Genomic DNA, 72089 nt, shown 5'->3' with positions numbered 1-72089 from the left:
AAGCCCGTTTTGACTATCTATTACCTGGTAGTCTTGATAATCGGAATCTTTTCTTGATCATCGTAGTTCTTGTTTATTCTAAGATTCGTCCCTTTTTCTATGCGACCATTGAAGAACTTATTGTTTAGGGAATAATATTGATACAAATTACAAAGTTCATTTCATCTCAGACTTTGTAATTCCAAAAAAATTATATATTTTTTTAAATTGATTTTGTGAGGTAAAATCGATTAGGAATCTCTATAAGTTTTTCAAAAGAGTATGATATCCTAATTATTGAGGTTTGCGTGATATCTTCTTTACTCTTGAAGATTTCTCATAAGCAAACAAATTTCCATTACCTTAATTGAATATCTTTATGATCGAATTCAATATGTTATCTGTTAGGGGCAGATTTGTCAAAGTCTTCACTTAGGCTGAAGCAACTCATAGGTCTGTAAAGTACGTTAACTATGGGAATCAGTTTCTTAGGGTCTTGTGAAACCAAGAGACATAAGGAGCACGACTGAAGCTGAATTGCTCGGAGGGTCGATACAATCTTAACAACATTCCAGTTTGAGATCTGATAATAGTAGGCTATTTTTGTAGTGGTTTAATACAATGTGGTGTCAAGATGGACTAGATTTCGGGGCTTTTCTGCTACATTGTAGTTATCCTCATTAACAAAATTCTTCTGTGTGTGAGATTTTTACTTTTTCGTATTGAAAGTTTTCTTTTAATTACTTAAAGTACTTGTTAGAGCGTTTATCGGTTGAACCCACCAAGCATTGGTGTATCATGTTTGGTTGTCACATTTTAGTTATAAAACTTGAAGTTGCTTGATTTGATTACTAGAGTCAGATTCGTTAGGTTAGGCTAGGAACATAGAGAAGTTGAGACTCGCTTTTTTTTACTCATGTATAACCTGAAGATGTATTGGCATCAAAAAATACACCATCTTTCAACTCGAGGTTCGTAACAATAGACCTGACTTGTTCTAGTGTTATCTTTGTTCTTTCAAGTAAGTATTTATTCAAAACATAACATACGAAGTAAAGTTTGTTTACTTGTCTTTAGGAACTGCACATTGTATATTTTGTTTTCAATGGAAACTGACTTGAAATAACAAAGATAGAAACAAAATAAGTCAAGTTTGTTGCTAGTAATCTTAAAGCCAAAGATGTTGTGTTCATTGATGCCGATACGTCTTCAACTTCTTCATGGGTAACAAGAACGAGTTTCAAAATTTCCAGGTTCCTAGTCTAACCTAATGAAGTTGATTTTAGTAATTAAATCAAGCGGCTTCGTTTTTTGGAACTAAAATATGACAACCAAATTTGGCATACCAACGCTTGGTGAGTTCAACCGAGCAATGCTCTAACAATTAATAAGTCTTTTAAAATTTCTTATTTCTTATATGTGATTCATGAGGTGTTTTTTTTATATTTGTAAGTATATAAAATCTATGATTTATGTAATACTTTTTCATTTGAAAGTGTAAAATACTACACATATCTTGTAATTGTATTTAAATAATGTTTTGATTCTTTTAGGTTTTCTTTTGTTGTTGTCTTTTTTGTTGGAATCACGATTTATTTTTTATTTTTTACGGGAGTGCTAGTCTGCGCCCGGGCGCTACCGCCCACGCTCAGGTGGTAAGCCGATTAGGATAAAAATCCAACCAATTGTAAGTTCACGTGATTTATTCTCTCTCTTCTTTTATTTTTCTCAAATCTTAATTTCTTTTATTCAACTTTTCCAGATTGTATTCTCCATCTTCCTATATGATTATCATCCTTATTCTATCCATATGATACCAAAAAAATAGTATGTGAAGTTTAGTACGAAAGGATAATGTTAAGATTTCAGTCCAAAGTTTAATAACTTAAACATTTTTTCTCTAATACTTGAAGTGAAAATTTTCAACCAGGATCATAGTTAATCACGATTATCAACAACAAGTTTCTCTTTCATCTCTCTATTCTTTCCGATTATTCCCAGAAATCAAAAACTTCCTAATTAAAATTAAAAAGAATACCTAATTGAAAAACCCCAAGGGAAGCTCGTTAATCCAAGACTCAAGGACACCTTAGTTCATTTTCTCTGATTTCAGAATTTTTTTGTATGTATATTTTTTTTTTTCGGAACACAATATATTGAATCAAGGAAAAAAAACATAGTTGTAGCAGATTTTGGCATGATAAGAGTCAAACTAAAAGGATCCCCTCTAATTCAAGTTGAAGAATTTTTTAGTTAAATATAAGGTTGATTGGGTTAGGATTTACTGATTTAAGGATTTAAATAGAGATTGAAACATGGGTTTGTTGTGATGGATGAAATAAAAGGTAGGTTTTTGAAATACTATGTAAAACCAGTTGAATCCATGAGATTTTTAATAACTTATTTCTAAATGGGGGCTTTTGATGATTTTCATGGAACTTTCACTATAATCATCTACTGGTTTGCACTTAGTAATCTTGAGAGGTTGATTTTATAAACTTAAGGTTCATTTTAAAGCTGAAGAAGAAGAAAGACAGAAAAACCGAAATCATGAGACATATGAAAACTTAGATAAGTAATTACGTGTTTTTGTATAGCTAAGAGAGCCACGTATGAAACACGTAGGTATGGGCGCATAGTAGGGCTAAGAAAATCATTTTCGTATTTTTTATGCATAAATTGGAAGTTCTGAGTTTTTTTTAATGAGCGTTCAATTTTCCATCATTATCCGATTTATATGCGCATACATAAAAAAAAATACATAATAAAACAGTCCCTAATTTATTTTCTCCCTAGGTCTCTTATACGTTAAGGACGATTTTAACTATGCATCTCATATCTATCGGTTTCACGAAGAATGGGATGAAAAAGTCAGACGGACAGAGAAGAGAGTCCAAGAAGAATGGCTGACGCTCCAAAAAAAGTAAAAAATAAAACCAAAGATAATGACTCTCATGACAACTTTGGATCTAGTATCACATTCCAGTCGACCTCATAATGATTCAGCGGTTGGGGAGGCAAGATGAATGCTAACAATTGGCCCAAATATAAGCAAAGCCACAAATTTAAAAATGAATTCTTAACTCTCTTTAACATCCGTCTCAGTTTTCTCATCCTATTCTTCGTGAAAATTAAACATTATAAGTCGGTTAATTTTTGAGAATTTGAATGATAGAATAGACCAGTATATACAAGATACATAATCAAAACCATCCTTAACATATATGGGACCTTGGGAGAAAAGATATTAGTTTTGTTTTTGTTTTTTTTATCTATGAGTAACTCGGACAATGACTGAAGATTGACATCTCATAAAAAACTCAAAAATTCCAATATATTTATAACAATAAAAACTAAATCGTGATTCCAATTAAAAATTTTAACAAACGAAAGCCTAGAAAATCAAAGCATTATTTAAATACAATTACATGATATGTGTAGTAATTTACACTTTGAAATGCAAAAAAATATTACATAAATCATAAATTTTACATACTTACAAATATAAAAAAGCACCTAATGAATCACATATAAGAAACAAGAAATTTTAGAAGACTTATTGTTAGAGCATTACTAGGTTGATTTCACCAAACGTTAGTATGTCAAATTTGTTTGTCATATTTTAGTTCCAGAACTCGAAGTTTCCTGATTTAATTACAAGAATCAACTTCGTTAGGTTAGACTAGGAACATGGAAATGTTGAGACTCGCTCTTGTTACTCACGAAGAACCTGTAGACGTATTGGCATCAACGAATACATCATCTTTCGGTTCGAGGTTAGTAGCAACATACTTGACTTGTTTCATTTGTTCTTTCAAGACATTTTCCGCTGAAAACATATCATACGAAGTATAGTTTGTTTACTTGTCTCTATTACTGGTGACTTGGTCATTATACTATGATCAAAGTATCAAATAAAGATATACTAGTTGTTTCTTACAACTTGATTATGTAAAATTGCGAAGTATAGTTTATTTAGGGTGTTCTTATATATACTCCCAGAAATACTAATGGTACCCCTTTATTTACGTACCCCTAGGATTTATCTACCTACCCCATCAGATCCGTTAAGCTCCTATACCCCCAAGAAAAACAAAAACACAAATCCGTAGATTTTCCTTCTTCCGAAATTTCAATTTGGGATAATCTTCTTTTATCAATGTAGTTTTGAAAGATTTTGGTGTTTGACTGAGGAAAATAATAAAACCAACACCAAATTTTGAATATTGGTAAGGATTATTTGATATTTTAATCCTTAGATAATGAAAGATTAACCAAATAAGAGATTTGGTTTGATGTTTAATTACGGAGGAGAAAAGAATAAACAAAACCCTTGCTAACAAATAGGTTTGTTTATTTATCCTTCCCACATTATATGGACGGTGACGTCGAGAAACCATTTAAAACCCTAGATAACATGTACTATAACCAACCTAGATGCGAACAAAGAGATGAGATGATCTTGTGTTGGTACCACTCACCTGATTGCTGCAATAAAAAGTTTAAATCTGATAATCAACGGACAACTTATGAACAATCAAGATATCAACTTGGGGAAAATATGACGATTCTCATCGCCAGAAAACATTGAAGTATTGAACATGTAAGCCTAATATATTGTTAGTACATTTTAAGTACTAATTGTTCGATTTTGATTTTTTTTTTTATTTTTCGCTTTTCTTTTTACCATTTCCATTTTACTTATGTAACAAACCCATTTTTGAAGAGGGGGTATCGGTATTAATTTTTCTAAGTAATTTAATGATTTTGACATTAACTAAATTGTAACTAACATAACTAACTAATAAGGGTACCATTAGTATCATTGTTTCTTACAACTTGATTATGTAAAATTGCGAAGTATAGTTTACTTATGGATTTTTTGAATCGACACAACACTAATTGGTAACTTGTTATTATATTTAGTGTGTTGAACTTCCAGAATAAATTTAACCCCTGGGATTATATATGAAGGAATATCATAAACATAATATAAGGATATGTAGACTTGCAGAATATTATTTCTTAGCCAAATAAAATTCAGGACCGACCTCTTGTGGCAAGGATCGATCTCTGACTGATCTTGTTTGAATTTTAATCTAAGTTTACATTTTCGATATGTTTGGTGATCTTCGGTTTTACAAACATCGAGTTCTACACGGATTGAACTTAAAATGTTTATGTAATTTCGACATGGTGATTTGAACATGTGTTAAACTCTAATATCTTAATATTCAAGTATTTTTCTTTGATACCGAAGGAAAGATCTCGAAACTAAAATATTTTATATCTTAGATAATGAATTTATGTGTCAGTAATTCTGTTTAGCCCACTAGTCAAACCCACCGGTCAAACCCACTGCTTATGTGGCACTAATTTGACTTGACTTTGTGAGTAATATTATATTTTTCCATTTTCTCTCTATCATTGCGGTACTGTGTTTCCTCACATTCTCCATTTTCTTTTCTTTATTTCATGATCGGCTTGAGTTTTGGGGCGAAAGGAGTTTTTACTTCTCTGGTAAAGATATTACAAGAAAAGCCAGTCTTATATGCACAACGACTGTAAAATTCAAATATTTCTTAAGCATCGTTAAATTTCATACCAACTTCCGGCTTGATTATTTGATCACTTTAGTTACTGCCATTGTCCAATACACTACTGCAAATTTCAACTTCTTCATCACCTAATTCAACTCCATCCATAGCTGCGGATAAAACAACATATATGTATGTTAATATGTATTCTTTATAATCAAACCTATGTAAAAAGCTTAATTAAGATTTAAGATTTAAAAACCCTACTGGTGATTAATAAATTGATTTTAGATCAACAAACCCTAAATGAAAATATCTCTTTTTCGCTAATAAAATAAACCAGATTTTAATAATAAGAGTTCGAATATAAGTCACCAATGTGGAACTTCTTCTTCTCGCGAGAAAAAAGATTACCAGAGAAGTAAAAACTCCTTTCGCCGAAAAACTCAAGCCGATCGTGAAATAAAGAAAATAAAAATGGAGAACGTGAGGAAACACAGTACCGCAACGATAGAGAGAAAATTGAAAAATATAATATTACTCACAAAGTCAAGTCAAATTAGTTCCACATAAGCAGTGGGTTTGACCGGTGGGCTAAACAGAATTATTGTTTATGTGTTTACCATATCTCAAAGGTTTTCATATCTCTAGTTATTATATTAGTAAAGTATTTGTATATATGTTAGTAAAATATACACTTATTGTTTGGAATATAGTTGAAATTTGTCAAAACATAAAATATACATGTATTCAATATCTTAAGGATTTACGGATTTGGTAATTCTTACAAACTCATCTCTTAATACAATTCCTAACCGTATGTGTGGGAAGCCAAATCGTTGATAGAGTAGAATAATCTAATTAGGTGAACATCTCTTGCAATCCTTCATTTAAAGTCTTCTTTGGAATTCAGAAACTTTTAATAGTACTGTTGGTAGGAAACTAAATCGTATTTTTTTTGTGGACCCAAAACAGGACCCGTTCAAAATCCCGGGTTGGTTCCGGGTACCTATTGAATATTAAAAAAACCTCAAAAACTTAGTATCTTTCTCTTTTTTAGCTTGGATCTAAATTATTTTCAAAAATTTATTATTATTTCTTTATTAATATACTAAACAAAGATTAAATGTAAGAAAAAAATGATAAATGAAAGAAAAAAAAATTAAAGCGAAAACTAGCAAGATACCTGTGATTTTGCTAAAAACATGAATAATCGGGTACCCGATACCCGCGGGTATTACCCGTTTGGACCCGCTTAGATCGGGTCCTAAGTTGTTAATGGGTCCAACTTTAGGACCCGGAACCGGGTCCGATTTCGGTTCCGGGTAATGGGTACCCATTGACAGCCCTAATTTCTATAGACATCAAACTTGTTGAAAGATCGAACAAACTGTCTAGTTTTTTATCCTTGTAGAGTGGCTTGGATAGAGCTTGTTCACTGAGATAAGTTATTTTTATAATCTTTGTATTGATTTGATCTTTGACCAAATGAGTTTATATTGAATAAACTTAAGATCCTTTATACTCATCTTTATCACTGACCATTGTCGGGTTTGGGAGATTCACAAGTGAGGTGGTTACTAAAAGTTAGTCATTTATTGTTTTGAGTTATAATCTAAATGAGTTGAGAGAAGAAGTCTTCATAGCAGGTGAAGTATTAGGGTTCAAAACCAAAAATGATAGAAGAACCCAATTAATACAAGCCAAAACAGAAGAAAAATATGAACAAGACTATTAACAAGAAAAATAATTCAACTAGTTTAGTTGAATTCAATGCCTTAATGATTACAGAGCTTGAGTATTTAAAGTTAATGTAACTTCTTAAACAAACTACCTATAATTAAGGCAATTGATGCCTGTCTAATAATAGAACTTCTAGAATTTAAGAACTTAACTAAAATAAAAAAACTAGATACTAAACAGGGCAAGTCATAATAAGGGAAATATATGAGTCGTAAGGTTGGTGTCCTAACATCCCACCACGCCTGAAAAATAGCTTGTCCTCAAGCCTCAAATTCTGGAAATCGAGTAAGAAGATCATCAACATCTTCCCAAGTTGCTTCCTCAATGGAATGGTATTTCCGCTTAACAAGCCATTTAGTGCTAGCAGCATTGTTCTTCTTCTACATCTTGCGCTTTAAATCTGTATCAGGTTCCCATTCACATTATCCACAGTTGTTGGCAGATGAGTACTTACTTCAGTTGAGGATCCAAGTTTCAATTTCAGCTGGGAAACATGAAATACGGGATGAATCTTGCTAGTAGATGGTAATTCCAAACGATAAGAAACTGTCCCAATCTTCTCAATAATACGAAATAGTCCATAGAATCTTGGAGAAATCTTTGTATAAGATTGACTAAGTACTATGGTTTGACGATATGGCTGTAATTTCAGAAAAACTAAATCACCAACTGTAAAATGTACGTTCATTTCTGTGAGCATCAGCATATGTCTTCATTCTATCCTGAGCATCGTGTAAATTGTCTTTGATAATGCGTAAGATGTGATCTCGATCTTGTAATTTTTCATCCACAGTATGCACAATTGTAGTTACAGGAATATAAGTCGAGATTGTTGGTGTAATCCGACCGTAAAGTGCTTGGTAAGGAGTCATTTTTATTGAGGAATGGTAGGTAGTATTATACCACCATTCTGCCCACAGAAACCAATTTGTCCAATCTTTGGGCTTAACTCCAGCAAAACAACACAAGTAACATTCCAAGGTCTTATTTGTGATTTCAGTTTGTCCATCTGTTACAGGATGATACGTTGAACTGCGGCAAAGCTGAGTATCTTGTAGAGAGAAAAAAGCTTCCCAAAAGTTGCTTATAAAAATAGGATCTCGATCACTAACTATTGACTTCGGCATTCCATGTAGTCGGACAATCTCACGTACAAAAATGTCCGCAAACTTAGCAGCATTTTAGGGGTGAGACAAAGCTATAAAGTGTGCATATTTAGTCAATCGATCAACCACCACTAAGATAGAACTTTTTCGATTCGAAACAGGAAATCCATCCACAAAATCCATAGAAATATCCATCCAAACATCAGTAGGAATTGATAATGGTTGTAAAAGCGTTGTAGGTGCAATTGTTTCAGACTTGTTGCGCTAACAAGTATCACATTACTGAATATATTCTTTGATCGAAGATTTCATACTTTCGAGTAAAAATTGAGCTGAAGGCGCTTGTATATTCGTAGAAATCCTGAATGACCGCTCATTGGAGAATAATGAAACTCACTGAGTAATTTAGAATACCAATTTGAAGTAGGTACCACCACAATGCGATTTTTGTAACGCAGAATTCCAGCAGTGTAAGAGTAATGAGCTTTATAAGCTGCATTGTTCTTTAAATGATCAATAATAGTGCTTAACTTAGCATCTTCATGGCATTCTTTGACAATTTAATCAATTCCATAAAATATAAAAGTGGAAATAGCCAATAATTGAGAATCAACTATACGTGATAATGCATCAGCAGCTTGATTTGTTGTACCACTTCGATGGAGAATCTCATAATCATAACCAAGCAACTTAGACAACCACTGTTATTGTTCTATTGAAGATAACCAATGTTCAAGAAATTACTTGAGACTCATCTGTATAGATTTTGAAATGTCGACCAAGCAGATAAGGGCACCATTTCTGAACTACATAGACTATAACAAGCATTTCTTTGTCATAAATTGATAAATTAAGGTTTTTACCTGACATTGATTTACTGAAGAAGGCGATGGGTCATTTTCTTGCGTTAATATAGCTCCTAAACCATTACCAGAAGCATCACATTCGAAGTAAAATTCTTTGGTAAAATCTGGTAAAGCTAACACCGGAGTAGTTATGAGAGCCAATTTTAACATCTCAAATGTCTTTGTAGCAGTATCATTCCATATAAACGCATTATGTTTTAAGAATTGAGTTAAAGGGGCACTTATCTTACCATAGTTTTTGAAAAACTTACGATAGTATCCAGTCAAACCCAAAAATCCACGCAGATCTTTAATAGTAGTTGGAATTGGCCAATTCTGACAATAGAAATTTTGTCGTTGTCAACTGCAACTCCTTTAGCTGAAACCACATGTCCATGATAACCAATAGATGTCTTTGCAAATTCACACTTAGAATCCTTAAGAAACAACTGATGCGATCATAATACCTCAAAAACTATCTCCAAGTGCTTAACATGTTCAGATAAAGATTTGTTATAACCCAGTATGTCGTCAAAGAATACCAGAACAAATTTTCGAAGATACGTACGGAATATATCATTCATCAGACTTTGAAACGTTGTAGGAGCATTCAAAAAACCAAATGGCATGACCAAAAACTCGTAATGGCCATCATGTGTTCTAAAAGATGATTTATGTATGTCGGGAGCATGTAATTGAATTTGGTTATAGGCAGAACGCATGTCTCCTTTCGATAAAATAGTTGCACCACCTAACTCATCAAGTAATTCATCCACTACTGGGATAGGAAATCGATCCTTTATAGTAAATTTCTTGAGTGCTTTATAGTCGACACACATACGCCAACTACCATCCTTTTTGCGTACTAGCAAAATCGGTGATGAGAAAGAACTAGAGCTATGACGAATAAAACCTGCAGCTTTAAGCTCAATTTTTTTTTCTCAATCTCCTCTTTTTGAAAATGTGGATATCTATAAGGTCTCACATTAACTGGAGGAGTATTTGGCAGTAAAGGAATACGATGATCATGGAATAATGTTGGAGGCAGAGAGGATGGAGAACCAAATATATCAGCAAATTGTAATAAGAAATTTTAAATTGCAGTTGGTACCTCATGAGTAGTCGAAGTAGAAACTTGAGATAGTTGCAGCATGACTCCATGTTGTCCTTTAATAAGCAACTTCTCCATAGAAAAGTTATCCAAAAGCATTACTGAAGCTGAATTATCTCAAACTAATAAATAATCATTGTCAGCATTGTGGAATTTCATATGTAGTTTCTTAAAATCCCATATAATATCGCCCAAGGATTGTAACCATTGAGCTCCAAAAACTGCATCACAACCACTCACATCTAAAAGAAGAAAATCATTAGTACCCTGATAATCTTGCAGCTTAATTGGTACAGCAGTGCAAAAGCCTTGAGTTGTAAGAAAACTACCATTACCCACCATAACCTTCATAGAAATAGGTTGAATTTGAGAAGAATAAACACATCTTCTAGCTATTGTTGGATGAAGAAAATTGTGAGTTGGGCCAGAATCGATAAGAAAAGTGATGGTTTGACCTTTAACATGTCCTGTAATTCTCATTGTTTCAGGTATAGGAGAACCAACAAGTGCATGGTAAGAAATAGCTGGTGCAGTTTTTATTTGAACATCATCTGAGATAGGTGCAATGTCTTCAGAATATTGTTCACTGTTCTCAGAATTGGTAATCTCCACAGTTGTACCACACGAATCTATTTCAAGACAGAATAATCTAGACCTTTCGCACAAGTGACAAGGTGTAAACATCTTATCACAGTTAAAACAGAGTCCTTTTGATTTCCCGTATTTAAGCTCCTCCAAACTTAATCTAGTAGCACCAGGAGGAATAGTAGTTGTCTTGTGCGGAGGTGAAGTGGAGTTTGTAGATCTTCTGAACTGCGCAAATCTACTTGACTTAGAAGAAGAAGCTGCAAGCATAACCTCTTCTTGTTTGATAGCTTTTCGAAAAGTGTCAGATAGAGTTGATGGCTCAAAAGTATATACAACAACAACAATGTCACTTTTCAAAGCATTAATAAAGAGATCGATAAGATATGATTCAGGAAGATCGGTAAAAAAATTTAAGATACTCTAAAACTCAGTAATTAATTCAAGTATCGTACCTTTTTGAGTCAATTTTGTTAAAGCCATACGAGGATTAATAAACTTTTCATCAGCAAATATGGAACGAATAACAGTACAAAATTCTGTCCATGTTGGATTGCCAATTCTATCCTTGATCCAACGATACCACGCATTGTCTTCTCCCTTAAAGTTTGCAGTAACAAGGGAGATCTTAAGTGTTTCAGCTATACGATATAAACTAAAGTATTGATCATCTTAAAAGATCCATCCAACGGGATCTTTTCCTTCAAAACAGGAAATTTCATATTCATGGATGGTGTTCGAAATTTTGGAGCACCCATATGAGCTAAACCGCCATTGTGACCATTACCAGTAATACCATTGAAACCAGGTGGATGATTATTGAGAGGAAAACGTGCCAAAATATGTGATGCCATATTTTCAGCAAGCATAGCCATGTCTTGCTTATTAGTTTGCAGTAAAGTTTCCATATCCCTCCTATTATTTTCCATTATTGTAGCCATATTTGTGTTATTCGAGTCTTGTAATTTTGTAAGCAAAAACTCCATCGCATTTTTGCTCTTGATCTTTACGAGCATCAGCTAGTGCTTCCATAAAATCATCAACCTTGGTTGTTAACTTTTAAATATGCGCAGAGAGACCATTAAATTCTTCAATGATTGTCATCGGAAGAGAGGGAAAAAATTGCTGAAATTTGAGTGAAAACCTAACCTGCGCTGATGACAGATATTAGGGTTCAAAACCAAAAGTGATAGAAGAACACAATTAATACGAGACAAAATAGAAGAAAAGTATGAACAAGATTATTAACAAGAAAAATAATTAAATTGGTTTAGTTGAATTCAATGCTTGAATGATTACAGAGCTTGAGTATTTAAAGTTAACTGATGCCTGTCTAATAATAGAACTTCTAGAATTTAAGAACTTAATTAAAATAAAGAAACTAGATACTAAACATGGCAAGTCATAATAAGGGAAATATATGAGTCGTAAGGTTGGTGTCCTAACATTAAGCGACTTGAGATGGTGGACTCTATCTGGGGATTCATGTACATATACCAGATTGGTTGTAGGCTCAGGGATACTGAAGAATCTGAGAAACTAAGAGTAGTTTATTTGGTCTCAACTATACGAAGTTGAGGTAGTCGATTTGTCCAGTGTCTTAATTATGAGAGTATTCAAAACTAGCCTATGTCAGGGGTTTTCTTCCAAGAAGTTTTCCTCGTCAACAAAGTCTTGTTTGTTGTGTGATTTACTTTACTTTCGCATTATATTGTGTATCTTTATAGTTAAAATAAATACACTTGTACCTTAAGCAAATTTGGTATGATCACGTAAATTGGTTCTGCCTCGAACACAAGTTATATACCAAGTTACATTTTGTTGAAGTATTTCTTTTTGGCAATAAAGGTTATAAAAGGCGTGTCTATAGTAGGTTTATACGAAAAGATTGTGATGTACCGGTACCCTTATCATTTCAGTACTGCACAGGTTCATTCTTCTATCAAACGAAAAAGTTGGCAGTGTACTAGGTACTCCTTTTCAAATTGAATATACAAAGAAGAGAAAATGAGTATTTTGGAAGTTGAAACTTCCTCATTTTTCTTTCAGTTAATCAACTTCCTTTAGTGGAGTATCTTTTTAAACTAGTTTTGCACCATGCAGACTTTGTTAGAACATTGTTCGTTTGTACCCGCCAAGCATTGATATGTCAAGGTTGGTTGTCATATTTTAATATTAAAACTCAAAAGTCACTTGATTAGATTACTAAAGTCAACTTCGTTAGGTTAGACGAGGAAATATAGAAATGTTGAGACATACAAATATTACTCTGAAGACCTGAAGAATCCGAGATTCTGGGTCACATTATAGATTTTGCTACATGATGCCTAGGGTTACACAAGACCCGCCCATCATACTCAAACCCGCCCGTACCCGCTAAACGCGTGGGTTTTTAATCCATACCCGCCCGTTGTGGATGCGGGGTTGGTTATGAAAATAAAAACCTGTTGTCTATGGATGCGAGGTTGGTTTTAGCTAATACCCGCCCGAAAACCCCGCTAAATATACACCCTTGATAAAATTAATCCTAGCCTTCCGTTATCAACTCTTGTTTGATACCACAACTCCAGTTCCCATCTTCTGATCCTGGCCGATGCTTTCCTTCCTCCGGCTACAACAACACTTCCTTTCTCCCTGCCATCTATTCTCTATCAATGGAAGTTCAGCCAACTGAGCAAATAGCCTGTAGCTCCATCTCCACTCGAACAAATATCCAACTTCCATTAAGCCACAACTTCTCTTTTCTGACCTTCTTACGCACTTTTCTCCGTCTGATCACTACCAGCTGCTTAATAGATATGACAAAAGAGATGTGCATACTTGACACGTCATCCACTAACAAAGAAAAAATTCTTTGTTTCATTTAACCACTAGCTCTGGCCCTATGTATCAATGCCTTGACAGCTCACAGTCTCTTTGGTGCAGTGATAGGCCTTGGTCGTTTTCGTCCCAAACGTGTCCAGCGGATTTAAACCCATACCATCCCAATCCGTAGCGGCGGATGAAAAAATCCGCCCGTCTTTTACGGGTACGGAATTGGTCATGATAATAAAAATTCGTAATATATGAGTGTGAGGTTGGTTTTAGCTAATACCCGCCCATGTACAATCTTAATAATGCCAATTTTTAAGTAATACGTCAGCTTTTTTGTGTCACAGTACTAATTTTGGCTATGATAGATTTTGGGTCATGTAGCTTTTTCTACGAGATAAAATTTGGATGACCAAAACAAATTTAAATCGTGGGACAGGTTTTAACGTAAGGGCGGACTTCAGCTCATTACACAAATTTTGAGTCGCATAGGCTAGAAGGATTCTGGATCACGGGAAATACTGTGTGGTTGCATTAGCAATTACTTAAATCTACCGTCATGGGCAAAGATAGTGTGACACGACAGGTTTTTGGTCAATGTGCAATTTTAAGACGCATAATAGAATTGGCCAATTGGGTCACCGAGCATATCTTAGTCATGCAGAAAATTAGGTCGACGGCAAATTTGAGTAGAGTGACAGGTTTTGCGTTATAGTTGCCCATTTTAAGTCGCAACAAATTTTGGGGTCATTTTGCAACTTTCGGGTCATCAGCAAAGTTAAAAGACATGCAAGTGTTGTAACCGCATACACATGCCCAAGGTAGTCAATTTCGGATTGTCTCGGTCGACACCGAAATACTGGTACAACTTTGTCTCGGGAAAATTCCATTTTAAAATCTCGGTTTCATATTTTATATCCTCGTATCGATAATCACTTAAAAGAAACATAGTATTAGTAAATCTGGTTGTTCACCTTCCTCATCATCAACACCAAATAATAATTTTAGCTCAAGAAATTCAAACACAGCAACAAGCAATAATACTAGTGAGTGAATTAATCTTTTTAATTTTTGTACGTGAGATTAGTCCACTCAATTTAAAAAGAAAAAAAAATCCGGCCAAGACAAATCAATTCCGACCGAAAAACGCGTTTCCGGCCGAAATTTTCGCAAAGATTTCGTTCGACCGAAATTAACAAAATCGTGTCTTCTTGGACCGAAATCCGGAATTTCGCCGAAATTTCGGCCGAAATGACCGAAATCGACTACATAGCACATGCCACTGGACACAACACGCACCACATTTCTTTCCCACGTAACTCTCGAATCAGACACTTCATTTGGACACATTGGCATGCGACTGTTGATTTAAGTCCTAACGATCAATCAGTTAACTAACCATGCCAGAATTGGTTAACTCGTTGTGCCGGAGGCAAAGTTATGTGCATAACACATACTAGAATCTATACTTTCCTGCTCAGGTTATGCCATTCTTAACCCTTTAGCAATCATGTCAGAGAAGAAGAAAACAACTGGAAACATCTGCGAAGTGGTGAGTAAGTGTGTGTGACAGCTGCTGAGTATTAAGATACCTCAAGTTTTGCTCTAGCTGGCCATCTCCAAACCCTTTTCTTGCTGCAAGAGAAGTCGTTCAAATAGCTTCTTCCTCAAAACCAAAAAACATGTAGTGGCACCTCGCTGAGTCGCTAATCAGCTTCAGACTCGAGAAATAGTTGTCATTTCATATGCAAATAAAATTGATATTCCAAACACAATTCAAATAATGATCTTTAAGAAGAAAAACAATGATGGGAGGCACTGTTTTATATGCAGAGGAAGGAATTTGTTAATTTTACAGGTGATAAATACAGGACCGCAAATACAGAAAAGTACTTGTTCAAACTAAGCAGGCACCAAGAACTACAAGTGGGAATTACGAGGAAAACACTACCGGTGGTAGAACGAAATAATGACCACGCATTTTGTTTGCTATTTCATGATTTTTATTCTCTAGATCCAGTTTGTTCGAACCATCAGAGAAAAAACTGTTGGAAAAGGAAAAATATATGGACTAACCGAACATTCTTCAAATACCTGAACATTCTTCAAATACCTGATCGGCTGACCCAGTGGACTAATAGAAACTAAGACTCACCGGCTACAATGTACATCACAGAATAGTAGACGTCTTTAGAATTGGCTCTCTCAGGCATGGTCGCATGGGGAGATGATCATTATTCTCCTCAACTATTTGTTCAATATTTCCTCAGAACACTTCTCACGCAAACAAAACACCACGTCTTTAGAAGTGTTCTATACTTTCTCCAGCCAGAGAAATAATTCCCAATCACAGCTTTATAACTAGGTCTTTGTTTAACCAACTTCCAGTACTTGGATATATTTGGCCTGCTTTCGATGTACTCATCTTCTACATCCAAGAGTGATAGTCGTGCAAGAACGGGAATGAGCATTACATCTGCCATGCTGAATTCTTCTCCAGCCAGGTAGGTTGTCTCACTCAGCTGAACCTCCGCTTCATCAAGAAGTTGAACTAATTCTTCCTCGTTATCCTTCAAAACATCTACGTTTTTTAACTTGTCTTCGGTCTCATATGCATCTCTTAGCTTCAAGTGGTAGACGCTTGCTAAATCTGGAGATTCCGCCATTCTAGCAATAACCACGCGGCGAAGGAATTTGGATACAAAGAGACGATACTTATCAGGGACGTGGGAGAGTGTGAATATCTTGGGGTTCCATCTTTGAATCTTTTGCATCCACTCATTGATTTCTCTGTCATTACTGGTATTAGTCTCAACCCCTGAAGAGACTTCCACCACTCTCTCTATATACCTGTAAATTTCTACGTCGCGTGCAATATATTAGAACTGTTCTGCAAAAGAAGAAACGAGAAGGGAAAGTTACAGATGAAACTTACTTGATTATTTCAATGGTATCAAACAAAATGTGAGCACCATTCTGGAAAACAGGGAGTTTGGCAGTTGGGTTCATACGGAAGAATGAGGAATCCATGTTCTTTCCTGTGAGAGGATTGGCGTGGTTTGATGTGTAATCAATACCCTTTTCTTCCAAGGCGAGCCTGACTTTCTGGCTGTCCATAGAGTACGGATGATGATATAGCTGCATGATTTTCTAAATAACTGTTCCCAAGACTCGAGAGCTTAATAACAGTACCGAAACATCGAAAATTACAGATCAAAATAAATTCTTAAGCACAAGACATGAGCTTCATCATGAAAGACAAAACTGGACACCACCTGAATACGAATGACGAAACTGGACGCCACCTGAATATGTAAGACGAAATTGGACACCACCTGAATATGAAAGAAGGGTCAGCCAACTTATATCTGGAAATTTAAGCCGATGAAGCTCAAATAGATCACTTAATAGCATGATTGGGGGCACACTATTAGCAGAATTTCGAAAATAAAAGAAGACGTCGTTAAAATGTGATGATTTATGCATCAATCAGTTCTCTAGATGCTACAAGGCTCAATAACTTTAAAAGAAGGAGGTGTGCATATCCTGAAAGTTAGTTGGCAATAACTCATTAGAACCTAACACAGTTAACAAATCCAACAATAAAACACCATACGCTAAATCAGAAAACATATGTCTGCGGAATTCTACCGTGTACTGACGCAAGTACGTAATAAGACTAAGAGATTACCAGCTGACAACTATGAGCCAAATGACAAATGCATACCAGCTGACAACTATGAACCAAATGACAAATGCATACAACCATGAGAAATTTGGTTCCCTAGTCAATCATACATATCATATAAAACTCAATTTCTTTCATTCTATTTCGATGTGTGTCATATATAGACACACAATCTATAATCGGTGGAAGCTGAATACTTTAAAACCAACCAATGATTTTTTTTGCATAAGCTATACAGTCAGCCCCTTCTGACAATGAAAACTTTACAAATACACCAATTTGAACAACAGTCAGCCCCTTCTAACTAGAACTACAGTTGACAATGAAAAATTTACAAATACACCAATTTTCTATCATTCATTCACCCAGACCAAATAAGCAAACCACACATACACAGAAAGTTCAAGTTCAATTTCATTTGATAGGCCATGAAAAACCCTATAAATCTCTGTAATAATACTATAATCAAAACCCCAGATTCACATAAAAAAAAAATAATTCACATCAATTTGATTAACATAAAATCACAGAGCAAATTTGTACAAGAATTTATAATCTGACGAAGTGACAATCATTGATCTAACCTGGAACGAACTAAATTCCCAAAAGAAGAAGAAAAAAATACCAAATTGAGACCAAAACAGTTGAAACCAAACATAAAAAAAAAATGAACCCAGAAATTAATAATAAGCAATATACCTGGAGACAAAAGAGATCGAACAACCAAAGACAACACTTTTACAACTCAGAAAGGAGGCCTAAAAAGATCGAAAGGAATAAAAGAAACGGAAAAGAGAATTTAATTGTCAGTCTCAGTCATAGAATACAAAAAATATCCCCCTTTTATTAGAGTAGATGAGTGTAGAGCAGAGTTGGACCATTTGGATTCGCGAATATATAATTTACAGTCTTCTTCTTCTTCTTCTTTTACAGGGAGAACGAGAATCATTCATGGTTGTCCCACTTGGATAGAACAAACTAGTGTGGGAGGATGGGACTGTAATTAATTTACATTTATAAGCCAGCCCAAGATATAATTCTCTAGAGGGGACGAGGAAATACGTTGATAGACTTTTTGATGAACGATTTTTTGGGGACTACTCAAAAAAGGTGGGTAACTACTCTCAAATTTTTGGGATGGATATTGGTAGTATTTTTCAGTCATCCTTTATCTAATCTTCTTTTTAAATATCTATTTTATCCTTGATGATAAATTTAGTTAGTGTGACGATTGATTAGTGTTAGTGTAGTGATTAATAACTGATTACTGAGTTATATTAGTGAGATTGTTTTGTTATAACATTATTATTGAGAGATAAGAAGAAGAAGAAGAAGAAGAAGAAGATGGGTGAACCCAAAAAATCTTTTTTTGAGTTTAGTAATTATGATTTAAGTGATTCATGTGATGATACCTCTTCCTCAGAATCAGAACCCCCTTCACCTCATAGTGTATTTGCCAATACTTCTAATGATCCGAAAATGAGTTATTTGTTAAATGATGAAAGCTTTTTGCCCCAAACTCAACCTAACCAAACATATGATGGATTTTATCATCCACAACCTGAAGATGAAGCTATGGGTACTCAGGTATGCCTCATATTTAGTTAATGTAGGTTGAATTGTGCAAAAATTTGGCCAAACTCAAAATTTCTGGAAAAAATTCGGTTAGGTCAACCTAGTTCGGTTACCAAATTTAGCTTGCGAGGTAACCGAACTGTTCTTAATGTGTAGTTCGGTTACTAAATTTAGCACACGCAGGTAACCGAACTACATGTTAATGGTGGTTTTTTAGAGTTCGGTTATGCAATCCACAGAACATGTAACCGAACTATTTTTATAGAGTTTACAGTGCATAGTTCGGTTTAGTCGATATCAATACCTTTGTTACCGAACTTTTTGTTCGGTAATGTCGCAGAATATATGTATATTCGTTTCTTACCGAACCCATGAGTACGGTTTAGTCGAGTTTTTCAGTTTCATGGCCGAATTTTCACATAAAAAGTCTAAATACAGAGTTCGGTAAGGCCCAAATATATTTCTGGAAACTACATAACCGAACTTTTAGTTCGGTAGGGTCGATAAAAAATTAGATTACCGAACTTTAAGTGTTAAATGTTTATGGTATTGACGTTGTGCTATTACTTGTAGGTTCCATGTGATCCAATTGAACCAATGGAAAACCAACCTTCCTCGGTTGGTATTTTGTACGATGACACATCCCATCACTACATGAATGACTTGGTATTCACAACTCCGGAAGATGCAAAGAGTTGGGCTAGACAACATACACAAAAAGACATGTGCGTATTAGTATTGAATGTGAGAGAAAGCAAAACTCGCTTTGAAATGGTTTGTGTGAGAAGCGGTGATCCCGAGAAAAGCCACAAGAGGAAGGGTTATGTTTATAAAGGAAAGAAAAATAGGAAGAACAAAACTTTCTCAAAGAAGATTAATTGCCTATTCAAGCTTGCATTTAATTTAAACGAAGATAAGGGTGGATGGGTTTTCTACAGGGTTATGCAAGGTTGTCATAATCATCCTCGTCCGGAGCATCTTGAAGGACATTTCATGGCGGCAAAGCTAACTCCTAAAGAGATGGACAAGGTAGCTAAAATGAGGACAATGGGTATTTCACCGGTTAAAATGCTCCAAATACTAAAGGAGGATAACAAGGATAACCACTCATCTTTGTCCACAATTTACAATGCAATTGGGACAATTAGAAGGAAGGAATGGAGAGATAGACAAGTAATGCAACAATTGTTTTTTTTTTGGCCCAAGAGAAAAACTACGCGGTTCAAAAGGATGTGGATTTGGAAGGAGAGATAACACAACTCTTTATTGCGCATCCGAAGAGTGTTCAATTGGCTCAATGATTTCATCAAGTTCTAATAATGTCTAGCACTTATAAGACGAACAAGTACGAGATGCCATTGTTGAATATTGTTGGGCGTACTTCGACGAAGTCACCGTTTACCGTGGCGTTTTGTTTCTTAAGAGATGAGCAAGAACCTAGTTTCATTTGGGCACTAAAACAAGTTAAGGCAATCTTCCGAGGTGGTGATATTCCCGGGGTTATAGTGACGGATAATGATGTCGCATTGATGAATGCAATAGAGGAAGTGTTCCCACTAGCACATAATATGCTTTGTACGTCCATATATGGTGTAATTTGATGAATAGGTACAAGCTAATAAATTGTCCACCCAAGAAAATAGGATATGAAGAAATTAAGATGCTATCGGAAAAAGATCGAGCGGATGCAAAAGAGAAAGTTGATAAACAATTCGATATAAATTACGCTAAATGGGTTGCATTCAACGGTGATAGGGAATCATTGTGTTGGTCCCTTACCGAGGAAGAGTATTATCTAAATCTTGCGGAGTTTATCGCCCATTGGGATACTCCCGATTACCCCGGTGTTGTATCGTATGTTCTTCGCCAATGGTTGGAACCATACAAAGAGAGGTTTGTTTACGCCTATACCAACCAATATAAAAACTTGCGAAATCAAGCGACAAGTTTAGTAGAGTCGGATCACCACCGGTTTAAGAAGAATCTCTTTGGATGTGTTGATAACTTCGTAACTGTGTGGAATGCTATGGAAAATTATTTCAAGCGTGACATTGATAAAATTAAAGAGAAGTTCCAAAAAAGCCGTATATTCAAAATGAACGAAAAATATGCCGACCACCCATTGTTCAAGGGGATTCATTACAACGTATCTCGGAAATGTATGAAGTTGTTGATTATAGAAGTCGAGTTGATTGATAAGTGGGAAACCAAAGCGGATGAGGTGTGTGTATGTAACATGAAGAAGCCTATGGGACTCTCTTGTTGCCATATGATAATCAAATACGAGCATGGCGTAATCCCTTTAAGCGACATTGATCCATTTTGGAAGCATCTAAGTTTTATCCCTCTTCCAAAGGGAGAAGAAGCCGAAGAAGAGTTTGGTGATAATGAGATGGGTAGAACCGTACTAGAGATGTATCGTGGCATGAACAACCTCCAAAAAAAAATCTTTCGGGATGACATGAGGAAAATTATATATCCACAAACGCAAGAGAATGTCTATGAACCGGCAAAGGGCAAACCGAAAGGTAGACCAAGCAAAAAAGAAACTAAAAAGCAACTACGAGAATATGCAAAGGTGTTACGTAAGAAGAAAAGTGAGCAAAACGCAAATACTAGAGATCCTTGCGGCCATGAATATACCGCGGCATTGTACTTGGAGAAAACCAAGAAACGGGGTAGGAGTATTGAGGAGAAAGGCGAAACAAGTGAGCGAGATTTGAAGAAAAAGGGTCTGATGTGTCCATCACAACCAAGCCGACCCTCTTCCGGCGACGTGAAGATTAAGTCTCCAATGTGCCCCATCCAACCATATTCCCTAGATGTAAAGCTTGAGGCTCCAAATAAAGACTATTTGAATGAGCTACCTTTATACATTAGAGAATACGTTATACCCACCGACGACGTTCCTCCGGATGGTAACTGTGGTTTTCATGTTGTCAATCAACAACTTGGGCCTTTCATCGAAGGTGCCAAGCGAAATAATGGGTGTGCAATCACTCATATAAGGCAAAGGTTGTTGTCCAAACTAAAGGAGAATCCGGACTTTTATAAGAAAATGTTGTGCGATGGGGAGGGGAGTCTCAATGAGAAATTTCTTAGGTATCAACTTCGTCTTCATGGGGCCCATCCAATGACATCGGATTATTGGATGAGCATACCTATATGTGGACACTTAATCGCCGAGGCATTCAATTGTGTGGTTCATTATTTCTCAAAACATGCTATTTCAACTTCACCCCGAAAATAACAGTATCTGTCGAGCAACTCAAACGAAGGAGATGTGTCATGTCATTGATCAACAACAACCACTTTATAGGGCCCCGGTTAAAACCCGATTGTCCATTGCCTCCAATATGTGGAACCTCTTATTGGCCTGCATTTAATCCAGATAGAATGTTGGGTTGGTGCATCATGTATGAGCCTAACATGGAGATGTGGAATGCTTTGAAGAAGTCGGAAGAAATTGTACATGAAGGTCAAATTTCACTTGAGGATGATTAAATAACACATGTAATGGAACTAAGTATGCTTATCAATTGAATACTATGTTCTTTGAAAAGTGGTATTAATTTTTGAGTAAATGTTTGTATTTTATGTATTCAACAAAGCTAGTTCGGTTGGAAGATTTAAATATCGACATTACCGAACTCATGTTCGGAAATCTCACAAATTTTACCAGGTAACCGAACAGGAAGTTCGGTTACGAAGATGAATATTAACAGGTTACCGAACTGTAGTTCAGAAGCTTAACATTTTAACTGCTGAATTTGACATTGAAGTTCGGTTAGGAAATGAAATTACTGGACAATGCCGAACTGTACGTGACATAAGTTCGGTTAGGAAGTGAAATTACAGGACATTGCCGAACTTTTACAGGACTTTCCAAAATAAAATTACGTACCATTTAATATCCGAAACGCGTTATGAAAAAGTCTTTAAGGATGCGGAAATGATATTCATATTTGAAATCCTTTCTCTTCCATCTTCGCCATTCGTTTTTTTATGTTAAAATGATTTCGCCGAATCTTTCACCCCTAAGTCGATACCGACTTACAATACGAAATAAAGCCATAAATTCCACACAACTCTATCTCTAATCTTTCTAAATCGAATGAACAAAGCTAAATGATCACGGTTATAAGGGTTTGTTTTGTCGGAGATGAATTGCTCATGAATTTTCCCCCAATAACTTTGACTCATAATACCATTCATTCTTCGTTCTTCACCCCTGTTTGGATAGTATAATATGTAGTTCCTGCAAAGAGAAAGATCTTCTTCTAGAGTAAATTTAGGAGTAGTAGCTGCCATTTTTAGGAGATTTTGTAACAAAATGTTAACCATGAAACACATATATATACCACTTGGGTGTATAACGGCTATAAAATTATGCGTTACTTGATATATAGTACATAATTTTAAAATTATGTACTATATTTGTGTCAGATAAAGGACATTTAAATTTCAAAATTACAAGTTCGGTGAGGAGATAAAAACTTGCGATCCAACCGAACCGAGAGTTCAGTTACGAGGCAAATACATGTCGTCACCGAACTTGTTTGTGGAGGCTCACAGCCAAACTGAGCATATATACGATTCCAAAAACACTCCAAAACAAACCTAAGAGTTGGTCTATGTGATTTCTTCTTCACTGGAATGCCTTTTCCAACATGGCAATACCAAAAAGTTGAGTCTCCAGAGAGTGTTCGGTGACCTAAGAAAATTGGATCTTCTAACCGAACTTTTAGTTCGGTTATATGATAAATACAAGAGGTAACTGAACCTTATAATGAAGGCTCACAACCAAACTGAGCATATATACGATTCCAAAAACACTCCAAAACAAACCTAAGAGCTGGTCTATGTGATTTGTGCTTCAAGATAATCCCTTTTCCAACATGTCCAACACCAAAAATTTGAGTCTCCAGAGAAGAGTTCGGTGACCTAAGGAATAATGATCTGCTAACTGAACTAATATCTATTGGATCAAAGCTAACTGTTTCAGCCTACAGACAAGTTCGGTAACCAATGAAAATGTTGCGAGGTAACCGAACTGGGACTTCGGCAACCTGGTATAATTTTACCAGGTCACCGAACAAGCATTTCGGTGACCAATATTTTATCACAGGTTACCGAACTCCATATTGTATTACAACACTTCAGTCTTATAACATTGAAAACACAAACCCAATAAAAATTGAAAACACAAACAAGGTTCTAAAACAAATATAAAAGTGTTATACATACCAAACTACGAAATCCTTAAGTAATTGTTTAAAAAACAGAAACACACCAAATTAAACCATACGAAATCCCTAAGTAAGATGTTTTTGAAACTAAAATCATACGAAATTACTAACGACCACTTTTACGACCCATCTTGCCACCTCTTTGTTTACCACGAGTTTTGGGACGAACTTCCTCATCACTCGTGGTATCGTCTCCTCGACCGGTTTCCTCCACAGCGTGACTTGAACCTTCTCCTTGTTGTCGACCCCTCTTACCACCTCCTTGTTTACCACGAGATTTAGGTTGAACTTCCTCATCACTTGGGGTTTCCTCATCAGCGCGACTTGAACCTTGTCCTTGTTGTCGACCCTTCTTACCACCTCCTTGTTTACCACGAGTTTTGGGACGAACTTCCTCATCACTTGGGGTTTCGTCTCCTCCACCGATTTTGTTCATAGCGCGACTTGAACCTTCACCTTGTTGTCGACCCCTATTTAATTGCTTAGACCTACTTGGATCCACCATTATTTTAGTTATGAGACCCTCCCACTGCTTGTAGTAGGCGGTTTGTTCCTTAGTCTCCATCGGATCTGCACTTTTGATTTTAGCCGTCCATTTCTTCAACAATTTCGAACCCTTCAACACCTAATTCCAATTTTAAGCACTAGTAAATATTTTTCCAATAGTTTGAAACAACCAAAAAGTATAAGAGAAAGAAATCTTATTACCATATTATCCCATAATCTTTTAGCTTCTTCTCCACAAATAGGCACCTCCTTATGAGCTCTCTTACCCTCCCTCTCCTTTGCCTTCGCCTTCGCCGCATCAGTCTTGGCTTGTTGTTCTTTATTTATCACAAAGGGATGACTAATTTCTTCATAATACTCCATATAATCTTCCTCACATGCATTTACATCTTCCCTACAAGGTACCAAATCACCTTTTGGTATGTGGTAGTTAGTAAGTGGATTCCAATGTGCTACCGCAGGAGTTGGTTCATGTTTTGGCTCAAAATACTTCTCGGAGTTCTTTGTTCCTTCAACTAGCAAAGTGAAATTTTCATTCTCCACATCAGGATCCATTTGGACGCAACAAAGTTGTCTTAGTACTCTCCTTGGATTATATATTGCGTAGCCGTTAGGATACCAAATTGGTCCATAGTAAGGCGGACGGTAGAGAAAGCATTCAAGTCGTCTTCATCTACATAGACATCATCGGGTACGGCGTATGGGTGAAATACCACATCGTTCACCGTAAGTGCATCCAATGTCTCCCTCAACGAAGTCAACTGCTCTTCTTTAGACTTCTTTTGTGCATCCAAAAACAACCATTTTTCTGTTGTAGGTTGGTCATAGGGATAAAGGTCTTTTTCCCTAGCCAATCCCAATTTAGGGAAGTGGTCGTAAATCCAAACCTATGCGAAAATACGAAAATATCCACGTACATGAAAATTGAATTGGACGCAGAAAAATTTAGCAAATAATTTGCTAATTAACAATGTAGAAAAACTCACCTGAACAAGAGTTAAGTAACCTACAATTTGATTACACTTAATCCTAGACCCTTTGCTCATCTCTTCTAAAACAAAAGCAAGCACACCAGTGGCCCAAGAGTATTTTTTCATTGCATCGAGATCCTCCAAAAGCTGTAGATAATGTGCATCCACCCTATTTACAGAAGTGTCAGGGAAAATGACAGTTCCTAGCATATATAACCAATAAGCGGTGACATGGCCTAAGGGTCTCCCTGTCCATCACCAACTTTCCTTTCTCCACCTTCTTTTTTATCCCTCCAAATGCTTCCTTCAACTTTACCAACTTGAGTTTCTTGACCTTCTTCTTCAATGATCCATTTGCCTCTCCTGGATTATACTCATCTCCACGTTCAGGCTCCCTCACAGCACGTCTAAACTCACATTGAGACTTTCTTGCATCCCATCCTAGACATTTTAGAGCCAAATTTTCAAGAGATTCATAAGACATCGAGGGGTCATAGCCTTCCACTGGTAAGACGGTTATATTATGACAATCATCGGGGGTAATTCCCATCTCTCCAAATGGAAGATGCATAGTATATGTCTCGGGATAATGCCTCTCGAGAAATGCGGATACGGCAACAGCGTCAAATTCCACATGTGTTAACTCAATAGCTTTCCATAACACACGTTCTTTAACCTTCGCTACAAACTCGTCACACTCCAAAGAAAGATCCCATGTGGACACCTTTTGACGTTTAATAAGACGAACTGCATCCGTATGATCCTACGAAACATAACACTATTAATACTTGACAAAACACTATTAATACGAAAAGAACATAACACTATGAACTTAAAGAATACCTTTGTCGCATAGATCTTCGCATCCCATGAGTGTTTGTAGCCAAACAATGTTGCCCTTCCATCATTTGGAGTACCATAAGTTGGGTCCACTGGTGGCAAACACAAATTATTAGGGGGAATGTGTGAGTATCTAGCACAAGGCGGCTTCGGATTCTTTTTCTCGTTAACAAGAACAATTTCCTCCTTTTCTTCATCATCATTCTCTTCCTCCTCCTCTTCCTCCTCTACCTCTTATTCCTCCTCTTCCTCCTGTCCCTCCTCTCCATCCTCTTCCTCCTCTTCATCATATCCCTCCTCTCCCTCCTCTTCCTCCTCTTGTCCTTATCCTTCTTTGTTGGATCCTAGCTCTTCTTCTTCTTCTACATTTTCAACATGTTCTCTTTGTTGTTCAACCTCTTCATTTCCTTGGTCTTCATTTCCCTGGTCTTCTTCATCATCATTCTCTTCTTCAATAACATTATCAATTATATTCTCTATCACCTCTTAATTGACATCTTGGATTACATCACGAACATTCTCTTGGTTGACTTCCGGTAATGAGCCCCCTCCATGTTTAGCATTTGTGGCACCACGTTTTCGGAAATCTAAATGTTTTGCTCCACGAGGGGTGGGAGTTTTCAAATCCTCATCTAGTTGTAGTCTCAATCTTTTTCCTTTGTTCCTAATGAACAAAAACCAAAGTATTAGCATATTGTGTTATCAAATCAAATAGAACTAAAGAATGAAGTAAACCCAACATCTGGAGATAACAAACTATAGTTCGGTTACCTGATAAAAGTTACGAGGTACGAACTACATATTTCACAAAATCGGTGACCTGATAAAATTAGAGAGGTAACCGAACTACATATTTCAAAAGTTCGGTTAGCCTAAAAATTTATCGACCAAATCGAACTCATTCTTTCAAAGGACAAAGTGAGTTCGGTTACGAAATATCTTTTTGCGAGCACACCGAACTATGTAGTTCGGTCACCAGACTATATAATATCTTTTTGAAGTTTTAATTTAGGTTTTAATTAGGGTTTAATTAGTGGGTTAGATTAATGAGTTATTAGGGTTAGTTATAACCTTAATTAGAATAAGGACAGATTAGTCTTCCCTAATTTTTTAGGACACCCCTTATAATATAGGGTGGACATTTGTATCACAAAGTAGTCCCCTTTTCTGAGTAGTCCCAAAAAATCATTCTTTTTGATAGACTTTGCCACCGCGGCCCGATGTTGCTAGATTTGTTGTTGGGACTTGAGAGATGAGGGCACCCGTTGGGAAATCTTTCAGACTACTGTTTTTGCTGATCTGATGTTTAGAATGAACTGGTGCAATGGGGTATGTGTGACTGTGTGTTGCATTGCATGTATTTAGGTGGGAATGGGAGGATGTGCAATCTTGTGGAGAACATGGAATCCCATGCCTACATATATAACTCTTTTTGCTTTTTGAATAGAGAGACGTTGTTTGCTTGCGACTGTCCATAGCTAACAGATATATATCACGACCTGGTCAATGGTGAGACTTGGCCTCTATTTATTATCAGAGGTACCTACTCAATTACTCTCTTTCAAGAAGCCTTTCAAACTTTGGCCCATGTGAAATTAGCTTAGCGAAGAGACGGGCAAGGGCTATCCGATGACTATATGGCCTGTAAGAGCAGCTCCTGTGGGGGTGGGCAAATGGGAAGAGGCTTTTGAGTGTTTGCTCAACATGCCTCTAGTTGAGTCGATCGGCCAAGGGTTAGCCGAGGCCTGACTCTCCTTGACCATACATCGTCTTAAATTGATCTGACAACGGCTAGTTCATCCAACGGCTCTAATTTTATTCTGTATAAATTGAACCATTTTCAACTCTAAAAGCACACCTTCTACACCTGAAATTTCTTATATTTTCACTTTCAATCTCAAACTATTAATCTCTAAATCAAAAGCTAAAAAAAAAAACACAAAATGCGTCACAAACGCACAATATTTCAACAGAAAATGCTTCATCAGCAAAAGTTAGCGGTCCATAGTATAGTCTGGATGAAGATAAAGTTATTTGCAGAGGTTACATAGCATCTATGTTTGATCTTGTTAACAGTGTTCAAACAACAATCTGTTATGAAAGTAGGACTATAAAAAGCATGATACTGTTGGGTTGTCAGATCATTTTATTACAATAAGCAATGACATGAACCGTTGGGTAGTTTTGATGATGCAACACTGCGGCTCCCAACATGGTAATTCTAATTTTAATGTTAATGGAACAGGTGTCAAAAGAGAAAAAAGGAACATAAAGGCAGCTCAATATGTCGCAGAATCATCAACTTCAGAATTCAACATTCAAGATTTTTTTTAAAAACAAGAAAATATTGATATTATCAAAATAGTTGAGTGTAAGAAATTGCTGCAGAAATGAAGAAAGGTCGTAAGGCAGTTGAACATAATTTTTTTAATGCGCACATGAGATGAATCTTGAGAATGGACATATCAAGGATGAATCATGCACAATTGCCTCTCGGGCTAAATGAATTTGATGAAATTCAAGCACAAAAAGCACGACAACACCCAACATCAGTTGACATTGATTATGATGAGTAAGACACCTTAGATGAGGATATTAATAATGGTGTTACACTTGTTTAGTTATTATTTTTGAATTCTGGATGTAACAATTAGTTCGAATTTCAATGTAATCCCTTAGTTTTAAATTCAATGGAATCCTTAGTTTCAAATTCCATGTGCTTAATTTTTTATTTTTTTTTTCCAACATGATCCCTTAATTTGATTCAATGATTGTTTAATTCATGTTACATGTATCAATAGTAAAAATAAAAAATATCCTATGGGGTTTTTTCCTTTTGAGTTTAGCCCAATTGTTAGTTTTAAATATAAACCTCGGTTGAATTCTCTCTTCTTCCATTGTATATCTCTTACGGGCACACCCCGACGTTGTTGAAGTTCTTTCTTCAAATATTTATCTGGGTAACTTTTATAACTGGTATCCCATCTGAAATGAAGAAGGTAGTGTACCACAATCTTTTCGCATCAACCTATTACAGACACACCTTGTATAATCTTTCATAAACAATAACTGCCAAAAGATTATTTCAGCAAGGTGCAACTTGGTAAATAATCTAAGTTCTGAACAAAACAAAACTGTAGGATCAATTACCAAGTGGATTAACGTACGAGTTTGATTACTTAATTATCAAAACAAATATAATACATAGAAAAAAGTAATCATACAAAACACATAAGATTTTGTTAACGAGCAAAATTGCATGGCAGAAAAACCATCTAGTCAAGTTTTGGATTTTGATTTTAGGTGATGTTTGGTTAAGGTTGTGTTTATGAAATTAGATGAGGATAAATATTTTCATTTGTAAAGGATCAAAGATTAAATCGGGAGGAGGCAGCGATCGGTGGTGCAAACTGAAAGTATTGGCTCTATGAAGATTACTTCTACAAATGGGAAAAATACGGTTTGGTCTGAAACCCGTCCAAAAATGCTAGTTAGTGCACCCCCAAATAGGTATAGATTCGTCCATTAGTTATTTAAAAAGACGTAAAGACGTCATTATATTTCACAAAGTTTTCATAATGCGCACGTGCAGCGACTATAACATGTACTGCAATTGACACATTCAATTAGGAGCCACCATGTTATTTATCTTACATACCCAAATAAAAACTAGGAAAAAAAATAACATAGAAAATCAAAATAATCATTTATACGAGAGAAAAGGAAACTGAAACTTATACAAAAATAAATCGAAACCTTAACTAAGAGAAAACCAAAATTATCATAATTTTGAAGAAATCTTCATCATCAAAACCCATTGATGAAAATACAGTAGCAGTAACATCATGTGAAGAAGAAGCAACAAGAAAATAGTCCAAAGTAATCATCATCTAAACGGTAATCAGGGATTGAAACCAAATCAAGAGTTTCAAATAGAACAAGACAACAACATATATAAGATTCAACATCTAATCAAGTAGCACAAAGTCTAAAATTATCATCATATAAAATCGAAATCAGCGATTCTACAAAAATCAAGACCTTCAAGGAAAACAAAACAACCACAAACAGAAGATTTAACATCTATTCAAGTAGCAAAAGGTAAGATCATCTGTTACTTTCATATAATGGCATGTTATGAATGTTATTTTTTCCAAATTTGTTATGGTAATGTGCAGATTTGTACACGAGCATGATGTTTCAGGGATATATTCGCCTGTTATATGTGTATGTATGTTTTTTTTCCTCAAATTTGTTGTGGTAGTCTAAAGATTTGTATATTGTTGTGATGTTTTATGGATATATTGGCATGCATGTTATGTGGGCATGATGATGTTTTTCTCAGGTTTGTTGTGGTAGTATATAAATTATTCATGATATGTTGTTCAGAAACATATTGGCATGTTATGTGGGTATGGATGTTGTTTTTCTCAGGTTTGTTGTGGTGTACAAATTATATGTTGATATGTTGTTCAGGAATATATTGGCATGTTATGTGGGCATTGTTAGAGCATTGCTCGGTTGAATCCTCCAAGCATTGGTATGTCAAGTTTGGTTGTCATATTTTCGTGAATCAAAACTCATTTAAAGAGTCTCTTGATTATTTACTAGAGTCAACTTCGTATAGGTTAGCTAGAAATTTACTAGGATTTGAGACTTACAAGTATTACGTGAAGACTTGAAGAATGTGAAGAAGTAAAGAGCTACAACGACGACATCATCCTTCCTCTTGAGGTTAGTAATATTTGACTTGAATTGTTTCACTCCTAAAGTATCTTTCAAGTCGTGCATATTGAAAACATAACTGCGAAGCTGTGAATGATTATACTCTAGTTAGACATAGTATTAAGGAATTACAATACGAAGTATAACGTCTATCTTTTGAACCTCATATATAAGACATCGACATAATCGTATGAATGCTATTGTGATTATGCATAGGTATGGGTGAATATTTCGTCCTAGGAAACAATGTTTTACATTCGTTTGAAGGAAGTACAATTCATAAACTTGTTTTATGAATCGGAAGGGAAATCGCTGCTAGGCTTATTCGTATTGTTATTCATTGCAAATCTTTGGATTACCAATATGTGTGTTTAGTATAACCGCTCATAACTTGTTTATGTATCTTGGTAAAACTATTCACAATGCTTGACTTTTGTATTGGTATGACTTTTATTAGTGAAACCGATCTTAAGTAATCACCTGAGATGGTATGATCGATATATTGTAATTGGTATGACCAACTCTAGACATTGGGGAACCGATCCTAGTAAGAGGTGCAACCGATCACAAGTATGTGGAATCGATCCTTGTAAGAGGTACAACAAGTCTTAGTAATTGGTAACCGATCTTATGACTTGTGCAACCGATTACAAGTTAAATACCATAATTATGTGGTAACCGATCCTAGTACCTAGTCAACCAATTTTTGGAAAGCTAGTGTGACTGATCCTAGTACCCACATATAGGTAGAACCGAACTTGTGTTTTGGTAGAACCGTAAAACCCATTAATGGTGATTTGATAGGATAATCAATCACATAGTTCTTGAAAGTCAGATAAACCAATTTTAAACTCATTTGGAAGTGTGGAAAATCGGTTCCAAGATTGTAAATATGAAAAAGGATTTACAAAGTAAAGATGTCGACACACTTTGAACATGTGCAATAATTCTTATCTTTTATTGTTCAAAGACATTACTTAATAACTAAAGGAGAATCCCTGATCGAAATAAATTAAGAATCTTTTAATTAAGGTTTTTAGTTTTATATACTTTTAATTTCCAGCAATTAAAGTGCATATCTTTACAAAATAAAAATTGGCAATGTGCGTTTACTAATTGGAGATTTTCTACTCAGATTTCGGTCAATATTTGGACAGAGCTGTTAGAGCATAGCTCGGTCGACCTTGCATGCGTTTCTATATCAAGCATGTTTGTCAATGTTAGTGATCAAAACTATGAGTCTTGATTTCTAGTCTATTATAGCTAAGTTTCGGACTAGGATAGAAAAGTTTAGTTGAGCTCAAGGACTTCATGGCGATTCATCATAAAACGATGAAGATCTACTCAAGGAACTGTGGGACTTCATCAACAAAAAGGTATGTGGAGACTTGAACTTATATATCACTCAAAAGTCTATCTATTCTATCTCCTACTTATTATGAGACAAAAGTCGTATGATATATAGACTGGATCATACACATTTGACATTTCGAGCTGAGTATACCCTACTTATCTTTTTCTCGAAATCGTGTGTTAGTAAAGCATTTCGCTTTGATCGGGTTTATCTTCACCTAGTGACGAAAGTCATAATGTTTCAATCATTTTGAAAATCGCTTTGACGAGAAATAGTGTAACAACTATATGACGTCCTCTAAGAATGTTTCAATGGTTGGAATGAGAGTTTAGGTCTATATAACCAATGATGGATATAAGCATTGTGTGGTAACACATTTGTGCATAAGTCCTATTCCTTAATCCAAAGTTTTCGAACTTTGTTGATTGAGAGAAACCGGAGGAATTGGCTTTGCCAAGTCTGCGAACTGACGGAAGTTCTTGTACCGAGAATTTCTGCCGGGATTTCCAAAAACTCGTTTGTGTGCTAAGTCCGCGAACCTAGTCCGCGAACTGGCGGAAGTTCTCGACCCGAGAATTTCTGGTGAGTTTGGAAAACTCTGCCGGTTATCTTAAGTCCTAGAACTTGTTTGTGAACTTAAGTGGTTATGATCTAAAGATGTGCTCTGAACATGAAACTTAAATTACTAAGGAATGTTTTATGCAAACCGTAGCTAAAGTTCATGAGCCGATTCAATCGAATCGAATCATCTTTGTTTTAATTGTGTCTTGTGTAGTTACATAAGATCTCATAGCAACTGAACAACTCTCTAACTAGTTCATTTGAAGTCAATTGAACTAGTTATGGTGAAGAAGAACAAGGTTAATATGAAAATCTCATATAGTTAACCTTTTGGGTTACTATGTTGAACCAATATACACGTACACGTTTGGGCATGGTTTTCACGAACCCAATAAACGTATACCTCAAGTGTGTGTGACAAGCTAAGTTTTCGATCTAACGGTTGAGAAATATTAGCTTGAATCTAAATCAGGTTTTCATCTAACGGTGAATATGGATTGCTTTGTAACTAAGGAAAAACCCTGATTTGAAGACTATATAAAGGAGACATCTAGCATTGGGCAAAACTAATCCCCACACGTCTGTATGATACTAGTGCGCTCGTTAGAGTCGATTCTCCTTTAACCTTTGGTTTTCTTCTTCTAAAACCAGGTTAACGACTTAAAGACTTCATTGGGATTGTGAAGCCAGACCGATACTACTTTTATCGTAGTTGTGTGATCTGATCTTGCATCTTCTATCGTACGAGTACAATCATATTGATTGGCTTGAGATCGTGAGAGTTCTCCGATAGGAAAGATATAAAAGTAATTACAAATGCCTTCGTCTTATCGTTTGTGATTCCGCAACATCTTCTTTCGCTAGTCGATTAAGTTTGTTATGAGGTGATTGATTAATCTAGGTTGTTCTTCGGGAATATAAGACCGGATTATTTCACCTTGATTATTATCAAAAGACGGAATAAAACTTTTAGGGTTTATCTGTGGGAGGCAGATTTATCCTTTGATAAACTTTTATGTGTGAGACAGATTTGTTTATTGTTAAAGCTTGCGATTTTGGGTCGTAGCAACTCTTAGTTGTGGGTGAGATCAGCTAAGGGAATCAAGTGCGCAGTATCCTGCTGGGATCAGAGGCGTAGGAGTGCAACTGTACCTTGGATCGGTGGGAGACTGATTGGGATTCAACTATAGTCCAGTCTGAAGTTAGTTTGTAGTAGGCTAGTGTCTGTAGCGGCTTAATACAGTGTGTATTCAATCTGGACTAGGTCCCGGGGTTTTTTTGCATTTGCGGTTTCCTCGTTAGTAAAACTTCTGGTGTCTGTGTTATTTCTTTTCCGCATTATATTTTATATAATTAAAATAATACAGGTTGTGCGTTTAGATTATCAATTGGAAATCCAACCTTTGATTGTTGATTGATATAGATTGATCCTTGGATATTGATCTTTGGTACCATCCAAGTTATTCCTTGTGTTTGATTAAAGACTCGCTATTGTTTTAGCTTGAGTAAATCAAAACAAGTGAGAGATATTAACTCTTTGAGATACTTTAATCTAGATTGAGTCTGACTGTCTAGTTGATTCTCTAGCAAAGTATTTCGGAGTTAGTCCATACAGATTGCCAATCGAATTATTGGGTGGTGTTGTTAGACCTCCGCTTTTTTAATTGGTATCAGAGCAGGCAAACACGATAAACTTAATAAGTTTGTGTTTAATCGTTCCTTATAAATTTCCCTATGGGAAATTTCTTTGGAAAGCTTGCTCATGGCATCTGTAACGCACGCCAGAGTTCCTTAAAGATTGTTTAGAGATTATTATGGTTAAAACCCCTGGGCACTCATGATAATCTCACTTCATCTAAAAGGGGAGAACTAGATGTTAAGAAGCAATCAGAAGGAAAAAATAAAAAGAAGGAAAGATCGGGAAAACGTTCAACACGCTCAAGGATATGGAACCTCACTAGATTAACTCTTGATCTCTATGAGGAATACTATCGTAATGGATCAATTGATAAAGATATTTTTAAAGTGTTCGAAGGCGTTCTTGAATTCTTAGAGAAACTTAATTCTGTTAAGTCTAAGAATCATTCCGAAAAGGGTATTGGTCGTATTAAATCCGTTAGTACTGTACAACCCAGAAATCGGAAACATCCTTCTTCTAGCCCGAGCAAACGAAGGGTATAAAGCTCCAGTTGTCCTGACTATCATTATTATTTTGATTATACTATAGGGACTGTTCACACTTATCAACCAGACATGTCGCACGAGAACTCCTCTGCACATTATGCCTCTTGGTAACAAGGTTGGCATTTTCCCCATTTGTACATATCTTAAAGTGGGGAAAGAAATGGTTTGAGGTATGTTTGGTTAGCTTTCTATTACTTCTATTTTCTTTCATATGTTTGTAGGTTGCATACCTTTAATGTGAAAAAGGGCTAATAAAATTCCATAAGTCTTATGTGGGTCATAGTTCGTGTTCATCCCAAGCCCATAAATGAGGGATATATATGTATGTGGTCCGCGAACCCTCTCCTTCCTCATCTTCCGTCCGCGTACGTGAACTAGGGTTTTTGTTTCTCCACCATTAAAGCTTCGTTGAAGAAATCAAAAGGAAGGGTGTTTGAGGTTCTCTTCAAGTAAGTAATTTCCTCTTGTATATCTCTTTATGATGATTTCTAGGAGCATGAAAAGGAGTTCAAAGAACTCAAAAAACCCTAGCTTGAATCCTCTTTGTGATCAAAATTCTCTTAGAATTAGGTTTGTGGATGATTCTTGTGCGACAACTTTTGATAGATTTGCTTCCAAAGGTTTTATTCTAGAAAAGAGATTGGAAACCTTTAGTGGACATGAAGAGGATTTAGCTTGCTTCAAAAAGTTCAGTCTTGGGAATATCTTTAATGGCATTGGTGAAGGTTTTGATTCTCTAACAAGGATTTTCTATTCCAACATTCATGGTGTTGATTTTAACAAGATGGAATTAAAATCCATGATAAATAGAGAAAGGTTTCTTGTTAATAGAGAGTTAATTTCAAGGGTCACCAAAATACCGTTGGGCAACGTACGGTTATATAGACCAAGTGATGAACGTCCATCATATGATGATATCTCTATTGGACTTTGTGGAAAGAAAGTTGTTTGGATTCAAGGAAATCCTACTAATGATCTTAATATTGCTTTAATAGCATTTGGAAAAATCGGTATCTCTAACCTTTGTCCTTCCACAATTGAGAATTCTTGGTGGAGTTATGATTTTGCGGAATTAGTCTATTTCCTTAAATCCGGTAATACAAATCTTGACATTTGTGGTTTTATCACCTTTCAAATGATGACGATGACCTCTCATATCAAGATGTTGGTCTATCCTTGTTTAATTAGCCAAATTTGCCGTGATCGTGGACTTGATTTTATTGGAAATTCTCTTGGGGTTCCCAAACTTGTTCGTCCATGTACCTTTCGGCGTATAAGGGAAAATGTTCGCAAGCAACAAAGAGGTAATCCTCTTGATATTGAAGACCCTACCACCTTGAGGCTTATTCAGAAGGTTTACAAGGGTGTGTGCAAGGTAAATGCAAGAGTGACGTGCTTAAAAGATCAAGTGTCGTTAATTGGAACCAAGTGTCCCGAGCTCAAGGAAGAGTTAGACTCAATTCAAGCTTCTTGGAAATTTTCCGGTGATGAAGGTGATGAGTAATGCATCTTCTTATATGCCTAGTATATCTTCTTTTTGGCTTAGTTGGAAGAATAACTAGTGTTTTGAATAGCGATGATTGTGACTACACATAGCTATTTTTTTTTCATCTTATTATTGTTTTGAATTCTAAAAATATTTGGAGGATGATGGTTATTGCAGTATTAATCTGTTTGATTTTGAAGTATTGCAATATTTTTATGGGATATGTATTATTTGCGTCCGTGAACTTGAAGGTCCCATATTTTGTCAAACGTAAAGTCGTTCATAAATTGATATTCGTATTGCTAAAAGGACGAATGGAATTTTTACAATTACAAAAGTTATGCCTATGCAGTCATGTATTTTATGGAAAATAGGATGAAATCTTTTGTAAGACAAGGATAAAGTCTATTATGTTGTTATGCATATAATGATGGAAAATAGAATAGATCCTTGTATGTTATCCACGGTATTGATCTTCATTGATCCATTTTGTTATGTATCACCGTGAAGGCTCCATTGTCTGTCTCATGTTGAGCACGATACAACTAAGTCGATTAGTTTTGGCTTTTTTTTTTGTTGTTCCATGAGATGCTATATGTTGAGCACTCGTGAATTAAATTAATCATCTTGATTGGTTATTTAGTTATTTACTCCGAAAGTATTCTTTTGTCGAGCAAAATCTTGTGACAATTAAATTGATTACTTCAGTGATTAGTTTGGTTGTGTATTCCAATTAGATTAATTATAGGTTCACTTGTAACTAATCTAGTTGAGTTTTCATATATTCCACCAATTCTTGTGTTGAGTATATGAACGGCTATACTAATCATGTTCTTTGGTTAATGTAGTCATATATTCCGTAAGGTTTTCTTTATGTTGAGTATTTGAACGGTTAAGTTAGTCATCTCCATGTGATTGGCTTAGTCGTTGCTCCGTAAGTTTACTTATGTTGAGCACAATCAATTAAATCGATCACTTCTGTGGTGTGATTTAGTTGCGTATTCCAATTAAATTAATCATGGGTTTACTTGTGATTAATTTGGTTGAGTATTGGATATAAAAAATCATTTTTTTGGTTTTTGGTGTCCAACTAAAAATCCTTCTTTTCCTTCGAAATTAAGGTCGCTCTTGTTGTTCTTTCGGGAATGACATCAAATGGGGGAGAGTTATTTTGAACTTGTGCTTAATAGTAATATCTTGCGGGGTGTGCGGCTGTGGAATTTTATAGGGGTTATCTTGTATCTTAAAACTCCTTGATGAATGCATTTAGCTTCGGCTTTATGATTGCATCTAAATTAAGTTCGTATGTATTTTTTTCTTTTAGTCTATGAAATGTCTCTTGTGGAAATTTCATTATGATCCCATTCTTTTACCTTTGCCAATTTTATTGACAAAAAGGGGGAGAAATAATGTAGTTCACACTACAAATACATATGGTTTTCGGATCATTGTGTAAGGGGGAGTGGTTTCCATAATCGAGATGGAGTATTGACTATGGGGGAGCGATACATATCACCATAGTATTTTTGTTAAAGTCGTGATGCAATTGGACGTTGATGTTACATAATAATACTATGTCACTGTATAATGATGATCGAGAATCTCAATTTCTCTCATTGTTATAGCTACGGATCTTCAACAATGGTAGTGCAAAACTTACAACCTTTGGGATCATTGGATTACTTGGAAGGACGAAGATTTCAAGGAACGTTGAAGATTAGACTATGGAATAGGAGCCACTAAAGTTTATCTTTTTTGTATTCCATATGTATTAATAGTTTTGACACTAAAATTGATAAAGGGGGAGATTGTTAGAGCATAGCTCGGTCGACCTCGCATGCGTTGCTATATCAAGCATGTTTGTCAATGTTAGTGATCAAAACTATGAGTCTTGATTTCTAGTCTATTATAGCTAAGTCTCGGACTAGGATAGAAAAGTGTAGTTGAGCTCAAGGACTTCATGGCGATTCATCATACAAAGACGAAGATCTACCCAAGGAACCGTGGAACTTCATCAACAAAAAGGTATGTGGAGACTTGAACTTATCTATCATTTAAAAGTCTATCTATTCTATATCCTACTTCTAATGAGACAAAAGTCGTATGCTATATAGACTGGATCATACACATTTGACATTTCGAGCTGAGTATACTCTACTTATCTTTTTCTCGAAATCGTGTGTTGGTAAAGCATTTCGCTTTGATCGGGTTTATCTTCACCTAGTGACGAAAGTCATAATGTTTCAATCACTTTGAAAATTGCTTTGACAAGAAATAGTGTAACAACTATGTAACGTCCTCTAAGAATGTTTCAATGGTTCGAATGAGAGTTTAGGTCTATATAACCAATGATGGATATAAGCATTGTGTGGTAACACATTTGTGCATAAGTCCTATTCATTAATCCGAAGTTTTAGAACTTTGTTGATTGAGAGAAACCGGAGGAATTGGCTTTGCCAAGTCTGCAAACTCAGTTTGCGAACCAGTCCGCGAACTGACGAAAGTTCTTGTACCGAGAATTTATGCTGGGATTTCCAAAAACTCGTTTGTGTGCTAAGTCCGCGAACTGGCGGAAGTTCTCGACCCGAGAATTTCTGCTGAGTTCGGAAAACTCTGCCGGTTATCTTAAGTCCGCGAACTTGTTTGTGAACTTAAGTGGTTATGATCTAAATATCTGCTCTGAACATGAAACTTAAATTACTAAGGAATGCTTTATGCAAAATGTGGCTAAATTTCATGAGACGATTCAATCGAATCGAATCATCTTTGTTTCAACTGTGTCTTATGTAGTTACATAAGATCCCATAGCAATTGAACAACTCTCTAACTAGTTCATTTGAAGTCAATTGAACTAGTTATGGTGAAGAAGAACAAAGTTAATATGAATAGTTCATATGGTTAATCTTTTTGGTTATTATGTTGAACCAACATACACATACACGTTTGGGCATGGTTTTCATGAACCCAGTAAACGTATACCTCAAGTGTGTGTGACAAGCTAAGTTTTCGATCTAACGGTTGAGAAATATTAGCTTGAATCTAAATCAGGTTTTCATCTAACGGTGAATATGGATTGCTTTGTAACTAAGGCAAAACCCTGATTTGAAGACTATATAAATGAGCCATCTAGCATTGGGCAAAACTAATCCCCACACGTTTGTGTGATACTAGTGCGCTCGCAAGAGTCGATTCTCCTTTAACTTTTGATTTTCTTCTTCTAAAACCAGGTTAACGACTGAAAGACTTCATTGGGATTGTGAAGCCAGACCGATACTACTTTTGTCGTAGTTGTGTGAGCTGATCTAGCATCTTCTATCGTACGAGTACAATCATATTCATTGGCTTGAGATCGTGAGAGTTCTCCAATAGGAAAGATATAAAAGTAATCACAAACGCCTTCGTCTCATCGTTTGTGATTCCGCAACATCTTCTTTCGCTAGTCGATTAAGTTTGTTGTGAGGTGATTGATTAATCTAGGTTGTTCTTCGGGAATATAAGACCGGATTATCAATTGGTTCCTGTTCACCTTGATTATTATCAAAAGACGGAATAAAACTTTTAGGGTTTATCTGTGGGATACAGATTTATCCTTTGATAGACTTTTCTGTGTGAGACAGATTTGTTTATTGTTAAAGCCTGCGATTTTGGGTCGTAGCAACTCTTAGTTGTGGGTGAGATCAGCTAAGGGAATCAAGTGCGCAGTATCCTGCTGGGATCAGAGGCGTAGGAGTGCAACTGTACCTTGGATCGGTGGGAGACTGATTGGGGTTCAACTATGGTCCAGTACGAAGTTGGTTTGTAGTAGGCTAGTATCTGTAGCGGCTTAATACAGTGTGTATTTAATCTGGACTAGGTCCTGGGGTTTTTCTGCATTTGCAGTTTCCTCGTTAACAAAACTTATGGTGTATGTGTTATTTCTTTTCCGCATTATATTTTATATAATTGAAATAATACATGTTGTGCATTTAGATCATCAATTGGAAATCCAACCTTTGGTTGTTGATTGATATTGATTGATCCTTGGACATTGGTCTTTGGTACCGTCCAAGTTATTCCTTGTGTTTGATTAAAGACCCGCTATTGTTTTAGCTTGAGTAAATCAAAACAAGTGAGAGATATTAACTCCTTGAGATACTTTAATATAGATTGAGTCTGACTGTCTAGTTGATTCTCTAGCAAAGTATTTCGGAGTTAGTCCATAAAGATTGCTAATCGAATTATTGGGTGGTGTTGTTAGACCCCCGCTTTTTCAAGAGCATTTCCAGGAATTCTGGATTTGGAAATATATTGAATATCTTGAGAATATTTTAGGTTTTGGAAATTCCTTGGTATCCAAACTTCCTTGGTCTATAAATATTGAAGTCTTGCATTTCAAGCAAACTAATCATCAGATCCAGCAAAACTACCTAGTTGTGTTGTTACTGGTAGAGATGTCTATTCGGAGAGGAAAGTACCCTAATTAGGCGAAATCTCTTACGACCGCTCGTTTTAAAGACTTCTTTGGGATTGGGAAGCTCTACAAGTACCGTTGGTGGGAAACTAGATAATTGTGGTTTATTATTAGTTTTCGATTGATTTGATTGACTAATAGTTGTTGAACTTTGATTGCACCTAGTTTGTTTATGCTTGAGAATCTTCTCTTCTGATATAAGATTCACTCAAACTAGAGTGAAGTATCGACGGGGATCATTAGACTGTTTTTAAATCTAAAGACGTCTTGTGATAATCCATTGTTAACAGACTCCGTTCTGTGTATGATTGATCACAAGAGATTCAAGTTGATTGTGTGCAGGTGTTTATTGAAGATCTAAGAAGATTTGAAGACAAAGAAGATTTCTTATTTGAGTTCATAATCTTTGGTGTGCACAAAACTTGATCGGCTGGGGATCCAGCTATAATCGGTTTATCTTTGTGATAACCTTGATTGATTAGTTGAGTAGATCAGCATCAATACGTTTCTTTGTGATTAAGAGTATTGATTGCATAGTCTAGACAATTACTTTGGTATTTGTTAATAGATTGATCTAAAAACCTGACAAAGGAGTTTATTGGGATAAAAGGAAGAGCCTTTTGTCAAACTCATATCACGTTGTTTGAAAAGAGTTGTTACCGAACAAATTTGTTGTTCCTTTACTGTTTGGAATACGAACCAAAGGAATTGTTCCAAGTGCGTAACTTATTGCAAGTTGGAGGCACAGGGATACAAACGGAACTAGGTGAATTATATGTTTAGTTGCTTGGTCTCAACTATACGAAGTTGGTTTAGATTTTGTATAGCGGCTTAATCCTGAGAGTATTCAATTTTGGACAAGGTCCCGGGGTTTTTCTGCATTTGCGGTTTCCTCGTTAACAAAATCTTATTGTGTCTTTGTTTGAGGGTAAAAACTGGTTCTGCTGTTTTTTGGTGAATTTGGGGTGTGTTGATGAGAAATGAATTCAAACCCTAAACAAATGCACGGGAGTACTTTTAGATTCGAGAGATAAATCTGTAAGACTCTGGCCTAAACCAAGAAATGGATGTTCCATATTCAATTCGGTCACAAGGTGAAGGAGAAGGGTTGATCTTAGGGAGGGAAGCAGAGAAGGTGTTTTAGATCAGGATGTTGAATTATGAAGGTGTGGTTGTTTTATGACTTGTATCAGAAAAATGGTTTTTGGCTACTTGTGTTGTTGTTGTCGAAATAGATTGAAAACCTATTTATACAAGTCATTGAGCGCACCCTAATCTCATAGGAAGTGGAGGAAGTTAAGTAATGGAGAAGTGGAGTTGTGTGGAAGGTAATGATCATCGTGTTTCCGTTATGAGGGAAGACTGATCACACGTTCACCCACTATTCTTATTACTGTTAACCGTCCTTCTTTCATGACACTTTCTCGTAATGGGCGCGTTGCACGCCGCACGCTGTAAACCGTCAGACCAATACCCCAGTTAGTGACATGTTTGATGTCTCGAGTAAGTGGGTCGAGTCGTGGGACTCGTTGCTGAAAGAAGCACGTAGTGCTTTTAGGTCAAATAATAAATTATTTGTAAAACTGATATTTATAAAGTATTGCTTAAAATCGATGTATGTGAAGCATCGCTTTCGAATAAGCAGCTGAAAATAATCGATGTGCTAGAAGCATCGTTGTTTTTGAGCTCGATCGAATCAGTCACGAATTAAGCGTCTTAACAGCAGCATGGCCGGCCCTCTTTGGGTGTTCGTTTGAGGACCCTATGGTCGATCTATCACTTGATCGATCGCTCCCTGTGGGGAAGAGATGGCTGGTGATCACAATGCTACTTTTTTAGATTTCTGAAAACAAATCTACACTATCTAACTAGGCTGGTGAAGTTGGATGGACGAGATGATTTGCGGCAGTTGTATATTGCCGTTGTCGTATTTAGGGTTTGGAAGTCGTGCGACCATCCCTGTTTTAGCTAGTCGAATCAAAGCGCTGGGCGCTGATTCGAACAGGCTGATCGGCCATTTGCAAAGATGAGCCGCTGGTATGCACGCTGACATCTCTTGGGCCATCTGAAATTAGATCTAAGCCACTCGATTCGGCTGGCGAAGATGGGTGGTCGTGATTGATTTGTGATAGTTGTATACAGCCGCAAGCACAAATTCGTCCGCCCTAATTCAATCGAATAGTTTGATGCGTCATTAAATTGTTATGGGCAAGTCGATCGACTGGGAAGAAGTTTGGGCCGCCGATGAACATATTGGCGCTTCTTTGATCGTTCGAGATGCGATCTAGGCCATCAGACTAGGATAGCGAAGTTGGTTGGTCACGATTGATTTAAGGCCGACCTAAGCATCCTAATTCGATTAAGACTCATTTCGTTCACGCGGATGGCCTGTCTTCGTGCTAACGTTTTTGGTGGTTGTTAGCATATCGTAAGTAGTTCGACCGGACATGGATGGAGGTGAGTTGCTGGTGAGCATATCTGCAATTCATTGGTCGTTCGAAATAGCATTCGAGCCATCCAACTAGGCTTGCTAAGTTTGACAGATGTGATGAGTTTGAGACCGATATGGTCGGTCTTAGCTCGTTGAGCTTCTTTTCAACAGCGCGATCACCCTAACTTCTGGCTAATGACTAGGGGTGCTGCGGGTGAACTAAAGTATCCCGATCGGTTGGGATGATAGTGGGTCGGATGGTGAACATTATGGAGCTTGTCCGACCATGTTAGGAGGCGGCTAGGTTTTATAAATCGACTGGCCAAAATGTACGGCTGTGATCGTTTTGAGACTGATATGGACAGTCTATATTTTCCTTAAGGAATTTAAACGCGTTCAATCGCACAATCTTTTAATTAAAAAGGTATGTAAAAACGCTGGTCTCTTTGTCAGAGAGTGATGCAGCCTGTGTGAGTACTTCCATGCAGATCTCAATACTGACACTTCGGGAGATTCATGCTACTCTGTTGAGAGTGAATATTTAATCGTCATGTCATGTCAATATTGAGAGTTCGGCTGGGAACATAGCGTAGGAAAATACTAGGCAAGTCGTGCATTAGTGAATGATGTTGGTGGAAGATTAAATTCACAGAATATTTTGGGATTGTTGTTGCACGCACCATTCTGAGTACATTTCATATATACAAATATATTGAATTGCTCAATACATATGTGAGCGAAGAGGCTTAAGCACTCATTGCTTTTAAATGGCTTCTGTTCCTTTACAGGATGACAGCACATTAAATATAGGGTTTACGATTTTAGCCCTTGAATTAAAAACCACCATCAATATTAAGTCCCATGCTTAGTACGTAACAGTGACATTGTTGCGGGGTAAGCACTAGATGGTGACAAATAAAGGTAAAGCTTATGAGACAAAGTTAGATGTTACCAGGATAGATGGGTCGGCCTGTCCTTGGAACATGTCACGTTCAAGAGGTGTCCAGGTAAGCGTTCCCCTAGCATGATGCCAGTTGGACCCAGGTAGATTAGGCATACTGTTGGTTGGGATCTCAAAATGCATTCCAAGTCCCTTGTACATCTGAGTATCGTTCGAGAGCGTGTCCAAGCTTTCCTGGCTTCGGTTAGCATGGAGGAAAAGTGGAAGCGCGATGAAGCATCTCAGTTAACAAGTGCTAGGGATAAAAGTTTTACTGCCAGGCTAGAGTGAAGGAGGGTGGAGCATAACATGAATTCCTGGATAAACATGAATACCTTTTTCATGACGACGTCATAATCCTCAACTCTGATGTGGACGAGCCTTATTATGAGAAATATACTTAAAAGGCTACTGAAGCAATTTCTGAAAAAGATATTGAAGCAGCTGAAGAGGATGTTGAAACGGCTTCCGGAGAGGATGTTGAAGCAGCTCCGGAGAGGACTCTAGTGAAGGTACCATTGGCCCTGGACTTGGTGACACTTATTTGATGTTTAGTAGTCTTTGTTTCATGTGGCTGGATCCAGGGCTTGATCGAGTAATAATCCCTCATTCATGCTCGAAACTTTAGACGTATCACTCCTTGGTAAGGTTAGAGTAGAGCCTGTGTACATGATTTTTCAATATGAGCTCTCCCATTCTTTTGTTTGACATTCCCCTTGCAGACTACACGCTTCTTGAAGATTTGTGGCGTACCGGCTAGGTAGGTAGACGGATGGACGTTGTACCGTGAATATTTAAGGACTTCGTTCCAAGCGATATATTTTGAACCGTCTTCTGAATCTTGGATGGTTGTATGGAATGGGATGCGATGAGAAGTCCCCAGTTACACTTCAAAATCGGCGTGGCTAGACACGTGAAAACATCTCTGATTTTTACCCTGGAGTCTTTGATACACATGTATGTTTTCATGTTAACAATTTTCTGCGGCTCGTAAAGCTTCAATAATGATGATTGCTGATATTATAAATAAACCGGTTGAGGGACGTGAAGGAATCCTGTGCTGGCAGTCCCCAGGTGTAATTATCCCGAGCTTATTTTCTCTTGAAAGACGTACTTCCATTGCATTTGTTGGTAAGGAGTTCAAGCGGCTTCGGACTCTGAAGAGAACGCTGAAGTGGCTTCGGGAGAGAGAGTGTAGAAGCGGCTTCTTCTGGAGAGAGAGTTTAAGCGGCTTTAGGAGAGAGCGTGCATTGAAGCGGCTTCTATAGCGTGCGTTGAAGCGGCTTCTATAGCGTGCGTTGAAGCGGCTTCTTCTGGAGAGATTATTGAAGCGGCTTCTGGAGTGTGCGTTGAAGCGGATTCTTCTGGAGAGAGCATTGAAGTGGCTTCATGAGAGAGCGTGCGTTGAAGCAGCTTCTTCTGGAGAGAGCATTGAAGCGGCTTCGGGAGTGTGCGTTGAAGCGGCTTCTTCTGGAGAGAGCGTTGAAGCGGCTTCAGGAGAGAGCGTGCATTGAAGCGGCTTCAGGAGAGAGCGTGCATTGAAGCGGCTTCTGGAGTGTGCGTTGAAGCAGCTTCTTCTGGAGAGAGCGTTGAAGTGGTTTCAGAAGAGAGTGTGCGTTAAAGCGGCTTCTGGAGCGTGCGCTGAAGCGGCTTCTTCTGGAGAGAGCGTTGAAGCGGCTTCTGGAGAGATCTCCAGTGAGGGCTCCCTTAACCCTTGATTTCGAAAAATGAGTTCTTCTCATTCTTCTGAGGTGATACGATATGGTAGATGGGAAGACGACACACAAATAATGCTAGCTAGAGATGCGCATGAGCCGGTACAGTTCGGTTTTCTGTTGGAACCAGTACATGTACACGGAGTTGACCGATTATTCAATTCGAGGACCTGTACTTGTACCTGTAAGACCGGTCCGGTTCCACTCCGGTACCGGGTTTTTACCTGAATTTTGAAACACACGGTATGACAGTAATATAGTATGTATAAGTCGTATGACAGTAAAGTAACAAGCTAAGAGTCTAAGACTAAGTTCAACATTACAAAGTTCAAAATAACAACATTAAGTTCACACACTTAAGTTCAAAGTTAAGGTTTAAAACAACACAGTATCACTTAAGTTCAAAGTTCAACATTAAAACATAGTACTAAAAAGTAAAAACAACATTTCCATAAGTCTGCTGTCTGCGACAAGAAATGAAATGAAATCCTTGCAAAGGATGGGGGACTTCTCTAACAATGGCACTGGATGCACTGACATGGAGTTTACTTCAAGTTGTTTTTAGCATAGAATCCCATATGGCTGCAACATGGAACAAAAAAGTAAAACAAGAAAGTAAGCAAGCAATACAAGAAAACTTGAAAAGTAAGTACTATTAAATAAAAGAAAACCCAATATATTACCTGCCTCATCTTCAACAGCATCATCAGGTATATAGTCACATAGAAGATCAAGAGCAATAGGCTTTTGAAGAAAGCTTTGCGTACAAAGCAATGCTTTAACTGTCCTTGTAGACAAAGAAGCTCTTCATGGAGTAAGTACGCGCTTCCCGGTGCTAAAAGCTGATTCAGAGGCCACTGAAGACACATGCATGGCTAATATATCTCTTGCCATGTATGAAAGTATCTTATACCTGCTTGCATTAGCCTGCCACCAAGCCAATATGTCAAACTGGTCAGGTTGACCTATTTCACGCATTCCACCTTCAATCACATCTGTCAAATACCTGTCAAGCTCAGTTGTTCTTGCCTCTTCAACACAACTTGGGTTGTCCCAATACTATTTCCTCCTTGATTGAATTCTAGCAAACAGACCATCAGATTGCACACTAACTGGATTGGCAACAGTATGAGCATCACTACTTGACCCCTCCTCATGAACTGAATACAAGGACTTATAATCTTCAAATATTTCCTCAAATTCTAATTTCACCTTTCTCATAACTCTTTGAGCCTCCCGTGTATTATTCTCATACAAACAATTCAGAGTTAACTCCAAACCCTTTTGTTTCTCTCTTGGATCCAACAGATAAGCAATAAACATTACAGAATTCATTGTTTCATACACACCCCAATACTTATGGTACTTAACACACATTAGACGAGACATACGAGAAATAAAAGGAACTGATGCTACATTGTTTCTAAATTCTACTAACTGTTCATTGATGAGTAACAATTTCCATAAGAACATATGAGTAGTGACTTGTGTAGATGCAGAAAAGTTGACAGTAGCATCGAAGAATACCTTTAGACACTTCACAAGACCTCTAGCATATTCCCAATCTTCTTGATAAGGAGCATGTTGACGGGGAATCTTTTTCTTCTTTTTCTTATTATTCTTCATCTTTGCCTTGTTCTTGCTTGTTGGATTCAACTCCTCAACCTCTTCTTCGATATCCTCAACCTCTTCCTCTTCTTCCATATCCTCCAAGACATCTTCTATGAGAACATCACTAGCTATAGATGCTTCAATATCAACATCAGTAGGTAAAACCGATTCTTTTTATTGTTCAAAGATAAACCTTTCTTTAAAGTCCTTATCAATCTGTGCTAACATTGCAAAAACTTTTTCATATTTTTCAGCAGCGTCTAACATCAAGTAAGTGCTATTCCATCTAGTATACACATCTAAAATCATAGATTTCTTATGATGTACCTTTGCTAGGGAAGCACACTGTTTCAATTTTTCGTGCCTAGAAGGAGAACTAAGAACGTATTTTACAACTGACCTTATTCTTCTAATTGATACGTCAAAGAGCCTTACTGCATCTTCAATGACAAGAGCAATAACATAGGCTGCACACCTCACCTAGAGAAAGAACAAAACAAAAAAGATATTGTCAAAGTCAATGCTTAAAAATGAAACACAAAAAGATACTCAGAGAAGTTATGTTCATGAAACAGTCACCATTTATATCTACATTTCAGTAGCTCAGTTGACATTACATGAATAACAAGTGCAGAACATGATAAGAATGTAACATGGAATGCAGAACATGATAGAATGTAACATGGACTTACATGTAAATATTTGGCTCTAATTGGTGATCCTGTCCAGCCAATGACAACATTCTTCACATGATTAATAGCTACTGTGTTGGCGCTGACATTGTCTAGAGTGACACCAAATACACCTTGTAGACCCCAATCCTCTAAACACTTCACCAGCTTCTCACCGATTTCATTACCAGTGTGACCTTCAACTTGGTAGAACATGAGTATTCTCTTTTGTAACTTCCAGTTGTGATCAACATAATGAACAATTACACAAATATAGTTATAATTATTTGGTGATGTCCATGTGTTTGTTTTCAAAGATACCCTCTGCTTAGATGTCAAGAAATAAGTTTTTAGGCTATTCTTCTCTTCCACATACATCTTCAATACATCCCTATAAATTGTCATACGCCCTAGAACCTTGAATCTAGGCTCTGCCACCTGCATCATTGCCACAAAACCTGACCCTTCTACTGCTCTAAAATCTATTTCATCCTTGATTATCCACTCAACAAGAGCCCTTCTTAACTTTTCATAGCTGTAAGAATGAGCAACAAGTTTACCATATTCACCTGGTTTTGGGGGTGACATCAACAGAGTTTGTTGTCCCTTGTCTTTCTCTACCTTCCTGTTTGGATTTTTAAGGCATCTCTTCAAATTCTTATGTAATCCAGAAGTTCCATGTACGTCATTGTCAGCAGCATACAATCCCTTGCAATGATGACATTCAGCTTGAACGTCACTTATCCTGGTCATCTCCAACCAAATTTTAGATCTCACTTTACCATGCTTCTTTTTGTTGTCACCAACTTCAGTTGTACTTGTTGGTGTAGGTTCAGCTCCATCTGTGTCAGATGCATCTTGAGAGGATGATCCAACTTCAGTTGTACTTGTAGTTTGAGTTGAACTTGGTGTAGTAAGTGGAACATTTTCTTTTGGTCTTACAATGTTATTACTGGAATCATATGGTGCTTTGCGCTTCCCCATTTAGCACCTCAAAGGCCTGCAAGAGAAGTAAAGAACATTATATGCAGTATATTAGTCTTCTAGACTTCAAGCACTAGTTACTTATAAGAGTGAACGGTGCAGAACAAGAGTGAATTACTTGCACTAGTTTCATTAATTCATAATTTCTTATCAACTAAATACAAATTAACAGAGCAAACAAATTACAAATCATGATCAAACAAGAACCCAAGATTCAAAACTGTTCCAGGAGTAATACTTTCCCTAATTTTTACCATAAACGGAAAAGAAATCAGAACATAAACAAATGAAAACACAAGATAAAACTGAACATATCTCAGCAACAACAGTCACAATGAGGATTCATGAATTTGTAACAACAGGCAACAACTACCCATTTAACCCAACCAACACAATACAATACCATCTTTTCTTATTCACTTGAATCAATTAGCACCAAAAAAAACATACAGGAAACAGAAACATAAGAGATTTTATACAGAGCAACAGGAAAATAAAAGATTCTACACAGAACCCATTAGATAGATTCCTCATTTTTTACCCAAGTAAAAACCCTAATTCAATCTCAAATCAAACCCTAATTCAATTTCAAATCAAACCCTAATAAAATCTTTATAGTAACAGAAAAATCAAACCCCAAAAGGTAAAAATTATAGATCAATTTCAAATCCCAGTATCTCACGATACAAACCCTAGTTTAATCCACGAGAGTTACAACTAAGAAGAAGAAGAAGAATTACCTGACTCAATCAGAGATCAGAGATGGTGAAGAAGAAGAAAAAGTGAATCCTTATTCCTTAACAAATCGAACGGCTATATGATGAATCGATGATGGTGGTGAACTGATAGAGCGACTGCTTCTCTTGAGTTCTTCAGAGAAGAAAAAAAAACTAAAATGAAAGTTCTTGATAGAGAAATAGAGATAGAATACTTATACCTAGGAGGGACGGTCAGGATGTAGATTTTCCAAAAATATCTAGGGACATATGGTCTGGGGCAGGCCGGGTCTACCCCCAGAACCAGTACCAGTACCGGCCTACTCCGTTTCCCACCTTTTGGAACCGGTACATGTACCGGCAACTCCGGGTACGGTTCGGTTCAAGTCCGGTTTTTTCAGTTCCGGACCGGTACAGGTAAAATGGTCCGGGTCCTGTGCAGCTCTAATGCTGGCCGACAAGTCGTGTTTTCTCCTCATGGGAAAGAATACCGTTTCTATTGTAACATCTCGACGCATGCAACGCTCTCTTACAGTAATTTGAAATAGGGGAGATAACAATAATGGTTAAGGATTCGACCAACCTTCAGTTTGACTTTCCTTTGCAAATTACATGCTTATTGATTGACCGTCTCTCTTGTGTTGAACAAGTCCTTGACTGAAGGCGAAGGAATTTCACGCTGAGCCTCAGTCCCCAGTTCACGTGGTTCTATCCCGTATGGTCGATGGGTTGACCATGATGAGGGTATCACCCTTTTTCATCCGTGTTGATGACTATGTACAAAACCAGTTGGTTGGAGCTTGGATGGCTACGATCAAGATTCTTGACAGGGACGAGTTATGACTACAAGCACAAACCTTAGCAGTGACGAGTGGTGGTTACGACCATGGATCTTGAAATGAAAGAACGACAGCTACGAGCACGGACCTTGGTCGGTCACGACCATGCATATTGACGGGCTTTAATAAATCACGCAAGTTTATTTTCCCTTATTTATTTTTTTGGTGAAGCATCTCTTCCCTGATTCCCTGTGTGCGGAAACTCTCCTATTGTTGTTTGCATAAATGCTTCATCATGGTCTGTACGGTTTCGTGGAAGGAGTCCCCAGGAACTATGCAACTCCTGACGGGAAGAGGATCTCTGCGAACTCCCTCAGTGCCTAATTGAAGTTCTCCTGCATCTGTGGTAACGACAATATTTGGGATTTGCCATTTGTTCCTGAGTTGGTGGGCGCCTGATAAGAGATTGTTTGATGGCATCATCTTGAATCCATACTTCTAGGAGTTCAATCACTTCATCGATCGGGAACGGGAAGTTTTGAGCAGCATCTCCAGTTTCTTGTTGTTATGCAGGAGTTTTTAGGTGCGGCCTTTCGGGATGGGCCGTCGCTGGTGCTGCACGTTTGAGTTGTTGTTCTGCAACTGGAGCTTTTCTCTTTCCTCCTACACTCACCACGCTTATAAAGGTTGAGTGTTGTATTGTCTGTTTCCTCGAATCTCACGTGTATCTTCATTCCTGGCGGGCCTGATTCCTTCCAGCAAGGCTGGTGCTGTTGTAGCCAACCGCTTAGCAGCTTCATGAAGTTCAAAAAACGTCTGGCAGCGCAGGTTCTCCAGTAAAGCACGATAGACATGTGCCATGCCATTAATGCACAACTCTAATAATTGATGTTCAGTCACATTTGGATCATAGTGCTTGAATCCAATTGGCTATACGGTTTGGTGTAATGTTGTTGTACCAGGTGTACGCTCTCCCGGTAAGTGACTTTGAGAACTCTTTCAGGCGGAGGACATGATTATATCCGTGCTCTTCTAATGGCTCAAGAAAACGAGAGATGTGTTCGTGAGCATTACCAGTTCCATCATAAAGGGAAAATTGAGGACAGGAGTATCCTCTCGGAAGAGGAACTCTTTGCACATCAGGAGGATATGGAGATTGATGTTGGTGCATGTCCACCGGGTTTTCCTTGCTTTGATTTTGGAGGAGACGCTCCATATCCTCACGTGTGATGAAGTTGGAAGGCTGATTCCTTTCTCTTGGGCGCTCAGGAGCAACACGAACTTCCTCATCCATGAACGCACGCTCTGTTGAAGTGCTTGCGCCAAAAGTGTTCAAAGTACTCTTTATTGGCTCCGCGTGATGACGTGGCTCTTGTGGTAGTCGTTTGGTTGCCTCTTTCTGAGTTGTGGCCATGTCCGTCTGAGCCTTAGCGAGAACTTCTTGTCTTTCCATCAAATCGAAAATGGTAATAGAGGGTTGGCCTCCTCTGGCTCCTCCAGTCTCTCGTCCTGATGGGGGAGTGCCAGTAACTTGAGTAACAACCAGGGCGTTACGCTCGAAGAAACATTGGGAGTGGCGGCAGCGGCTCTAACTCTGGTGATTGGAGGTGTCATGCCTAAGGGAATGTTTCCTGCGCCGTTGGTATTGGTGTTTGAGGATGTAGTTCCACGAGATGCGTTGATCGTGCTGGTAGGTGGTACAGTGGTGTCACCGGCAGGAATGTTGACACCAGGGGTGTCGTCAGCGCCAGTAACATCGGGATTTTATCGCTGATCTAGACCTAAGATCCATCATCTTGAATTTGAGAAAAAATGGAATGAAATTTGAAAATTGATCTTGTAATCAAGTGATTAATCTCTCATTGTGGTCGCCAATTTTTTTAGGGTAAAAACTGGTTCTGTTGTTTTTTGGTAAATTTGGTGTGTGTTGATGAGAAACGAATTCAAAACCTAAACAAATGCACTGCACGGGAGTACTTTTAGATTCAAGAGATCAATCTGTAAGACTCTGGCCTAAACCAAGAAATGGCCGTTCCATATTCAATTCGGTCACAAGGTGAAGGAGAAGGGTTGATCTTATGGAGGGAAGCAGAGAAGGTGTTTTAGATCAGGATGTTGAATTATGAAGGTGTGGGTGTTTTATGACTTGTATCAGAAAAATGGTTTCTGGCTACTTGTGTTGATAACACTTGTGTTGTTGTTGTCGAAATAGATTGAAAACCTATTTATACAAGTCATTGAGCGCACCCTGATATTATAGGAAGTGGAGGAAGTTAAGTAATGGATAAGTGAAGTTGTGCGGAAGGTTATGATCATCGTGTTTCCGTTATGAGGGAAGACTGATCACATGTTCACCCACTACTCTTATTATTGTTAACCGTCCGTCTTTCCTGACACTTTCTTGTAATGGGTGCGTTGCACGCCGCACGCTGTAAACCGCCAGACCGATACCCCAGTTAGCATCCCCCAGTTTGTGACATGTTTGATATCTCGAATAAGTGAGTTGATTCGTGGGACTCGTTGCTAAAAGCAGCACGTAGTGCTTTTAGGTCAAATAATAAATTATTTGTAAAACCGATATTTATAAAGCATTTTTTACAATCGATGTATGTGAAGCATCATTTTCGAATAAGCAGCTGAAAATAATCGATGTGCTAGAAGCATCATTGTTTTTGAGCTCGATCGAATCAATCACGAATTAAGCGTCTTAAAAGCAGCACGGCCAGCCCTCTTTGGGTGTTCGTTTGAGGACCCTATGGGCGAGCTATCACTTGGTCGATCGCTCCCTATGGGGAAGAGATGGTCGGTGATCACAATGCTACTTTGTTAGATTTCTGAAAACAAATATACATTATCCAACTAGGCTGGCGAAGTTGGATGGACGAGATGATTTGCGGCAATTGTATATTGACGTTATCATACTTAGGGCGCTGATTCGAACAGGCCGATCGGCCATGTGCACGCTGGTGTGCACGCTGACATCTCTTGGGCCATCTGAAATTAGATCTAAGCCACTCGATTCGGCTGGCGAAGATGGCTAGTCGTGATTGATTTGTGATAGTTGTATACTGCCGCAAGCATAAATTAGGTTTTAAAGCGGCCGTGTCCGCCCTAATTCAATCGAATAGTTTGATACGTCATTGACTTGCTATGGGCAAGTCGATCGACTGGGAAGAAGGTTGGGCCTCCAATGAACATATTGGCGCTTCTTCGATCATTCGAGATGCGATATAGGCCATCCGACTAGGCTGGCGAAGTTGGTTGGTCACGATTGATTTAAGACCGACCTAGGCAGCCTAATTCGATTAAGACTCCTTTCGTTCACGCAGCTGGCATGTCTTCGTGCTAACGTTTTTGGTGGTTGTTAGCATATCGTAAGTAGTTCGACCGGCCAGGGATGGAGGTGAGTTGCTGGTGAGCATATCTGCACTTCATTGGTCGTTCGAAATAGCATCCGAGCCATCCAACTAGGCTTGCTAAGTTTGATTGATGTGATGAGTTTGAGACCGATATGGTCGGTCTTAGCTCGTTGAGCTTCTTTTCAACAGCGCGATCACCCTAACTTCTGGCTAACGACTAGGGGTTCTGCGGGTGAACTAAAGTATCTCGATCTGTTGGGATGATATTGGGCCCTGTAAGGACCCTCAAGGACGTCAACGCTATTAGACTAGTCAAGAGACGATTTGGCCGCTAATAACTCGATTAGTTTAACACGAAGGTTAATTAATAGGAATTAATCTAACAACGATTTAGTTATGAAAATAGTACCGCTGGATAGATCTTGAGAAGTTATGCGCCATGGACTACTCGAACGTGTCAATCGGATAACAAACGAATAAGTAATCATCGGATTAGTGAGAAGGGAAAAACAGTCTTTTTGATATTAGACCGACTGGGGCTTCCCTTAAATTTCAGTGGGTGTTCCATAAATTTCCTCTGGCCTTATCAACCCAAATCGAGAGGATAAACTCCCATTTCTTCTTTTCTCTTATTTTTTTTTCTTCTTCTTTCTCTTTCCCCTCTTCTTCATCTGTTGAGAATTTGAGAATCAAAAGTGAGGATTTTGAGATCGAATCAAGAGTAGAAATATCATGCAATGGTTTCTGGTGGTGATGTTTGTGGTGTGGTAGGTTCTGAGTTAAAATAAGTGACGAGTTAGAAAAGATTAAGTTAGGGTTTTCTGGATTTGAAGATTCTGATGTTTATATTGAGTTGATAATAAATGAAGATTGAATGGGTTAACGATGAATTGATGATGTGAATATGTTCTTGTACTGAATCGAAAATAAAAAGGTAATCTACGGTTTCTGTTAATTGATAGTTGTTTTGATATGAAATCGATTATGAAACTGAGAATATAAGGATGGGTTTGTTTAGATTGAAGTTGTTTTGATCGTATGGGGTTCTAGTTTGAGTTTAACTATAAGATTGAGAATTAGGGTTTTCCCCTGTTCTTCCCCAAATTGAGAAAATTAAGATTCGTGGACTTTAATTAAACTATTGTTGATTTGTGTTTGAGAAGATGAATTTCAGATTTGTAATGAAGATGTTAAATGCATGCTGTGTGTGCTGGTGTTGTGTGGAAATGGAGCCACATATGATAAACATGAAGAAGCTAATGGTTTTGGTGGTAATGTTTGTGTAATGAAATTGGTTAAGCTGTATTTGGTTGTGGTTAACTGAATAAGAGAATTGTGTTAGTGCAGTTGAGTTCGGATTGAGTTACAGTTGTGGATAATGGTGTTATGATCAAGAACAATGGCCGTGCGGTGTTGTGTTCAATTGAAGTAATGGTAACTGGAGATGATGTGCTGTTTGTGAAGATGAAGTGAAATGGGTTTGAATTGAGCTGAACTAGTAACACTGTTGGTGGTAGTGAGTATGATCTCAACTGAAATGTAGATGGAGCCTTAGAGTTATGGTATTTTAATGGTGGCGCTACTGATACAAGGATGAGGACAAAATGTAACCTCAAATGTTGATGTAGATAGTGTTTGTATATAGAATGAATCTGAATTTGTTGAAGTTCGGTTTGAGTCAGGCCGTGTAAATGGGAGTTCGATACCAGTATGTGGTTGGAAAGGTGCTAGAGGAGAACAAGGATGTTAGAAACCTAGATTTGAGCTGAGAAGATGTACACAGTGGGGAATGAAGTATGGAGTCTGTTTGAGGTTGAGTTGTTAGTTAGACCTGCAGGTGATTGGGGTTGAGTTTTGTGTTGATTGTTGTTAGTGTTTGCTGTAAAGCTTGGAACTGCTGAACTACAGGTAGGTTGTAGTTATATTTGTAATTTGATTATGAAGTTTAGCTGAATTGATTGAGAATGTTTTATGAAGTTTGTTTTAGAATAAATGAACTGATGTAATGTTTAGATTGATGTTAAACTGGGGTTAGATTTGTAGCTAGCACGATTGTAGAGTAGAGGCTCATGCCTTGTGTTGTTCTATCAGTTAGGTATCTGACTGATTCAGTGTGTCTGACTCAGTGTCTGACTGAGTCGAGTTAACCCTGTAACCTGAGTTGAATCGGTTTGATTCAGACTTGACCGAGTTGACCCTGACCCTGGACTTTGGCTGGACGTGGACTGCTAGTTGAACCCTTTGACCGTCAGTGACTGTTAGTTGACCTAGTTGGGTCATGCCTTGTATAATGGGCTTGTTAGTGGACTTGAGCTTAGGACTAGTTATCCTATTTTGATGTGTTGGACCTTTGTGGTCTGAATTAGCATTTGGCTTCTTCTACAAGTTGTAGATCTTCATGAGACTTAGCTAATTGATTATAAAACCAATCTAATTGAATTAGTAAACCTTAGATTTGCCAAAGGTAGACAAATAAAAGGTGTAGAACTTTAAATAGGCTTAGAACCATTAGATAGTTCACTTAGCTTATAACTAAATAATTGTATGGGTATGTGTTATGAGCCTTTTGGCTAATATTTAGAGAGCTTGTATGATTAACAGTTAATCTTTATTAACAACGATCGATCTAAAGAATGAACCAGTGGACTTTGGATCTCAAGGTATGCGAGGCTTGTCATCAAAAGAGGTAGGAATACATTTGACTCTTTTGTAACCATTGTTGTTTCTTTTACAAAAGTTTATATTTAACAAACCATGCATTGTCTGCCTATGCATTTCATTCTTTATTTAAATTGCATTATGATAATTATGTTGATTCTTTGAATCTTTCTATGGTTTGGAAAGGACTTGTAATGTTTGTTTGTCATATGAATTGTTATGGGAAATACGAATTTCCACTTGTGGTGTATAGGATACGCTCCTTCACATTTATATCTACATGAATTCAGCTTTTATGCTTATATCGGTCGACAGTTTGCGAGTTCGGAATTGTCGACATCCATATTTACGATTAGGTGTGGATTTGCGAGTTCGGAATTGCACAACCATAGTATAAATTGTTTGAAGAAGGAGTTTGTCCATATACATGTTTGTTTACTTCTGTGAGGATATGCTCTTTCATATTTATACCTACATGAATTCAGCTTTTATGCTTATATCGGTCGACAGTTTGCGAGTTCGGAATTGTCGACATCCATATTTACGATTAGGTGTGGATTTGCGAGTTCGGAATTGCACAACCATATTATACATTGTTTAAAGAAAGAGCTTGTCCATATTCGTGTTTGTGTATCTCAGTGACTTGGTCACTTTTTAATGTCTGGGAAAACATTATTGTTTTTATTAATCTTGTTTATGATTACTTAGAAGTTAAATGTTAATTATTCCCACTTTCAGTTTTCAGAGACAAATCAGAGTTGCGCAGCGAAAGCCACATGTGTTGACTCCGTTAATTAGTTAACTTCTGCTATGTTTATTATGTTGTTTATTGTATCTGTAAACCAAATGACTATTGTATATGTATCATTTGAGAGAAGTTCATGTATATATATTCTGAGCGGGGTTAGTTTTGGGATAAGTTTTGTAACAGATTTCTCAATTGATTGTTAAGTAAATGATTTAGATTCGTAGTGCCTCTTTATTTAATTTAATTTGTTGGTTTATTTAGCTGCTAGCTTAGGGGACGCTACAATGTTGGTATCAGAGCTCACTATTAGATCTTATATGGGTGACAATAGGAATAGCCAGTGCCAGTTAGTGAACTAAATTAGTTTAGAACTGAGTTGGTTTGTGAGATAAATCTTAATCACTAAAAACCATCAATAATTAAAATAATTATATGATTGATTGATTTGTTTGTTTGGTTGTCTGTTTGTGTATGTAGTGAAGTAAAAATTGTAGAGTACACCAATAACTTTAGCTAATAAGGATTTGAGAATAGTTAATTTAAAAAGTATGAACACGTACACTATTCAATACTAAAAATTAGTGAGTTTAGTATTATTGATAGAATGTCACATAGAAATTTATTGAACACCTTGACTTATACATAGGGTTAATAATTTACAATCACATAAATGTTAATAATATTTTTGGGACTCAATAACATTTGGGAGCGTAGTTGGAATAATAGTTCGACCACTGATCTTAATAATAAGAATATTAATATAGTAATTATATATGATAATAACAGTGATAGTAGTTTTAACAGAGTAATGTTAGCATTTACCGTTTAGTACCATATTAAACTTAATTAAAATTTCAAAAAGGATATATAACGAAAAAAAAATAATAATTATGATTGAATAATTATGGGAAAAAAATTGGTAACGCTTATCTACGATTAAGTTTTGTAAATTAAACTAATGACAAATTAGGAATAGATGTTTTGCGTTTAAACTAGACGGTTAATATGACACTTTTTAGGGACGTACAAGGGTGGAAAAAAATGTACAGAAATTATCTTTAGTCTAGAAAATGATCCAGTAACTCTTTAAAATGGAACAAATATACATGAAATAGTAGTAATAGAATTCTGACACTTAGTGTAATATTAGAATTACAAGAAAATAAATTCGTATATTAATAAGATACTTCACTTTGATAGAAAAATCTAAAGACTATTAAGACATATTAAAATTTTATGCAGACTCAAAATTTAAATCATATTAAATTACCAACGGCGGTATTTAACAAGATATATATAGAATACGGATCCAATATGAATAAATAAAATCTATTATAGCAATATTTACGTAAATGAATTTATAATTAGAAGATTAAGGCTTAGTGTATCATCTGGATTAATTGACTTAAGAATAATGAAAATTATAATATAATTAAGACATTAATTTTTGATAAGATAGTAACAGCAAATAATAACATTATATAATACTAACTACTTTATAGGGTAGTAATAACAAAATGTAATTTTTGTTAATAGTACAACTTAAAGATTATTTGGCAATCATAAAATTTTAAGGAAATAAAATAAATGACTCAGATAACTAAATTGTTAAAATGCTGCGAATTATGTACATAGTTTATGAAGTAAAAAAGTCAAATCAGTTACAATAAAAGTTTAGAGACTAATTAATTTTAATAAATTAATAATTAGTTAATCCAGCACTAGGGACTAGAGAAAGGTTGTGTTTTCTCTGTTCGTAGGAAGGCATTGTTGGGCTTGGCCAACCTTGACAGGGCAACTGCATTCAGAGATGACTGATCATAGAAGTATAATTTAGTTCTTTTAGAAAAACCGATAATTACAAACTCAATTAGAAAGATTTATAGGGAATCTCCCTTGTAATTAGAGACAAATATCTTATGAAATGGAAATTAGTATAGTTGACCCTAGAGCCGCAAATCGTAGTAGTAGAAATCCATATAGGTTTGTGTTTTGTTTTATGTTGTTTGCGCTTAGAAAAGAGTGGATTATTATTTAAGGTGGGGAGTTTTGAAGACCAGAAGGTGGTTCGATTTTCGAGGACGAAAATGATACAAGGTGATGAGAATGTAAGGACCCTCAAGGACGTCAACACTATTAGACTAGTCAAGAGACGATTTGACCGCTAATAACTCGATTAGTTTAACACGAAGGTTAATTAATAGGAATTAATCTAACAACGATTTAGTTATGAAACTAGTACCGCTGGATAGATATTGAGAAGTTATACGCAATGGACTACTCGAACGTGTCAATTGGATACCAAACGAAGAAGTAATCATCGGATTAATGAGAAGGGAAAAACAGTCTTTTTGATATTAGACCGACTGGGGCTTCCCTTAACTTTCAGCGGGTGTTCCATAAACTTCCTCTGGCCTTATCAACCCAAATCGAGAGGATAAACTCTCATTTCTTCTTTTCTCTTCTTTTCTCTTCTTCTTCTTTCTCTTTCCCCTGTTCTTCATATGTTGAGAGCTTGAGAATCAAAAGTGAGGATTTTGAGATCGTATCAAGAGTAGAAATATCATGCAATGGTTGCTGGTGGTGATGTTTGTGGTGTGGTAGGTTCTTAGTTAAAATAAGTGACGAGTTAGAGAAGATTAAGTTAGGGTTTTCTGGATTTGAAGTTGGATCTGTGAAGTTCTGATGTTTATATTGAGTTGATGGTAAATGAAGACTGAATGGGTTGATGATGAACTGATGATGTAAAGATGTTCTTGTACTGAATCGAAAATAAAAAGGTAATCTAGGGTTTCTGTTAATTGATAGTTGTTTTGATATGAAATCGATTATGAAACTGAGAATTTAAGGATGGGTTTGTTTAGATTGAAGTTGTTTTGATCGTATGGGGTTCTAGTTTGAGTTTAACTATAAGATTGAGAATTAGGGTTTTACCCTGTTCTTCCCCAAATTGATAAAATTAGGGTTCGTGGATTTTAATTAAACTATTGTTGATTTGTGTTTGAGAAGATGAATTTCAAATTTGTAATGAAGATGTTAAATGCATGTTGTGTGTGCTGGTGTTTTATGGAAATGGAGCCACAGATGATAAACATGAAGAAGCTAATGGTGTTGGTGGTATTGTTTGTGTAATGAAATTGGTTAAGCTGTATTTGATTGTGGTTAACTGAATAAGAGAATTGTGTTAGTGCAGTTGAGTTGGGATTGAGTTACAGTTGTGGATAATGGTGTTATGATCAAGAACAATGGTCGTGCGGTATTGTGTTCAATTGCAGTTGCGGATTAGAAGTAATGGTAACTGGAGATGGTGTGTTGTTTGTGAAGATAAAGTGAAATGGGTTTGAATTGAGCTGAACTAGTAACATTGTTGGTGGTAGTGAGTATGATCTCAACTGAAATGCAGATGGAGCCTTAGAGTTATAGTATTTTAATGGTGGCGCTACTGATGGAAGGATGAGGGCAGAATGTAACCTCAAATGTTGATGTAGATTGTGTTTGTATATATAATGAATCTGAATTTGTTGAAGTTCGGTTTGAGTCAGGGCGTGTAAATGGGAGTTCGATACCAGTATGTGGATGATGGCAGACAAGAGTGTGTATTGGAAAGGTGCTAGAGGAGAACAAGGATGTTAGAAACCTAGATTTGAGATGAGAAGATGTACACAGTGGGGAATGAAGTATGGAGTCTGTTTGAGGTTGAGTTGTTAGTTGGACCTGCAGATGATTGTGGTTGAGTTTGGTGTTGATTGCTGTTAGTGTTTGCTGTAAAGCTTGGAACTGCTGAACTGTAGGTAGGCTGTAGTTATATTTGTAATTTGATTATGAAGTTTAGCTGAATTGATTGAGAATGTTTTATGAAGTTTGTTTTAGAATAAATGAACTGATGTAATGTTTAGATTGATGTTAAACTGGAGTTAGAGTTGTAGCTAGCATGGTTGTAGAGTAGAGGCTCATGCCTTGTGCTGTTCTATCAGTAAGGTATCTGACTGATTCAGTGTGTCCGACTCAGTGTCTGTCTGAGTCGAGTTAACCCCGTAACCTGAGTTGAATCAGTTTGACTCAGACTTGACCGAGTTGACCTTGACCCTGGACTTTGACTGTAGTGGACTGTTAGTTGAACCCTTTGACCGTCAGTGACTGTTAGTTGACCCAGTTGGGTCATGCCTTGTATAATGGGCTTGTTAGTGGACTTGAGCTTAGGACTAGTTATCCTATTTTGATGTGTTGGACCTTTGTGGTCTGAATTAGCATTTGGCTTCTTCTACAAGTTGTATATCTTCATGAGACTAAGCTAATAGATTATAGAACCAATCTAATTGAATTAATAAACCATAGATTTTCCAAAGGTAGATAAATAAAAGGTGTAGAACTTTAAATGGGCTTAGAACCATTAGATAGTTCACTTAGCTTATAACTAGAGAATTGTATGGGTATGTGTTATGAGCCTTGTATGAGCTTTTTGACTAATTTTTAGAGTGCTTGTGTGATTAACAGTTAATCTTTATTAACAACGATCGATCTAAAGAATGAACTAGTGGACTTTGGATCTCAAGGTATGCGAGGCTTGTCATCAAAAGAGGTGGGAATATATTTGACTCTTTTGTAACCATTGTTGTTTCTTTTACAAAAGTTTATATTTAACAAACCATGCATTGTCTGCCTATGCATTCCATGCTTTATTTAAATTGCATTATGATAATTCTGTTGATTCTTTGAATCTTTCCATGGTTTGGAAAGACTTGTAATGTTTGTTTGTCATATGAATTGTTATGGGAACTACGAATTTCCACTTGTGGTATATAGGATACACTCCTTCACATTTATATCTACATGAATTCCACTTTTATGCTTATATCGGTCGACAGTTTGCGAGTTCGAAATTGTCGACATCCATATTTACGATTAGGTGTGGATTTGCGAGTTCGGAATTGCACAACCATAGTATACATTGTTTGAAGAAGGAGTTTGTCCATATACATGTTTGTTTACTTCTGTGAGGATATGCTCTTTCATATTTATACCTACATGAATTCAGCTTTTATGCTTATATTGGTCGACAGTTTGCGAGTTCGGAATTGTCGACATCCATATTTACGATTAGGTGTGGATTTGCGAGTTCGGAATTGCACAACCATAGTATACATGCTTTGAAGAAAGAACTTGTCCATATTCGTGTTTGTGTATCTCAGTGACTTGGTCACTTTTTAATGTCTGGGAAAACATTATTGTTTTTCTTAATCTTGTTTATGATTACTTAGAAGTTAAATGTTAATTATTCCCACTTTCAGTTTTCAGAGACAAATCAGAGTTGCGCAGCGAAAGCCACAAGTGTTGACTCTGTTAATTAGTCAACTTCTGCTATGTTTATTATGTTGTTTATTGTATCTGTAAACCAAATGACTATTGTATATGTATCATTTGAGAGAAGTTCATGTATATATATTCTGAGCGGGGTTAGTTTTGGGATAAGTTTTGTAGCAGATTTCTTAATTGATTGTTTAAGTAAATGATTTAGATTCGTAGTGCCTCTTTATTTAGTTTAATCTGTTGGTTTAGTTAGCTGCTAGCTTAGGGGGCGCTACAGTCCCCATGGTGAACATTATGGAGCTTGTTTGACCATGTTAGGAGGCGGCTAGGTTTTATAAATCGACTGGCCAAAACATACGGCCGTGATTGTTTTGAGACTGATATGGACAGTCTATATTTTCCTTAAGGAATTTAAACGCGTTCAATCGCGCTATCTTTTAATTAAAAAGGTGTGTAAACACGCTTGTCTCTTTGTCAGAGAGTGATGCAGCATGTGTGAGTACTTCCATGCAGATCTCAATACTGACATTTCGGGAGATTCATGCTACTCTGCTGAGAGTGAACACTTAATCGTCATGTCATGTTAATATTGAGAGTTCGTCTGGGAACATAGCGTAGGAAAATACTAGGCAAGTCATGCATTAGTGAATAATGCTGGTGGAAGATAAAATTCACAGAATATTTTGGGATTGCTGTTGCACTATGAGTAAATTTCATATATACAAATATATTGAATTGCTCAATACATATGTGAGCGAAGAGGCTTAAGCACTCATTGCTTTTAAATGGTTTTTGTTCCTTTGCAGGATGACAGCGCATTAAATACAGGGTTTACAATTTTAGCCCTTGAACTAAAAACCACCATCAACAGTCTTTTACTTTTTTATTTCCGCAATTATAATTGTTTTTATTATAAGTAGAAGTAAAATACACAAATGTTAATTCCTAATTACTTTATAGCAATCCTATTGTGTTTGGTTAAGTCCGAACCTATTATCAAGTAATCATACTTCATTGTTGTATTGTATCGATCTTGTATCCATAGTCAATCACGCAAGTTATCTTGTTGTCGTATTGTATCGATCTCGTATCCATAGACAGTCACACAAAGTGTGAACCGATTCGTTGTATTGTCTCGACTCGGTCCATAGACAATCACTTTCGGAGAAAGGACTTATAGGTGGAAAAGTTTTAGATTGAGGTATATTTGGGTACCCTCGTCTTTTCAATTAGTATCAGAGCAGACAAACACGAAAAGATCTAACAATCTGTGTTTGGTGCGATCCATCCTATAAGAAATTGAATCTATGTCTGATTCAGTTAACGTACCATCAAGATTTAATGGGATAAGTTACCCATTTTGGAAATCTTCTATGAGAACTTTTCTTCAATCCAGAGATTTTAATACATGGCTATTAATCGAAGACGGATATGAAAGACCAAGAGTAGCATATCCAGAAGCAGAGTTTAAACGCTTAGCATTCTATAGTTATGAAGTAAGAGCTCGTGCAAAGCAGAACTTTGATGGTCTAAATGCCATCATACACGCATTAAGTGATGATATTCGTCATCATTAACTGTCATGTGAGACTTCTAAGGAGGCATGGGAAACTCTTGAGACTGTATTCGAAGGAAATGATTCCGAAAATGAAATGCGACTTCTGTCCCTTTTGTTAGAGCATTGCTTCTGTCAACCTCGCATGCGTTTATATCTCAAGCATGTTTGTCAATGTTAGTGATCAAAACTATAAGTCTTGATTTCTATTCTATTTTGGCTAAGTTTCGGACTAGGATAGAAAGTGTAGTTCAACTCATGAACTTCATAGCAATTCATCGTACAAGCAGAAGAACTACTCAAATAACCGGTGGAACTTCTCGACAAAAAGGTATGTGAAGACTTGAACTTATCTATCACTCAAAAGTCTATCTACTCTATCTCCTACTATTTGAGACAAGAATTTGTATGTTATATATATATAGACTTGGATTATACACATTTGGTATTTCGAGCCGAGTATACCTCGCCTATCTATATCTCGAAATATGCGTTGGTAAGATTTTCGCTTCGATCAAGTTTATCTTTACCTAGTGACGAAAGTCATGATATGTTTCAATCACTTTGAAAATTGCTTTAACGAGAAATGGTGTAACAACTATATAACGTCCTCTAAGAATGTTTCAATGATTGAAATGAGAGTTTTGATTACATGACCAATGATGGACATAAGCATTATTGTGGAAGCACATTTATGTATAAGTCCTATTCCTTGAACCAAAGTTTGCGAACTTTGTTGATCAAGAGAAATCGGAATAATGGCTTGTTTCCAAGTCCGCGAACTCAGTCCGCGAACTGCCGAACTTCTCATCCCGAGAAATTATGTTGGAGTTAACAAACTAGTTGCGTGAGTACCAGTCCGCGAACCGGCGGAAGGTCTTTTGCTGAGATTTTCTGCTGGAGTTTGTTAACTCTGCCCGGTTGCTTAGGTCCGCGAACCTAGTCTGCGAACTTAAGAAGGTTATATATCTGAAGATGATTTCTGAACTTAAACTTAAAAAGACTAAGGAATGCAATTTGCAAACAGTGGCTATAAAAGTTCATGAATCGATTCAAGTGAATCAAATCATCTTTGCTTCAATTGTGTCTTGTGTAGTACATTATATTTCCTTGCAATTGAACAACTCTCTAACTAGTTCATTTGAAGTCATTTGAACTAGTTATGGTGAAGAAGAACATGGTTGATATGAAATGCTCATATGGCTAACCTTTTGGTTAACTATTATTTAACCAACAAGTGCATACGTTTGGGTACGGTTAACAAACCAAGAAGCATGCATTGTCAAGTGTGTGTGTAACAAGCTAAGTTTTCGATCTAACAGTTGAGAAATATTAGCTTGAATCTAAATCAGGTTTTCATCTAACGGTGGATATTGAATGCTTTGTTACTAAGCTAACATTGATTGCAAACCCTGATTTGAAAGACTATATAAAGGAGATATCTAGTATTGTGTAAAACTAATCCCTACACCTTACGTGTGATACTAGTTTGCATACTAGAGTCGATTCTCCTTTAACCTTTGGTTTTCTTCTTCTAAAACTAGGTTAACGACTTAAAGACTTCATCGGGATTGTGAAGCCAGGCCGATACTACTTTTATCGTAGTTGTGTGATCTGATCTTGCATCTTCTATCATACGAATACAATCAGATTGATTGGCTTGAGATTGATATCTCCGATAGGCAAGATATAAAAGGTAATCACAAATATCTTCGTTTCATCGTTTGTGATTCTGCAACATCTTGTTTCGCTACCATACGATTAAGATTGTTGTGAGGTGATTGATAACTCTAGGATGTTCTTCGGTAATATAAGACCGGATTATCAATTGGTTCCTGTTCACCTTGATTATTATCAAAATACGGAACAAAACCTTCAGGGTTTATTGGCAGGCCTCAAAGATGGGTATAAAAATGAAGCGAAATGAAACGCGGGCCTACAGTAATACCGCAAGTGCACGGTCGTCAGTTGTAGCTCGTGCAAGTACGGGTCGATCCACAGAGACTGGGTGTGTTTTGGAGTTCTCTAGCTATTTTGGGCTCTAATTTGTTATTGGGCTATGAATAATCAATGGGCTTTTGAGTGCTAATGGGTTATGAATACCCTTGGAATGAGTTGGGCTTTCAGTGGTTTTGATGGGCTGAACTTGGGTTCAGTTGGTTTCTGATGTGAATTGAACTGGGCTTGATCTTTGGATTGAACTGGGCTTCAGTTTGTACAAACAATGGACAGTGGGCTTAGAGAGTTTTTGGTCAAGAAGAAAAGAAGTGACCTCTACAGACAGGTAATAACCTTAAGAATTTACAGTGGGCTTTTGTGACAGAAAATAGAATTGAATTTGGACAGTGAACAGAATCAAAAGTAAACAGTAACTATGAACAAAATGAACTAAACAGAACAAAAGTAAACAGAACAATGAAACTAAACAGAATGGAAGTGAAACTAAACAATGAGACTAAACAGAAAACAAAAGCAAAACAGAGTGGAACAAAGTAAAAGTTAAGGTGACAATGAAAGTGACAAAATGTGAGACAATGAACAAGTACACTAAAAAAAAAACATCAAAGAAACTACTAGGTGATGACAGTGACAGGAAACAGTTACATACCAAGGCCTAAGCCAAGGGCAGTGAAGATGAGAAGCTAACAGTGAACAAAACATGAATTTAAACACAATAACATAACATGGGAAGCACATAACAGTGAAGGTGAAATGGTGAAGGTGAGCCTAGGCATACTACTAGAGTGGGAAGAGAACCAGCTTGCTCACAGTCACTAGTGAGCACTAGTTTCTCCCCACTGCTCAATCAATCCAATGCTCTAAAGGATTTAGCCTAACATTCACACAAAACAGTAAACATGAGTGATGAAAGAACACTAGGATGTTGAATCCACCATTAACCTAGGGGATATTCTACTCACAGCTAAAATAGTTACCAAAGTACTAATTGTCTGATTAAAGTACAACTAGTCTAAGGGCTTAACAACATTGGACAAGAGCTGCACATGATGAAGACTATCTTATTGATTCATGGTTTCATCTAGTCCTAGCATTTGAGGTTTAGAACATACATAACAAGAACATTACAGAACATGATACAAACATTACAGAAACATAACATAACAGGAATATGGGAGTGACAGCAAAGAACAAACATAACACAACAGTGGAGTTCATAACAGGAACAACACATAACAACATCACAGTGACATAAAATGGAGAAAATCAAAACATTAAAATGGATAAACAGTGAACAGCAAAATGAACATTTAACAGAACTAAGTTCTGGACGCCGGCTATTCCAGGCATACTCTCTCACACACACCCCCACAGTCCCAATTTATACCCACAGACCCCATTTCCCCAAAATACAAAATTAGGGTTCTTCACCCAAATCCCAAAATCAAACAACACAGAAATTAGGTATTTGATTCTACCTAATTTGATAGTACAATTTGAACCCATGTTTCTCTCTATTCGTCTCCAGGCTTTCCCTAACAGAAATTAGGGTTTTCTATAAAAATCCCCAAAAACCTAATTTGGACAGTTGAAATTAGGGTTGTTGAACCTCACCTAAATTGATGCAATTTCTTCCAATTGATGTCGACCCATACCTTGTAATCTCTTCCTGCTCCATTCCCACGCGCCAATTGCTTCATCTATCAACCTAATTCACCAAATCCAACCCTAACAGTGATGAGGATGGTGGAGTTGTTGAAATAGATTAATAGGTGATGGGGGTATTGAGGGATATGATGGATTGTGGTTGTTGTGGGGAGTTGTTGATGGAGAAGGAGGTGGCGATGGAACTGGTACGGCAGAGTAGGTGGTGGTGGTTCTGCAAACAGGGTATGGTGGTGAAGGAGAGCTCGATGGAAGAAAGAAGAAGGGGTAGTTTTTTGGGTTATATGTTTCTGGTACTATGGTGTTAAGCGGGCGTATCGAGTTTGATGATCTGCGACGCTGAGCCGTGGGGTGTGGAGATGAAGATTGATCTAACGGATAAAAGTGAAGATGCTGGCAGCGACCGTTGGATGCAGATATACAACGAAATTAACGGCGCCAGATGGAGTTAGGTGTTGTAGTGTTAAGCGGAAATATCGAGTTTGATGATCTGGCAAAGAAGCGACCGTAGGATCTAAATGTGATCTAATCTGAAGGCTTGGAATTTAGGCACTATGGTGTTTTGCAGGAGCTTCAGATTTTGATGCACGATGAAGGAGCGACCATCGGATGATGAGATGGATCCAATCTGACGGCTGAGAATGGAGGCGGTTTTGGTTATAGAAAATGGGTTTGGGTAAGGGTTTTGGGCCTTGGGTATGCCAAGCCCATATCTTCTTTAAGAACAATTCTTCCTCTTCAAGCCCACTTCTAGCCTTTTGGTCTTGCGCTCCATTCTTTGCGGCTTCCTTGCGTAATTTCTTCCGGCTTGGCTTTTCACCACTCTTCAACTCTTTTCCGCTCCGCAAGTTATCCAGACTTTATTTATTACCTAAAAATGCAAAATTAAGTAAGAAAAATATTTATTCTTGAAAACAATGAAAATACAGAATATGGGATAAAATGTAGAATTAATGCACAAAAGATGAGTTAAATGCCAACAAAAAGGGATAGATATATACAATATTTGGCACTCATCAAATACCCCCAAACCTGAATTTTACTTGTCCTCAAGTAAAACAAAACTAAGGAAATCCTAACTATACCACTGTCGCTGGTCTCTCGAATGCATTTAGCGTATGCACTAAGCCTTTTAAACCACTAAGTGTCCCTAGTGGACGAGTTGAAGTCTCGTGAAGGTTTGCTTAGAACGTACCTACAAAGTTCTAGGTCAAAATATAAGCTCAGATTCCATCAAATGTGACATGTGCAAAACAGTTTAAGCTCACAGCAAAATGGAGATGTCAATCTAGCTATGTAAGGCACAATCCTAGCACTGATAACAAAAAAAAGACATGTGATAAGAGTGTAAAGTGTATCTACACATGTGTAAAGAAAGATCTGAAGTTATGACTACTAATCACCAAGAGATAGTTTCTCAGGCTAAGAACTGAGGTCGAAATCTAGCTAGCTGTCCGGACTTTACGAGAATTGTGAATGAGTTGGAGGTATTTCACAATTACTCGCGTTGTACATCAATGGCATACACCCTTCCTTGCTTATTACAATGAAACAACAAAATGACTATTTACATGACTCTTATTTACATTGACTATTCTCTTTTTATTTTTGGAACAAGAGATGATGGAATTGATAAATACTTGATTTTTTTTGTATTTTTCTGATTTGATTTTTTTTTTTTTTTTTTTTTTTTAATAAGGAGACACTTTTGATACATATACAAAAGGAAACAAAAAATTACATGACACTTTGCAAGAGGTAGCCCTTTTTGATGCACCCAGTTAAATTCGATGGTTGTGTTTCTTAATGTAACCTCCACCTTCTATCCCAACCAACCAAAGAACAAGCTAGTCAAGTTTCGTTCAGTATTCTAAAGTGATTGGCAATCGTAACTTCCTATCAAACACCTTGAAGATCGAGGCCATACATGTATTGGTAGATCGTGCGCGTGCAAATTTCTTATCACTATGTGAATTGTGCTAGAATCAGGGTGCCTAAATATCTAGACTAAGACTCCTAATAATTACATATTTGCACAAGAGTCAACATTTTAAGGTAAATGAGCTCCATTTTTATGATTTTTTTAATTTTTTAATTTATTATTTTGATTTTTTAATTTTTTTCAAAAAGAAGGAGTTCTTGTTTTCAATTATGGCATATTATCAAAGTATCTACTCTATACCCCCAAACCTAAACTAAACATTGTCCTCAATGTTTCAAAATATGGAAAGAATTAAAAAACAATATATGAAGAGGAACATGCTGAGTAGAGTAAAAGGAGAGAGAATACCCGATTGTACAGCGAAAGCTCGATTAAAACTCCGTTATTCAAGGAAAAAAAAATCCAACATATTTCAGCCGAGATCATATTGGATTAGCAAAATATATACAAAAGGAATTTTAACTAACACATTATCTACAAGAAAATTTGGTTTTTAATGGGATTGGACTTTTTGGGAAAAATTTGGTTTTGTCGGGAGACATTTGGCTTTGATGGAAAGAAAAATTTTGGTTTTTTAGGGAAACATTTGGAAAACTTTGGTTTTTATGGGAGAAATTTTTGGTTTTTGAAATTGGGAGCAAATATTTATTTATTTATTTATTTATTTTAAAAGAAAATAAAATTTGTTTTTTTTTTTTTTTTTGTTTTTTTTTGTTTTTTTTGAAAAAAAATAAAATTTGGTTTTTTGAATGGGAGCAAGCCCACTGTTGGTTTTGTGTTTGCTTTGGCTCAGCTGGTTTGAAAACGTTTGGTGAAACTGAGTCCAAAATCTCGGCCTAGAATTTGGGTACTCGGCCCACTAACGAGTTAACCTAGCGTGATCAGTTACAAGCTCAGCTGGGTTTAAAAACCCAGAATACAAAATACAAGTCCAAATTAAACAAACTCACAAAAATTAAAAACAAGCCCACAAATTAAACAAACAAGCCCACAAAAATTAATTACAAACCCAACAGAAAATAAAAAGCCCAAAAATTGGCTTTAATATTACAATCCCACAATTAAAAATTGGAAGCCCACAATTCGGGTTCTCTTAAATGGGTTACCTTTTAAGCACAGCCCAGCTGCTCTGATATTGTTGCAAAAACCCAGTTGAGCTTTGGTTCTTTTCCTTGGTGGCGTCCCAGCAGAGGAAAACAGGTTCAGAACAGCAGGTCCAACAGCAAATGAAGTGAAGCAGATGCAGATGCAAATGCTATGCAGTGAAATGCAAAAATAGCTAATAAAACTACAAGAAAAAACACAGCACCAATCCCCGGCAGCGGCGCCAAAAACTTGGCAGGCCTCAAAGATGGGTATAAAAATGAAGCGAAATGAAACGCGGGCCTACAGTAATACCGCAAGTGCACGGTCGTCAGTTGTAGCTCGTGCAAGTACGGGTCGATCCACAGAGACTGGGTGTGTTTTGGAGTTCTCTAGCTATTTTGGGCTCTAATTTGTTATTGGGCTATGAATAATCAATGGGCTTTTGAGTGCTAATGGGTTATGAATACCCTTGGAATGAGTTGGGCTTTCAGTGGTTTTGATGGGCTGAACTTGGGTTCAGTTGGTTTCTGATGTGAATTGAACTGGGCTTGATCTTTGGATTGAACTGGGCTTCAGTTTGTACAAATAATGGACAGTGGGCTTAGAGAGTTTTTGGTCAAGAAGAAAAGAAGTGACCTCTACAGACAGGTAATAAC

The 72089-nt window shown here is 36.8% G+C and overlaps 1 protein-coding gene and 1 long non-coding RNA gene across 6 annotated transcripts; one reads left to right on the top strand and one right to left on the bottom strand.

Moving 5' to 3' along the window:
• Positions 1–15503: 15503 nt before the first annotated feature.
• LOC113346430 (glutathione S-transferase TCHQD-like) lies at positions 15504–18451 on the bottom strand. 5 transcript variants are annotated; one of them, XM_026589962.1, is made up of 4 exons: positions 18105–18431; positions 16993–17052; positions 16653–16895; positions 15504–16567 (listed from the first exon to the last, which is right to left on the bottom strand). In XM_026589962.1, the coding sequence occupies exons 3-4, from the start codon at positions 16859–16861 to the stop codon at positions 15973–15975; spliced, it is 804 nt and encodes a 267-aa protein (XP_026445747.1). In that variant the 5' UTR covers positions 16862–16895; positions 16993–17052; positions 18105–18431; the 3' UTR covers positions 15504–15972. The 5 variants fall into 5 exon arrangements, 4 of the variants coding, with proteins under 4 accessions (XP_026445747.1, XP_026445748.1, XP_026445750.1 ...); XM_026589963.1 differs by having other exon boundaries at positions 16653–16875; XM_026589965.1 differs by lacking the exon at positions 18105–18431 and adding an exon at positions 17990–18008 and having other exon boundaries at positions 16653–16875.
• A 41909-nt stretch (positions 18452–60360) lies between these two features.
• Positions 60361–63313, top strand: LOC113346491. The gene is made up of 3 exons (XR_003358530.1): positions 60361–61710; positions 62414–62498; positions 63208–63313. It is a non-coding gene; the product is annotated as an uncharacterized LOC113346491 (long non-coding RNA).
• The last annotated feature ends 8776 nt before the right edge of the window (positions 63314–72089 follow it).

Source organism: Papaver somniferum, unplaced genomic scaffold (genome assembly GCF_003573695.1).
Source record: "Papaver somniferum cultivar HN1 unplaced genomic scaffold, ASM357369v1 unplaced-scaffold_99, whole genome shotgun sequence".
Taxonomy (NCBI): Eukaryota; Viridiplantae; Streptophyta; class Magnoliopsida; order Ranunculales; family Papaveraceae; genus Papaver; species Papaver somniferum.
The sequence above is the reverse complement of the archived record's forward strand: the minus strand, read 5'-3'. Positions and strand labels throughout refer to the sequence as shown.

What these genes read in the sequence shown, in the direction of transcription:
- LOC113346430 (XM_026589962.1), bottom strand. Translation starts at nt 16,861, where the DNA reads ATGCAGCTATATCATCATCCGTACTCTATGGACAGCCAGAAAGTCAGG. An exon ending in GATACCATTGAAATAATCAA is followed by an intron (nt 16,568 to 16,652) that starts GTAAGTTTCATC and finishes AGAAATTTACAG; the next exon opens with GTATATAGAGAGAGTGGTGG.